At 52.7% G+C, this 70,309-nt stretch overlaps 1 protein-coding gene across 1 annotated transcript; it reads left to right on the forward strand.

Moving 5' to 3' along the window:
• Positions 1-19,042: 19,042 nt before the first annotated feature.
• Positions 19,043-49,756, forward strand: LOC135326952 (olfactory receptor 14A16-like). The gene is made up of 3 exons (XM_064504593.1): positions 19,043-19,964; positions 34,738-34,860; positions 49,620-49,756. The coding sequence occupies exons 1-3, from the start codon at positions 19,043-19,045 to the stop codon at positions 49,754-49,756; spliced, it is 1,182 nt and encodes a 393-aa protein (XP_064360663.1).
• The last annotated feature ends 20,553 nt before the right edge of the window (positions 49,757-70,309 follow it).

Raw genomic sequence — 70,309 nt, forward strand, 5'->3', positions numbered from 1 at the left:
CTTCTTGAAAGGTTTGTTCAGTCTCAGCACTGGAGGTTCATGGGCTCAGCACCAAATACACCTGAGGGGAAATTAAAATGCACAAACCCCTAAGGAGCCATGTGTCTTTCCGTAATTTTCTTCAGCTCTTCAATTCTTGTGTGGCTAATTGGAGAGGTTTCAGGAGTCTATATACAAGAGGAAGATTTCAATGAGCATCAGAAAAAAAGAAAAGAAAGAATTTCTGCTTTTAAAGTTTTCCTTTTTTTTTTCAGCTTACAAGTCAGGGTGTAGAATATCCACATTCTCCAACCGATATTGATCCAGAGTGGCTCCTAATGAAGTCTGGACATGTAGGAAAAGCAGCATCCTTGAGGGCAGACATCCACGGAAAAGATTCCTCCCCACCTCTCCAGCCCTGCCATTTCTCTCATCAGCCACTGGGGACTTAGAGCACTCTTGGTAAAATCTAACCTTTTTCCACTCAAGGCTGTAGCTGAAGGTTACAGCTCATGTGCACCAATTCCCACCTGCTTTCCTTAGAGAACTAGCTGCAAACAGACACAGAAGGATTTGTCTTAACTGCGATCAAAGAAAAATGAACGCGATTTACTGTCATAAGAAATAAAACGCACTCCTCAACTGTATGTCAAGTCTGAGTTGCCACCAGTGAGGTCCACAGTCTACAAGGAACAACCTTCCTTGAAATGTTCTTCACAAATAGATAGGAACGGCTGCACAGACATACAGTGAAGGAGCTGGTTGAAGAGACAATTACACTGCTGAAAGATGACGCAAGCTTTAGACTCCCTGAAGCTAAAGCAGCAACTGGAGAGTAAAGAAGTATCTGAATGATAAAGAGCAAGGGGAGGAGGAAGACTGGGAAAATATGGAAAGTGCATATGCCCAGATCATCTGACACAAAGTTGACTTTAGAAATGATCAATTTAGTCAGGGCATATGGAAATGGGTGAAATATTGGTGAGGTTAAAAGCACAACGTAACAGACAGAGCAATGGTAACACAAGTCAACGGGCAGATCAGTATTTCTTCTCTTGAGAAGCCATCATCTCATACCCTTCCTCAAAATTTCCATTATGTAATCATAGGAAATACTAACACTTTATTAAAATTATTCAGTCATTTCAGATGATGAAAATGGTCTCTCTCTCTCTTTTTTTTTTAATGTTGAAAACAGTTCTTCACTTTTCCAGGCAGAGCTCAGGTGTCCAACCACAAGCACCCAGTGGCACCTGGAGAGGCCCTGGTGTCTCTGAGGGACCTGCCTGACCCTGCCAGCTCTCACAGGGGACCTGTGGGAGGCCGGAGCCCCTTGGAGCTGCAGAGGGAGGCTGGGCAGAGGGGACCAGGGCATCTGCAATGTCAACACTTGTCCATGACCCTGCGACTGCATCCCGCCCCAGGTCTGAAAATGACTTTCAATTTCAGACAAAAAGATAATGCATAATCTCCCCAGAAGACTAATGTTTTGAAACAGAACAAATCCAAAAAGACAACAAGAGCACAAAAAAATGAAAAGCTAGAAAGTATAACAACACATTCCTTTGCTTTAAGTCTCTTTTTTTCCCAGTTTCTTTCTTGTTTCATTCTTAATGTCATTTTCTAAACATTTCTGCTATAATCAGGCCTGCACCACTAAACAAGATATTTTTGTGTCTTACACAGAGCCCGGTGCTCAGAAAACCACCCCTGTCCACAGCTGTCCATGCCACTCCTCACTCTTTGCACAGAGCACATCGCACTCTGAGGTGTCGGGCTCCCTCAACTGATGAGGAAAGCAGGGTAACCAGCTTCGTCTAATTTTGGATGGCCAAACTTGCAGAAATCTCCACATATCTGTGTTACTGTGACATATTAAAGGACTCCCTAAAACATCTAGCCACATTCCCTTTACATCCCCTGCAGGAAGTCAGAGAAGTGCTACTTCATTTTAGGGGACAACAGGGAGGAGGCTGATCTCAGCCCAGGCCAGACCTCATCAGTGCAGATGTCTCTGTCTAACCCAGTTGTCGGGACTTCCCTTGCTAGTCAGTGGAGGGAAATAGGTTTTTCTCAACTGACTTGTTTTGAGATACTTTTCCTAATGACAAGCTAAGGTCCCGTAGAAGCCGCCTCCAAAATATCCAGCACCACATGGGAACACAACTACCTCAGGGCATCTCAGGCAGCAACAGCCTCTCTATGTGCTCAGATGAATCAAGCCCCAAAAGGAGAATCTAGTCATAAGCTGCAATCTTCTAAAAAAAAAACTCAATGTGCTAATTAATAAAAAATTCCTCTTCTCAAAAACTTCACACATTTTTACCATTTCCATATATATTTTTTCTTTCATATTAATTGGCAGCATCATGTTCATGCGTTACAGTAACCACAGCTATGAAGCACAGCAGGGACCAGGGTCCCAGATAAAGCTCTCAGGATGATGTGTGTTAAGGGCACATGTGCTCTTTCATGGTGTATCATCTCTACCTTAAGCACTGCAGACCAAGAAACCTTGCTGAGGACTTTTAAAAACAAAGAGCCTGCTTTGGTGCCTCAAGGAGGAAGGCTGCGTCCTGTCTCAGATTGTCCTACATCCTGCTTCTACAAAAAGAGCAGCCCACAGTAGAAACCAGTTTTGAGGCTCACCAAAGCATCTCAGCCTGTGGCCACACTTTGTGCTGTTTCATTCCACATGACTTGGATCTCGTCTTTGAAAAATGCCAAACGCCAAACCAACCCCCACACCCCAGTTTCTTGCACACATCTGCCCAGCGCAGAGACCTGACAGTGCAGGGCTGCAGAAGTGACCTCTCCAGGGCCTCCTTTTAGATATATCACAGCCTTTGGCACCATCTGGAGATGTTCCTGGAGAATTTATCAGCAAGATTTTGGAAAATACCTGGGGTGAAGGGAGGTGAGGGGAGGGGAAATCTGTCTGCTCTCTCCCTGGCTGTGCCATCTCCATGGCAATGACCTACTGAGCCCTCAGGTGACACGAGCTGAGGTCACAGTGGGATGTGCTGCATCACAGGGAGGTCTCCCTGGTGCTGCAGCAGTGCCCTCACTTCCCTGCAAGGCCCAGGAGCTGCTCACACGCTCCCCACCGCTGCCCTGCGGAGCTGCTCCATGGCAAGGAGTGGGGACAGGAGGCAGCGGGCCACCTTGGGGCCCCTCACTGAAAGGCAGAGGAGCAAATTGGAGAGGAGTTTTGGGTGATGAGATGGGAAGAACATCCTTTTTCCTGGATGGACAGAAGAGCTGAGGGCAAGTGGGCAAGCGAGATGTAGGACTGCTGGACCAAGACCATCAGCCCAGAATGCAGTTTCTTCTTTGCAACACTCCTGTAGGTCTCTGACAGAGACCGCTAAATGTAAAAACTACTGTGGGTGCTGGGCTCTGGGAGTGGCTGCACAGCGCTGGAGGCTGTCATGAGAGCCCTGCCTGAGGGTCCGATCTGGCTCAGGGGACAGTGTGGCAGCCAGGACTCCCGGGTCCTGGGGCTGGTACTACCCTGAGTTCCAAGGCTCCTGTGGGGCTGGCTCCATCCCCTTGTGGAGGGTGGGGGACAATCCGAGTCCAGGATTCCCCAAGAGTGGGTCCCCCTTTGGCATCCGGCTCTGGCAGGAAAGGGGTCCTGCGTCCTGGAGGCTGCGGTGTCCTGCAGCTCCCGTGGGGCTCTCAACAGCCTGCTGGAAAGGCCCCTGTTGGAAATGGATCCCTCACCTTGTAATGACCGCAAGGGGTCTCCCCTTCTAGAATAACCTCTGTTCCTTCCCCCTGGATTATTTTATGCTTCCGACATGGCAGAGCATGGTTTGGGCTCAGAGATGTTGTCCTCCGATGGCCACAGCCCCTGTCCTCCTGCAAACTGGGGTCAAACCTCTGCACCCAAAAGACAGCCTGTTTGGGGGAGCAGCTTGGGAACAGGTGGGGGTGCCATCGCCACCCCACAAGTCCCTGCTGACCCCAAGCCTGTTTCTCTGAGCCGTGGGGGGCAGTGCTGGGGGCAGCCCAGCAGGGCCATCTCCCCCGCCCCCTCCCGGCCCCACCCCTCCACTGCCCAGCACCGGCAGGCCCAGAGCTGCTCTGGCCCTGGCTGCCCCATGGCCCCGGGGCTCCTCAGCCCTGCGGAGCGACGCGCCGGGGCGCAGCCCAGCCCCACAGAGAGCAGCCCCTGCCTGGCCATGGCCCAGCCCTGCCTGCTGCAGCGCGAGGGCTGCTGAGCCCCAGGGCTGCCGCGGGCTGGGGGCTGGGGGCTGGGGCCCCAGGGGCCAGAAGGCCCTGCCTGGCCCTGCCCTGCCCAGGGACAGCAGAACACTGCCTGCGGGATCCAGTGCCCTGGCCATGCCCTGCCCTGGCACCCACAGCATGGCACCCAACCGCGAAGGAGGGAGGGGGAGGGGGGAGAGGGGAGGGGAGGGGCAGAGCTGGCCGCCAGGGCAGGAGGCTGCAATGTTCCCCTGGCAATGCCCCAGTGCTGCCTCCTATTGGCTGGTGTGAGGAGCAGGGCGGGGATGGGATTGACTGATAGCTCTTTCAGCCAATGGGAGTGCAGCATGCAGCAAAACTCAGTCCTGGAAGCAGAGCAGGATCGAAGTGGGTGTGAGCTGTGCTGCCCGGGGCTGCTTTCATCCAGGAGCTGCAGCAGGGGCTGGTGGGGCCGGGAGCACGGGACAAAGCACCCTGGCCCCGGGGCAGCTGCCCTGCGAGCCAGATGTGCCGGCTGCCCCCGAACAGCTGGGCCGGGGCGGCTGGGGGGGCTTGGGGGCAGGAAGCTTTGCCCCTGCCCTGGGTCACAGACCCCTTGTCCAGCCTTTCCCGGAGCTGCTGCTTTGGGGCAGTAACTGGTCTGTAGCAGGTGTTTTGCTGCCCAACGAGCGTTGCGAGGCCCCGGGGTGAGTCCGGGCGGCCGCTGAGGAGCTGGCTGAGCCTTGGGGGAGGCAGGGGAGCTGCAGGCAGCAATAGCCACGTGGCCGGGCTGTGGGCAGGGAGGTCATGGCTGTCTGCGAGAGCTGGGCCAGGAGATCCCCAGTGTCAAATCAGCTCTTGGTCAGTAGCTGCCAGGCCAACAGGAGGCCCGTGGCTTGGCTGTTGATGGTGAGGTCACTTCTGCTGGAGCAGCTGATAGGCCAGCAGCAGGAACCAGGCTTGGCTGTTGATCATGAGGTCACTTGTGACTGATGAACTGATTGAACAGCAGCAGAGCTGTGGCTGGAAAGGCGAGTGTGAGGTCACTTGCAGCTGAGCAGTTGATGGGGCAGCAGCAGGTGCCTGGCTGGGACATGTGCTTTGGAGCTCACTCTGCCTGAGCAACTGATAAGCCAGGATTTTGCTCAGGGCTGGGGAAGTTATCGTGAGGTAGCTGCTGTCTCAGAGCCTCATAGGCCAGTGACAGGCACACGGCTTTGAAGGGGACTGTGAGGTCATCTCCTTCTGAGTCCCTGATAGGCCAGCAGCAGGCCCTGCCTGGGAAGGTCATTGGGAGGTCACTGCAGACAGAGCAGCTGGCAGGCAGCAGCTGGCCCCTGGCTGGGAACTGACTCTGAGGTCCCTGCTGTCCCAGCAGCCTCTGGGGCTGCAGCAGGTGCCTGGCTGTAAAGGTGCCTGTGAGGTGCCTTCTGGGTGAGAAGCTGATAGGCCAGCAGCAGGCTGTGAAGTGGGGAATGTGCTGGTGAGGTCAGCTGTGTGTCAGTATGTGATAGGCCAGTAGCAGCAGGCCCCTTGCTGGGAATGGACTTTGAGGTCATTTCCTCCAGAGCAGCAGGGAGGCCAGCAGCAGGCACATGGTGGAGAAATGTTTGTGAGCTCAGCTCTGTCTCAGTGCCTGGTAGACTGTGTGGAGGCACCTTGCTGGGAGAGTCGCTATGAGGTCACTTCTCTCGTCAAGGTTCACACTTGGCTAATGGCTTGGGTATATGCTTGTGAAGTCACTTCTGCCTCAGTCCCTGATAGGCCAGCAGCCGGCAGATGGGTGTGGGAGCAGATTGTGAGGTCTCCTGGGTCAGAGTACCTGGTAGGTCGGCAGCATGTTCATGGCAGGGGATGTTATTTCAAGGGAACTTCTGCCTCTGAAGCCCATAGACCATCAGCAGGTACCTGGTGGGGATATGGACTTGTGAGGTCACTTCTATCTGAGCAGCTGGTAGGCCAGGAGAAGGCCCATGGCTTGGATGTTGGCAGTGAGGTCAGTTCTGGGTTTGGTGAGTGTGCCGGGAGGAGGGGTTGACACCTGCAGAGCTCTACAGCAGTATAGAGATGCAACTAATAAATCAAGCAGAAGTAGACAATAACATTCCACACCATCTGTCACAAATTTTATTCCACTCCATGTGCATCATGAATTCGTAGTGCTACATTTGAAAGGAGGATGATGTTTGCTGGTAAACGTAGGATTTCACTTTGTACTTCTTGCTAATAACTTCCTGCTGCCGGTGGATGAAGGAGTCCAGCTAGAATTTTTATGCTGCAAAATGAATGAAGTGCTGGCGTGAGCAGTGACATTGGTAATCTCTGAATTCCAGCATCTGTGTGCTGCAGAGAATTTTGCCCCATCCAAATGCCAGGGGGCTTCTGAGATTTTTTTCTCCCAGATCTGAAGGATATCTCTGTCCTTTGATTCCTGGAGGTGGGAAGTGAGCAGGCGCAGGGCTGTGCCTGGCTGCTGAGAAGAAGGGCCTGTTGCAAGGCCTTGGAGGACTGGAAGGGAATGGAAGGGCTGGAGAGTTGGTCTGTGTGTTTTGGGGCCCTGGGGGTGCCCTGGCTGCTGCCATGTGTGGTGCTGTGCCCTGTGTGTCCCTGCTGCAGAGTCATGTGTTGGCTGGCCACCCTCTGTGAGGCGAGGGGTGGGGGTGTGGGGTGTCACAACGCTGCGGTCTCCTGTCATGGGGATGGGTGGTGGCCCCAGTGTCTTGGTGCTGCTCCACACAGGAGGAGGTGTGTGGAGAGAGCAGTGCTGTGCGTGGGGAGTGCCACCAGGCTGGGGAGCACTGCGAGGTGAGGAGGTGACTTGGCTCGCAGGGCCCAGGCTGCCCTGGTGGCGTGACCAAGGGAATCTGGGAGCATGCTGCCGTCTGTGCAGGATGTGCGGGCAGGATGCTGCCTAAAGGCCAGGCAGTGGTTCTGCTGTCTCTGAGATGTGAACCAAGCCTGCTTTTTCCCTCCTTCCCTCTTGTTTGCTTTCTGCAATGAGAGATTTCCTCTGCAGCAGTGTTTGCTGAGGGAGGAGGAGGCGGTGGGAGATGCTCACTGCCTGCTGGCTGTTGGCATGCTGGCAGCTCTTTGGAGGAGTAAAGGCCTTGTGGAGAGGTGGTCTTTGGAGACAGGCAAGACTGTTCTTGGCAGACGTCTGTTAAGGGGCTTTTGCCTTCACATGCTGGATCTATTTAGGCAAGCAGTCCCTTTGAGAAGGCAAGCCAAGCCAGAGTGCCCTACAAGCGATGCACAGCTCAGGTTTCTCTTCCTTCCAGCTGCAGTCTCTGCAAGTTCCTCCACTGTCCTGCTCCAGTGTGACCTTCCTGTGCTGCAGCAGGGAAAAAAGAGAGCAGCCCACGTGCAGGCATGAGTGTGCTAGGTGTGGTGTCGTTAGGTGCTGCCACTGCTGCCATGGGCAAGGGGCTGTTTTTGCCTGAGCTTTGGGTGGATGTGAGGAGCCCCACTTAGCCCTAGATGCATTGCTGTGAGTAGCTGGAGCCAAGGGAGTGGTGGTGAGCACAGTCATCCGCCAAGGAGGCTGCTGGCTTTTGGGCAGGCATTGTGGACCCTGTGTGCTGGAAGCACTTTCCCTTGGCCTTTTAGAGATGAGTGCTTTTAGAGTTTCTCCTCATTTTTTGAGGGAAGAGTCCTAGAGCTTTTGCCTTGTGACCACTCTTGTTTTCCAGCTCGTCCCAGCTGAGGCCCCGATGGGATCATCTCAATCCAGCCCTGCAAAGTCAGGGCGCCAAGGAGTGGAGCACTGGGGGTCAATTGCTTACTAAGAGAAGAGAGAGAAGTGGTCCTCCTCCAGCCTGCCCCCAGTGCTGGTTTAGAGGTGAGCTCCTTGTACCAAACCTGAGGACAAAGGAGCTTGGCTCTCCCACACCCCCAGCTCCTTCAGTGGGTGACTCTGCTGGTGCTCTCAGACTCTCCCTGTGCCATGCCATGTGAGACCTTGGAGGCAGGGCCTCAACTGGCTTTTGCATGTGTCACGCTCACTGCTGAAACCTGCTGGCTTGGCTCCAGGCTTTGCTTGGGAGAGCAATCCCAGCCCTTGGTGAGACAGGGGAATGCAGATGCTTGAGAGCAGCGGAAGCCTTGTGCCATTTTCCTGGTTGGAAGCCTGCTTGTCTAGGGCTGGTGCCCTGGCCCTGTGCATGCTGGGCAGTGTGTCTGTGTGTCACCATGTGGTCATTTGTGAGCCGCCTGCACCAGCCCTGTGAGAGGGTGAGTGGTGCCAAAGAGACTGGGCCTCCTGCATTGGAGGCCTCAAGGGCACCTCCGTAGGGAGGCCCCTTGGGTGAGCGCCCTGGGGGCATGGGAGGCAAAAGTGGGAGGCAAGAGCTGCCTGCTGAGCCCCTGGGAGAGCACTTGCTCTCTGCTTGCTGGAGGTGGGAAGTGAGCAGTGCAGGGCTGTTGATGTGCAGAGGAATTCCCTGTTGCAAGACCTTGGAGGACTGGAAGCAAATGGAAGGGCTGGAGAGGTGGCCTTTGTGTGTTTTGGGGCCCTTGTGGGTCCCCTAGCTGCTGCCATGTCCAGTCCTGTCCCCTGTGTGTCTCTGATGCAGAGGTGTGTGTTGGCTGACAACCCTCTATGAGGCGAGGGGCAGGTGGTGCGGTGTGTCACAGTGGTGGGTGCCCTGTGGTGGGGACGAGTGGTGGCCCCAGTGTCTTGGTGTTACTCAGCATGGCAGGAGGTGTCTGGAGAGAGCAGTGCTGTGTGTGGGGAGTGCCGCCAGGCTGGGGAGCTGGGGAGCCCTTGGAGGTGAGGAGGTGACTTGGCTCGCAGGGCCCAGGCTGCCCTGGTGGCGAGAGCCAGGGGTGCTGGCAGCCTGCTGCCTTCTGTGCGCCGTGTCCCCTTTGCCTGCCTCTCCCCATCCCCCCCGCCCGTATACCATCTCTGGTGGGATCAGTGGTGGTGTGATTCTCTTCTTGACCTCAAAATGGCTTCTATCAGCACACAGCCCATGAGGTTCCTCTACAAGAGGTGACCTCACCATCAATACTGCAGTGTCACTTCTTTTTCTCCCCCGCCCCTCTTCTGAATCATCCTCGCTTCTGGACCCCCACCTTCAACATCCCAGCCATGTCCTCTTTACTGGCACCTCCCTCTCCCCTATCCCTGTAGAATTACACACATGTGGCAGGATGAAACTGGGCTCCTGAGGAAGGCAGGCTGGGATGGCGAGGAGGTGCAGGTGTGCTCTGTGCAAAGGGGTGGCTGGAGTGCACAGGGCTTTGCCTTGGAGCAGGTGCTGAGCCAGTGGAGACCTTGTAGGAAGGATAAGAGGACACAGCAGTCTGGGTGACATGCTGGTAGGTGTTTCAGCTAATTCAGGATCTGCTTGGCAGGATCCAACAGGAGACTTCCCTGGAGGGCAGAGGGGCCATGAGGCCTCTGTAAAGACAGACTAGACAGAGGAAGAGAAGACAGAGAGGCAGAAGAAGAGAGAGGAGACATGTCAATTTGAATGCAGTAGTTTCTCAGAACAAAGTTTCTCCATTCAGAGGGTTGCCAGGAAGTGTATCGTGAAGAATAACATAGACATACATATAAACATGTGAACTCACATACAGTAATTACTGTAGTGCAGAGGCATAGTGCTGCCAATAAAAAAGAAATAAATTATTCATTAGAATTGATAAAGAATGTTTGAAGTTCTGAAAACAAAGATTTGTTTCAGTTCTTGCATAGAGCTATTTTTTTCATAGATTTCAAACTGTGACAAGAACTTTACATTCAGGCCTTTATAGACACATATAAAGGCCACTGCTGCCTGAGATGCCCTGTGTAGCTGTGTTCCCATGTGGTGCTGGGAAATGTGACCCAGGAACTATGGGAACCTTTCTGGAGCATTGGCTGGTCACCAGGAGAGGCATCTCCAGACCTCTCAGTGGGACAACTTCTTTCTTTCCATTGACTAGAAAGGGAAGTCCAGACAACTGGATTAGCCAGAGACATGTGCCCTGAAAGGTCTGGCATCGGGTGAGATAATTCCCATCCCTGTTGTCGCCTGAAATGGAGTCGCACTTCATGACCATGCAGGGAATGAAAAGGGAGAGTGGCTAGATGTGTAGGGACTCCTTAGAGACGTCACTGTAACACAGGTACGTTGAATTCTGGCCATCAATAACTAGGGCATTTTATTGAAGCTGATCAGCCTGCTTTCCTCTATCATTGTGAGAGCTCAGCACCGCATGGTGTGACTCACTGTGTGCAAAGAGTGAGGAGTGGCAAGGAAGATCCTGGGCAGGGAGTGGTTTGAGGGGTGCTGGACTTGTATGAGATACAAAAATAGATGTTTTTAATACTGTAGGACATATTATAAAAGAAGACTTTAGAAACTGTCAATAAAAAAGAAAGAAGAAATAAATTAAATAAATTACTGAAAGTGAAAAAAAGAATGTTTTGTTACACTTTTGACCTTTTGACACTTCTTTGTGTTCTTATTGCCCTTTTTTGTTTAGTTCTTTCTTGATACACTAGTCTTCTACAGAGATTCTTTTCCTTTTTTTTTTTTTTTTTTCCTGAAAGAGAAAGAGAATTTCAGAGCTGGGGTGGGATGCAGTTACAGGGTCATGGACATGTGGTGCCATTGCAGGTGCCCTGGTCCCCTCCGCCCAGCCTCCATCTGCAGCTCCAAGGGGCTCCAGTCTCCCACAGGTTCCCTGCGAGAGCTGCCAGGCCCAGGCAGGTGCCTCAGAGCCACCGGGGCCTCTCCAAGTGCCACTGGGTGCTTGTGGTTGGACACCTGAGCTCTGCCTGGAAAAGTGAAGAGCTGTTTTCAACATTTCAAAAATATAAGCCCACTTTCATCAGCTCAAATGATTGACTAATATTAATGTCAATGTTTTGCTATGATGAAAGAGTGGAAATCTTCGGGAAGGGTCTTAATCTCGGGAGAAGAAATATTGATTTGCCCTTGACCTTGTGTTTCCACTGCTCTGTCTGTTAAGCTGTGGATATAATCTCAGTGATCTCCCACATATTTCCACATGTCCTGATTAAATTGATCTTTTCTAAAGGTATCTTTGCATCAGACTCTCTGGACATATGCACTTTCCCTAGCTTCCCAGTTTTCCTCCTCTCCTTGCTCTTTATCATTCAGATACCTCTCAACTCTCCAGGTGCTGCTCTGAGCTTCTGGGAGTCTGAAGCTTGCCTTGTCTTTCAGCAGTCTCATTGTCTCTTTAGCCACCTCCTTTGTTCTGTCTTTTTGTTTTTCCCTATCTATCTTTCGAAAACATTTCAAGGAAGGTTATGTCTTGTGGGCAGTGAAGCTCACTGGAGGCAGCTTGGACTTAACATACACTTGAGGACAGTCTCTTTTATGAAGCTGTTTCAAAATTTATTTTTGTTTGATCACAATTAAGACAAATCCTTCTGTGCCTGTTTGCAGCTAGTTTTCTAAGGAAAGCAGTGGGGAATTGGTGCACATGAGCTGTAACCTTCAGCTACAGCCTTGAGAGGAAAAAGGTTCAATTTTAAGCAGAGTGCTCTAAGTCCCCAGTGGCTGATGAGGGAAGTGTCAGGGCTGGGCAGCTGGGGAGGGAGGTTGTCCATACCTGTCTTCTATCAAAAATACTGCTTTTCCTACATGTCCAGACTTCATTAGGAGACACTGTGGGTCAGTATGAATTGGAGAATGTGGGTATCGCTTATTCTGAAAACTGAAGAATAAAGAAAGCTTCAGAAGCAGACATCTTTCTTTTTCAGGTGCTCATTGAAATCTGCCTAATTTCAATACACACCTGAAAACTTTCTAATTAGCCACACAAGATCTGAAGAACTGGAGAAAATTATGGAAAGAGGCATGGCACCTTAGAGGGTTTTTAATCACCCCTCGGGTGTATTTGGTACTGAGCGCATGAACCTCCGATGCTGAGAAGAGACTGAACAAACCTCTCAAGAAGTTGAAGTCAGAAGCAAATCCCAAGTTTCTTGAAGTGCTAACAGGTCCCACTGAGGGCCCTAACCAAGAAAGCCTCCCCAGGGGCTGATTAGAGCAGAAAGTTGGAGGCCCTGATTGCAGACAGGCAAAGGCAATGTGCAGGTGGCTCTGATGCCAAGTCAACCCTGATGTGTGTTATCAAGCAGAGCAGCCAGGCACTGACACCCAGCCCCTGGGCAGCGTGATCCTTTCCATCATGCATTGCTCAGGGCTCTTCCTGAGGGCAGTGTGCCGGTGGGGGTGTGCAATGCCGAGTGCAGGACCATGATACGGCACCTCCTGGGTTCCCAAGGGACAAGGAAGCAACAAGGCCACAGTGCTTTAAGGAATGGTGTCTTCTCATGGGCCTCGGTGGCAGAGACACCAGCCATAGCCAAGAGGACAAAGACCTAGCTGTGTTGGGAGGTGTCAGCCTTGGTAGTGCCCCTGGCCATCTCCACCTCAGGCTGTCCTATCCTTTCCCATGCCTGTGCCTGTTCCCTTGCAGACTGTAGACACCCAACCTGCTTCCCCACCTTGCTCACACCCCAGGATCTCCTGATCTCTCCCGATGTCTCCCTGTCCTCACTTGCTTCTCCTTGAAACACAAAGCCAGGGGCTGATCACAGACTCCTTCTGGGTGACCTGTAGCACCACAGCACTACCCCATGAGTGACATCTCCCTTGACCTCCTGGCTGTGCTCCTGCTCAGAGAGCCCACAATGCTTCTGGCCTTCTTTGCTGCCAGGCAACACTGCTGGCTCATGTTCTGCCTCCTGTCCCCCAGGACCCTCAGGTCCTTTTCCACAGAGCTGTTCCCCAGGCACTCAGGCCCCAGCCTGTAACACTGTGGGGTGTTGGTTTCTCCCAGGTGCAAGACCTGGCATTTGATCTGTGTTGAATTTCATGAGGTTCCGGACAGCCCATTCCTCCTGCCTGTCTATGTCCCTCTGAATGGCAGCCCTCAAACATATGACTCCCCCCTTCCCCTGTCCCATCCACCTCCAGTCTGGGGTCATCTAGAAGCATGATGACTGTTGCCGCCTGTGTGTAAACAGGGCTGCCCTCTGAGCCTGACCATCCAAGCAGCTATTTATCCATCCAGTTGTCTGCTCTCTAGACTGTAACGTTCTAACGTGCATGCAAGAATATTGTGAGAGACAGTGTCAGACACCTTGCTGAAGTCCAGGAAAAGACATTGACTCTTCTCCATCCACAAATGCAGTTATTTAATCATAGCAGGCAATCAGGTTGGCATAATTTACCCTGGGTAAATCCATGCTAAGTGTTCCCAGGCACCTTCTTCTCCTTCATGTGCCCAGAAATGTGACCTGGGAGGATTCATTCCATGACTCACTCCTCACCAAACAGCGGCTGAACTGCCTGCAGCTCCCCAGGTTGTCCTTGTGGCCTTTTTGGAAGATGGATGAAACATTTGCCTTTCTGCAGTCATTGGGCCTTCACCCCATCTCCACAACCTGTCAAAGATGGTAGCGAGTGGCCTTGCAGTGACAGCAGTCAGCTCTCACAGCATCCTCACATGCAGCCCATCCAACCCCTCTGACTTGTGTAGTTTGAGTTCTCACAAGGAATCCCTCACTAACCTCATCCACCATTGGCTGTTTTTCTCCTCTGGAGTCCTGACTCAAGGCACAACAGCCCAGGAGACCTTGCTTGTGGAAATGGAAGCTAACCATGGGTTGAGTTCCTCACACCTATCTGCATCTGCTGCTACAAGATTCCCTGTCCCATTTAGCAGGGAGGCCATGTTTCCCTTTTTATTCTTTGATTCTTACTGGAACAATAGCAGCTCATCTTCATGTTCTTGACACTTTCTGCAAGCATTAATGGTAGGGGAGATTTTTCTTCCCTAACACCATGCCTATGATGCTGGACAATATTTCTAAATTCCTCCTTTGCCTCTCCCTTCTTCCCCCTGCTGCATGCTGCCCTATTATCCTGGAGCTAAGGTGCGAGGTCCCTGTTTAGCCAAGTTGGTCCCCTGAGGTGTCTGCTAGTTTTAGCGAGTATCGGGATGGCCCATCCTTGTGCTTGGCAGGTCTGTCCTTAAAGACCTGCTGGCTCTGCTGATCTCCTGGGTCCTTGAGAGCTGCCTCCCATGGCATCCCCCACCAGTCCCCTGAACAGCCCAGGAAGTCTGCTCCTCTGAAGTCCAGGGTCTGTACTCTGCTACTGTCCTTCCTCAGTCCCCTCAGGATCTGGGACTCCACATTTTCATGGTCACAGTAGGCAAGGCTGACACTGACTGTGCCATCCCTGATCAGTTCCTCCCTGTTTCAGATTTCCAGATACAAGAAAGCATCGCCCTTATCGGGCCACCTAGCAGCTGTGTGAAGAAGTTGTCCTTGATGCCCTCCAGAAACCTCCTGGCCTGCTTGCACTCTGCGGTTTGCCCTTCCAGTTCATGTCAGGGGTATTAAAATCCTCCCCCCCCACAAGAACCAGGGCCTGTTATCGACAGACTTTCTCACATTGCTTTTAGGAGGCTGCATCCACCCCCTTCCCCTCATCAGGTGGTCTGTATCTCCCATCATGATGTCACCCTTACTGTGATGCTCACCCACAAGCACCCACCCAAACCCTTGTCCATCCCATGCAAGAGCTCCACACACCCGAGCTGGTCCTTCACATAAAGGGCATCCCCCCTGCTCATCTTCCCTGACAGTCTCTCCTGAAGAGATTTTACCCTATAAGCATTGCCCTCCAGTCCTGTGAGGGATCCCACCACATCTCAGTCATTCCAACGATGTTTCAGACCTCTGACAGCTTGTGCATCTGCAGCTGTTCCTGTGTGTACCCCAGGCTGCAGGCATTTGCATGTATTTGGGCTGCAGAGCCTCAGCTGTGGCACAGAGTGCAGACTGGTCATGGTGAAACAGGTTAGCAAGAGCCAAAGACACCGTGTGTGCAATGGCCCCAGTTCAGAGCAGAGCCATGCTGGCACAGATAGCAGGTGGCAATGGAATGGTGAAAGGAGGTTCCCACTAAGAGAGCAAACCCTGCAGTGCCCAAGGCCAGGGAGAAACAGAGCTGGGCTGTGCAGCTCAGGCAGGAGAGGAGTTTGCTGCCTGAGGTGATTTGTAGCACTATGAGGCCTGTGACAGAAGTGAATCCCTCTCCAGGCAGGACAAGGTGCCTCTGAAGAAGTCCCTGGGCCTGGGCAGCCTGTGATCCAGCCACCCTGTGGACATCATTAGTCCAGTCCCTGTTCTTATCATATTGGGGGGTGAGAAGAGGTGCATGGGGAGGAGAGCAAGAGGGTTTGAGAGTGCAGAGACTAGAGCGGAGACCTTGGTGTGATGTGCCTCTCCCATTTATGCAGCACACTTGGATGCAGACGGGATGGACTTTGCCTAAAGGCAAAAGTGGGGGTTCATTTGTTTGGGCACAGGTAGAAAAACATGAGATAGCCTGGGCATTTGCCCAGCAACCACTCCAAAAGGGCATGGTTTTTCCATAGGTCCCACCCATGCAGTTGTGCTAGAAGCCCAGGCATCTGACATGGACCTGCCCAACTATTTTGATGTCATTATACCAAGTGTCTGCACTGAATTACATTAGCCGTTTGCACTGTTGGCATCTTCATGTGTCTCAGCTTCATAGTGAGTGGTGCTCTAACTGTAGTGGGCATCTAGTGCCCTTTGAGATGGCCAAGGAAATTCCCCACCTGGCCCCACCTGAGGCTGCAGGAGGATGGGGGGCCCACAGTCACTCCAACAGAGCAAGCAGACACTGGCACATGCCTTGGACCATCTCTGTCTCTTCACATGTCACCAGGTGTTCGTGTGTGGGCAACTGACTCCCACCCTCCATCTCCAGTGACTGCAATGAGAGCTTAGACAAGGAGCTCATGGGCAGATCTCTCTGTTGTGCACGCCTCAGCTTGGGCAAGGGGAATGTCCCCTCCTGTGTGTCTGTGGATATAATGGGAGGGATCTGAATGCCACTCCAGCCCAGGGACTTCTAAACCATCTTGAGATGACCAGACTGACCCATCTGAACGAATACCTGAACCATGTGTCAATGAACTCCCTTCTTGTCCCTGTCCAGGTGTCCTGCCTAGTGAAGAGATGGGAAGAGGGGCTCCCAGAATGGGACATTTCCATCTCTTGAAAATAAGCCTCCTCTGATGAGACAAATTGCAGGGCTGGAATCAGTCTTCCTTCAGTGTTTAGAGAGGGAGCATCAGTGATTATTTTAGTTTATTGCAGTGAGCATTTCCCAGGAGGAGGGAGCACAAGGGACAGAGAAAGCCATGCCTTCAGCTGAGTCTCTGCTCCTGAGCAGGGCCAGGCTCCTGGGATGGAGGGAGCTCATGGCAACCTGGCAGCACTGCCCAGAGACAGCTGTGTGCAGGAGCAGCTCCTCTGCCAAGAGCAGCAGGGCTGCGGGCACTGCCTGCTGCTGCTGACATGAGATGAGAGAAGGCAGAGAGAAGTGCAAGGCCATGTGGAGTGGGAGGACAGAGGAGAGCTGATTGTGGGGGAAATCTTCACAGCCCTTGACACGGTAAGTCTCTGGCTGCAGGGTGATACTACTGAGGTTCCTGGCGGGGATTTCTGAATCCAGCCCATGCCATGACTGATGGGTTTTTTTAAGAATTGCTCTCCTCCTTCTTCCAGTGCATAGGAGGAGGAGATGCTTTAGAGCAGGGATTCCCTGCCACACAGTCAGAGGGACAGGGCATGCTGCTCCCTCCTGCCAGGGGCAGCTGCATGGGGGTGAAGCCTGGGTGTGCCCTCAGATCTGTGCAGGGTTGTAACTCAGAGAAGTTCGGAGCAGTGATTCTGCCACCTGTGAGGGTCAGCACTCAGCCTGCCCAGGGAGCTCCCCATGGCACTGCAGGGAGAAGCTCTGACTGAGAGGAGCAACCCAGCAGGGCAGGTTCATTCCCCTGCTGAGAGGGTGCTGAGTGGATCGGGGCTGTTCACAGCTCTAGCTCATGCACAGGACATGTCCAAGGATTCTTTTCAAGAGGAATATCAAGAGAAGGGCTACCTGAAAGAGAAGGAGATTTCCTTCTGGTATCTGCATTTTCAGTTCCCTAATTTTGGCAGGGAGGAAAAAAGAAACAGTTTCCTGGTTTGGCAAGGAACTGGGACTCCTGAACCTTCACTCTGAGAGATTAGTAGGTCTGTGAGAAATCTCATCGAGCTGCTTTAGCCTCCCCTTAGCCTATAGACAGTATTTGTGGCCTCATAAGAGTTTATCTGACCTGCTGCTTAGGACGTGCGTGCACCGAGATGCCCCTGGCAAGTGCCCTGTCCTGGGAGGTTTCTGTAGGGCAGAACTGAGCACACAGAGGGTGGGAAGGGGTCTGTGAGCACTGACTGGGAAAAGAAGCTGGGACAGAGAAAGAGCTGCCAGCAGGGACAGCTCCAGGCAGCAGAGATGGTCAGGGAATGAGAGGGAACTGCCAAGAGAATTGTCATGGGAGAATGGATTTGAGCAAGTCTTGGTCAGTCCCTGCAATGCAGACAGCTTCTTCTGAGCAAGCCTCCCATGTCTCCCCTCCCACCCAGCAGAGCCTCTTCCCTGGCAGCCATGGGGTCCAGGGCATGACCTGCCTCCTCTGCAGCCAGACCTCCAGCAGAGGAGAGGGGCCTCTCTGCTGCCACGGGCCTGCTTACTGCTGCCCGACAAAGGGGCTGAGAGTGACTGCCCTGCGATGTCACCGTCTGTGAGGTGACATGTCCAGCTGGGTGAGGTGGAGGCTTTCCCAAGTGCCCGTCTGTCTCTCTCTCCTTGCCTGCCTTGGCAGCAGGATCATGATGTTGCTCCATGCTGCTCCTGTTTTTCTCTCGGGCTCCTTGGGGTCACTCCCTGGGGGGTGGTTCAGCTGCAGTTCTGACACCTGCCCTGCAAGTTGTGCAAGAGAGGGGTCTGCTTGGGAGTGAGGTGTCCACAGCCTCCTTCTAACCTGTGTGACTCCAGAAAATGCAGTCTGTGGGGTTAGGAGTTCAGGTGACTCTCCTTTAAGGAAATCCCATCTTCAGTCCTGATGGTCCTTTGACCATTCCCCTGTCATGTCCTGCCAGACTTTGAGCTGCCCTCCAGAAGGGCACCGCTGCTTCATAGCATCTCTGTGATGTCCGAGAGACCCCTGAAGAATCTGTAGAGATGCTGAGAGTATGGAAATGGTGTTGGGAAACTGTATACAGGCAGCTGAAAAGAGCCCTGTGTGTCCTTGCCTAGAAGGGGAGTGTGGAGACCTCCCCCTGGTGCCCTGAGAAAGGGAGAAAGGGTTGGACATCCGTGGTTTTGAAACTGGACTCCTGTGCTCCTAGCAGTGGCTGGGTTTTTTTTTAGGGCAATGTATGAGAGTGATGGTCCTCCAGCTCAAAGCAGTGTGAGCACAGGACAGCTGGGAACAGGGCTAATAGACAGACAAGCTGTCCTCACTTTGTGCCAAGTGGCAGTGAATCTTTTTGTTTTTAAAGACTCACAGTAGAAATGCTGAGAATTTCTGCCTTTGAGGAACACTCCCCAGGGGGGACAGGGACATCTCAGAGAAAATAAACATTATTAAAACTTCCCTAAAACTCTGTTCCTCAGCTGTCATTCTTTAGAGCAGGTAGTGAAGACACTGAAAAGCCATTCCACATGACAAATAGATTTTGTTTGACAGAAACTGTGAGTGTCAGAGCTGTTGACCCCTGTTCCCATGTTCCCACTACTGTGCAGAAGGACTGAGTGCTCTGGAGCCCATGGGCAGAGGCTTCTGCTCCTCACAGCACACTCAGCCAGCATAAACCAGAGCTCACGCAAGGTACCTGCCCAGTGATCCACCCCAAAAAAGAGAAAAGTAATGTGGTGTTTTCAAAGAGAAATGTTACTTTCTTTTTCCTGGGAAGATCTCTCCTAACTTTTCAATGTCGTTTCCTCCTTAAACAGTCCCGAAAGCCCAGTGGGACCAAATGACCAACGGCAGCTCCTTCAACGAGTTCCTCCTCCGGGCATTTGCAGACACACGGGAGCTGCAGCTCTTGCACTTCTCGCTCTTCCTGGGCATCTACCTGGCTGCCCTCCTGGGCAACGGCCTCATCATCACAGCCATAGCCTGCGACCACCACCTCCACACCCCCATGTACTTCTTCCTCCTCAGCCTCTCCCTCCTCGACCTTGGCTCCATCTCCACCACTGTCCCTAAATCCATATCCAATTCCCTGTGGGACAGCAGGGCCATTTCCTACTCAGCATGTGCTGCCCAGATATTTTTACTTGTCTTTTTCATGTCATCTGAGTATTCTCTTCTCACAGTCATGGCCTACGACCGCTATGTTGCCATCTGCAGACCCCTGCACTATGGGACCATCATGGACAGCAGAGCCTGCGTGAAAATGGCAGCAGCTGCCTGGGCCAGTGGTTTTCTCTATGCTCTCCTGCACACTGCTAACACATTTTCAATACCACTCTGCCAAGGCAACACAGTGGACCAGTTCTTCTGTGAAATCCCCCAGATCCTCAAGCTCTCCTGCTCAGACTCCTACCTTAGGGAAGTCAGACTTCTTGTGGTTAGTGCCTGTTTATTCTTTGGGTGTTTCATTTTCATTGTGGTGTCCTACATGCAGATCTTCACTGCTGTGCTGAGGATCCCCTCTGAGCAGGGCCGGCACAAAGCCTTTTCCATGTGCCTCCCGCACCTGGCTGTGGTCTCCCTGTTTCTCAGCACTGCAGTGTTTGCCTGCCTGAAGCCCCCATCCCTCTCCTCGCCAGCTCTGGATCTGGTGGTGGCTTTTCTGTACGTGGTGATGCCTCCAGCAGTGAACCCCCTCATCTACAGCATGAGGAACAAGGAGCTCAAGGAGGCACTGAGGAAAGTGATCCAACGGGTACAAGGTCAGCACCAATAACTGTCCCTCGTTCATTCACTCACCAGGATATGCGGAATCAAGGGTGTGTGTTGTGCATTTACTTCTTTCTTACTTTTCTCTTTTACATCTACAGTGAAAAACAAAGAAAAATATCCAGTTCATGTCATGTCTCCTCAGGAATCTCTCCTTTGAATCTGACCCAGAGACCATGTTGAAAGAGGAAGCCAGGCTTCCCCCTTCATCAGCAGAGGTGGGGGAACCTCAGAGCCCACTAGTTTGAGCTCCCTCGGATGCCCCCAGTGCAATGGGTTTCCCTTTGCAGTGTCTCTTTCGGCACTGACACCAAGGATGCTCAGAGGCCCAGAGCCAGGCTCAGATGAGCACTGGCAGGGTGAGACCAGAAGTCCGATGTCCATTAGGAGAGCCCAGATCTCCTAGCCACAGTCAGGGTGTGACCTCACACCCTTCTCCTGTGAGGGTGGCAGACAGCTGTCACCATGGGCTGGTCCTTTCCCTCTTCAGTGCTCCAACATTCACAGCGGAGTGGGAGCAGAAGGGAGGAGAGTCTGGATGCAGCTTGTGGGGACAGACCCTCTGCTCCTCAGGACCATCCCTGCATTGCCACAGCAGGCATATCCTTGCTGCAGCCTCTGAGTGGGGGCTGCAATGTCCTGCTGTGCTCTCATGTGTGTACATGGCCTAAGCGCTCCTGTAACATGGTGCTTCCTTGTGCATTTCTGTGAGCTCAGGCAGGACCAGGCCCTGGGCACCCTTATGCAGACCTGGCCTCCAGAACAACATTTCCATAATAAGAGGGGTTCTCCTGTGTGACGTGCCTGAAGTCTGGCCTTTCTTCAGAAGATGGAGTCAAAAATATGTTCAAGGGATTGCACCACTGCAGGGTCTGCTGTTCTGCTTGCAAACTCCGTGGCCTCTGGGGAATGAGCTCAGAGTCCCAGCGTGATCTGTTAGGGACTGAGGGTTGGATTCAGAGCTTGTTTCTCGGTGACCAGTGCCAGTGGAGGTGGGGAATGGTCTCTGAATCACCTGTGCCAGGCTGTCCCACAGGTGACAGTGCTGATGAGAGATGCCCATCCTTCTGGAGGGCAATCTGAGTCCCCAGGAGAGCTCACGGGGTCTCCAGGGACAGTATGTGCCTGGGGGTGGGCAGTGAGTGGAGCCTCACAAAGTGAGGGATGGTCCATGGTGCAGTAACCAGAAGGTAGAGCACTAAATCCAGGTATGTAGGGGGAAACGAGGGCTCTGCAATCCCTGGAGAGGCAGTGGGGAGCCAGGAGGCCCAGGGAAGGGGCACTGGAGAGTGATTCCTGCAGCCTCAGTGAAACACCACAGGCTGGAGCTAGTGCCCACCCAAGCACATCTCCTGCCATTGCAGGTGCCCTGGGGTCACTCTGAGCACCATCCACGAGCACAGACACACGTCAGCAGTATCAGTGGTGGTGATCCCTGTCCAGCTGGGTCTGATTCCTGCCCTGACCAGCATGGCCTGAGCTGAGTCAGGAGTCACCCCGTGGCCCCACAGCTCACTCACTCTGCAGAGCAGAGAGGGGCCCTGCAGGGAGCACAGGGCAGGGGTGCAGGAATGGCCAGGCCAGCACAGACACACTGACTTGGGAAAGGCTCTCTGGGGAGCAGGGATGCCCCAGGAGAGGAGCAGGGCAGCATTCAGAGATAGAAAACGAGAATGAGAAACAGGTTTCTCTGTGCACCAGCTCGGGGCAGGCTGCTGTGTCCCTGGGGCAGCAGGAGCTGCTGGAGGGGCTGCAGGCAGACAGGGAGGGGGATCTGCTGGGCACAAGAACAGGGGAGGCAGAGAGTGACCAGCCTCATAGCAAGGCCTTGAGCTGATAGGCCAGCAGCAGTCACATGGCTTCAAGGCTGAGTGTGAGGTCGCTTGTGCCTCGGTACAGGATAGGCCAGCAACAAGCACATGGCTGTCATTGGTGCTTGTGAGGTCAATGGTGACTCAGTACCTGCTAGGGCAGCTGTAGGGACATGGCTCCAGGGCTTAATGTGAGGCCCCTTTTCAATCCCTACCTGGTAGGCCAGCGTCAGGTACATTCCTGCTGGTTGTCTTGGTGAGGACGTTGTGCCTGAGAACCGGAGAGACCAGCCTCATGCACATGGCTTTGGTGGTGATGATGAGGTCACTGGTGTCTCAAAATGTGCTAGGCCAGGAGCAGGCACGTTGCTGCTGTTTGTTCTTGTGGGGTCCTTTCTGCCTCAGCACCTCATAGGCGAGCATCAGGCCCATGGCTTGGATGCAGATGGTGAGGTGTCCCTTGGCCTCGGTGCCTCATATTGGCATATTGGTGCAGTTTGTACTTGTGAGGCCACTTCTGCCTCAGTCCCTGATGGGCCAGGAGTGGTCACATGTCTTTGATGCAGATTGTGAGGTCACTTGTGCCTGCGACCCTGATAGGCCAGTGGCAGGCCTATGGCTGCTGTTTGTACTTGTGAGGTCACTTCTGCCTCAGGCCCTCATAGGCCAGGCACACTGAGCTTGAGAGAAATTGTTTGTCAAGTATAGGAGTTCATTAGAGATAAGTGGTCCTACACATATAACAAGCATTGGGCAACACCAAACAATCTACAAACTGTAAGTATTAACACACCTAAAAGTATATCCAAGCCCTACTGTTAAGCCACGGATGCACAGTGTAGTGACCATTCCTGCTTTTTCCTTGTCCTTATGGAGCCACTCCTCCGGTAACAGTTTTCCCCAGATTGTTCTCACCACACTCCAGCTGCACTGGGATGATTCATGTCCTCCCTGGCAGTTGGCCTCAGCATCGTCCCCACTGATGGGTGGGTTGTTGGGTCCACAGGCCAGCTGATGGTGAGTCCAAGTCCCCACAGAGGTGTGTGGCTTACTCTCTTAGCCTTCCTGGGCTTAGTTCATTATCCAGTCAAACAATGCTGGACCACGGTTACACAACAGCCGTACGGCCCCAGTCAATACCAACAGGCATACCAAGAGATAACCCAGTGCTCCGTCGACAACAGTACACTTATTCAACAGACAACCGTACTCAGTCGATAACAGCACACCCATCAGCAGGTCCTTCAGTGGAGAATTCCACAGTACCCGGATGCCTGCGGTGTGAGTCTGTGGTGTCACTTCCCCTTTGCTGACCAGGTTTGTTCAGCGATCATGGGGTCGTTGCAGGGTGTGCCACTAGGCTACAGCAACTGCACGGTGTGGTGACTCCAGCCGTGGTGTCCCCAGGGTTCCTTAACTCTTGGGGAGCACCCCAGAGCAAACCCCTCTTCCATGGGCTGCCCCATCCTGAGTCCCGCGCTTGCCTGTGTGGCACCTATCAAATGGCTGCAAAGGCTCTAGCAGGAGATGGAGAGAATGCCCCCCCATACTCCAAAAGGCCTGGGCCACATGTGTACAGAGGCCTCCTACTCAGAGAAGTTGAGGCAAAAAAGAGAGGCAAGAGCTGTCCTGCTGAGCCCCTGTGAGAGCACTTCCTCTCTGCTTGCTGGAGGTGGGAAGTGAAGGGGACCAGGGCTGTGGATGTGCAGAGGAATTCCCTGTTGCAAGACCTTGGAGGACTGGAAGCAAATGGAAGGGCTGGAGAGGTGGCCTTTGTGTGTTTTGGGGCCCTTGTGGGTCCCCTGGCTGCTGCCATGTCCAGTCCTCTCCCCTGTGTATCTCTGATGCAGAGGTGTGTGTTGGCTGGCAACCCTCTATGAGGCGAGGGGCAGGTGGTGTGCTGTGTCACAGTGGTGGGTGCCCTGTGGTGGGAACAAGTGGTGGCCCCAGTGTCTTGGTGTTACTCAGCATGGGAGGAGGTGTCTGGAGAGAGCAGTGCTGTGCGTGGGGAGTGCCGCCAGGCTGGGGAGCTGGGGAGCCCTGGGAGGTGAGGAGGTGACTTGGCTCGCAGGGCCCAGGCTGCCCTGGTGGCGAGAGCCAGGGGTGCTGGCAGCCTGCTGCCTTCTGTGCGCTGTGTCCCCTTTGCCTGCCTCTCCCCATCCCGCCCCTGCCCAGATACCATCTCTGGTGGGATCAGTGGTGGTGTGATTCTCTTCTTGACCTCAAAATGGCTTCTATCAGCACACAGCCCATGAGGTTCCTCTACAAGAGGTGACCTCACCATCAATACTGCAGTGTCACTTCTTTTTCTCCCTTGTCCCTCTTCTGAATTATCCTCGTTTCTGGACCCCCACCTTCAACATCCCAGCCATGTCCTCTTTACTGGCACCTCCCTCTCCCCTATCCCTGTAGAATTACACACATGTGGCAGGATGAAACTGGGCTCCTGAGGAAGGCAGGCTGGGATGGCGAGGAGGTGCAGGTGTGCTCTGTGCAAAGGGGTGGCTGGAGTGCACAGGGCTTTGCCTTGGAGCAGGTTATGAGCCAGTTGAGACCTTGTAGGAAGGATAAGAGGACACAGCAGTCTGGGTGACATTCTGGTAGGTGTTTCAGCTAATTCGGGATCTGCTTGGCACGCTCCAACAGGAGACTTCCCTGGAGGGCAGAGGGGCCATGAGGCCTCTGTAAAGACAAACTAGGCAGAGGGAGAGAGGACAGAGAGGCAGAAGAAGAGAGAGGAGACATGTCAATTTGAATGCAGTAATTTCTCAGAACAAAGTTTCTCCATTCAGAGGGTTGCCAGGAAGTGTATCGTGAAGAATAACATAGACATACATATAAACATGTAAACTCACATACAGTAATTACTGTAGTGCAGAGGCATAGTGCTGCCAGTCAAAAAGAAATAAATTATTCATTAGAATTGATAAAGAATGTTTGAAGTTCTGAAAACAAAGAATTTTTTCAGTTGTTGCATAGAGCTATTTTTTTCATAGATTTCAAACTGTGACAAGAACTTTACATTCAGGCCTTTATAGACACATATAAAGGCCACTGGTGCCTGAGATGCCCTGTGTAGCTGTGTTCCCATGTGGTGCTGGGAAATGTGACCCAGGAACTATGGGAACCTTTCTGGAGCATTAGCTGGTCACCAGGAGAAGCATCTCCAGACCTCTCAGTGGGACAACTTCTTTCGCTCCATTGACTAGAAAGGGAAGTCCAGACAACTGGATTAGCCAGAGACATGTGCCCTGAAAGGTCTGGCATCGGGTGAGATAATTCCCATCCCTGTTGTCGCCTGAAATGGAGTCGCACTTCATGACCATGCAGGGAATGAAAAGGGTTTGTGGCTAGATGTGTAGGGACTCCTTAAAGACGTCACTGTAACACAGGTACGTTGAATTCTGGCCATCAATAACTAGGGCATTTTATTGAAGCTGATCAGCCTGCTTTCCTCTATCATTGTGAGAGCTCAGCACCTCATGGTGTGACTCACTGTGTGCAAAGAGTGAGGAGTGGCAAGGAAGATCCTGGGCAGGGAGTGGTTTGAGGGGTGCTGGGCTTGTATGAGATACAAAAATAGATGTTTTTAATACTGTAGGACATATTATAAAAGAAGACTTTAGAAACTGTCAATAAAAAAGAAAGAAGAAATAAATTAAATAAATTACTGAAAGTGAAAAAAAGAATGTTTTGTTACACTTTTGACCTTTTGACACTTCTTTGTGTTCTTATTGCCCTTTTTTGTTTAGTTCTTTCTTGATACACTAGTCTTCTACAGAGATTCTTTTCCTTTTTTTTTTTTTTTTTTTTTTCCTGAAAGAGAAAGAGAATTTCAGAGCTGGGGTGGGATGCAGTTACAGGGTCATGGACATGTGGTGCCATTGCAGGTGCCCTGGTCCCCTCCGCCCAGCCTCCATCTGCAGCTCCAAGGGGCTCCAGTCTCCCACAGGTTCCCTGCGAGAGCTGCCAGGCCCAGGCAGGTGCCTCAGAGACACCAGAGACTCTCCAAGTGCCACTGGGTGCTTGTGGTTGGACACCTGAACTCTGCCTGGAAAAGTGAAGAACTGTTTTCAACATTTCAAAAATATGAGCACACTTTCATCAGCTCAGATGAATGACTAATATTAATGTCAATGTTTTGCTATGATGAAATAGTGGAAATCTTCAGGAAGGGTCTTAATCTCGGGAGAAGAAATATTGATCAGCCCTTGACTTTGTGTTTCCACTGCTCTGTCTGTTAAGCTGTGGATATAATCTCAGTGATCTCCCACATATTTCCGCATATCATGACTAAATTGATCATTTCTAAAGGTATCTTTGCATCAGACTCTCTGGACATATGCACTTTCCCTAGTTTCCCAGTTTTCCTCCTCTCCTTGCTCTTTATCATTCAGATACCTCTCAACTCTCCAGGTGCTGCTCTGAGCTTCTGGGAGTCTGAAGCTTGCCTTGTCTTTCAGCAGTCTCATTGTCTCTTTAGCCACCTCCTTTGTTCTGTTTTTTTGTTTTTCCCTATCTATCTTTCGAAAACATTTCAAGGAAGGTTATGTCTTGTGGGCAGTGAAGCTCACTGGAGGCAGCTTGGACTTAACATACACTTGAGGACAGTCTCTTTTATGAAGCTGTTTCAAAATTTATTTTTGTTTGATCACAATTAAGACAAATCCTTCTGTGCCTGTTTGCAGCTAGTTCTCTAAGGCAAGCAGGTGGGAATTGGTGCACATGAGCTGTAACCTTCAGCTACAGCCTTGAGAGGAAAAAGGTGAGATTTTAACCAGAGTGCTCTAAGTCCCCAGTGGCTGATGAGGGAAGTGTCAGGGCTGAGCAGCTGGGGAGGGAGGTTGTCCATACCTGTCTTCTATCAAAAATACTGCTTTTCCTACATGTCCAGACTTCATTAGGAGACACTGTGGGTCAGTATGAATTGGAGAATGTGGGTATCGCTTATTCTGAAAACTGAAGAATAAAGAAAGCTTCAGAAGCAGACATCTTTCTTTTTCAGGTGCTCATTGAAATCTGCCTAATTTCAATACACACCTGAAAACTTTCTAATTAGCCACACAAGATCTGAAGAACTGGAGAAAATTATGGAAAGAGGCATGGCACCTTAGAGGGTTTTTAATCACCCCTCGGGTGTATTTGGTACTGAGCGCATGAACCTCCGATGCTGAGAAGAGACTGAACAAACCTCTCAAGAAGTTGAAGTCAGAAGCAAATCCCAAGTTTCTTGAAGTGCTAACAGGTCCCACTGAGGGCCATTACCAAGAAAGCCTCCCCAGGGGCTGATTAGAGCAGAAAGTTGGAGGCCCTGATTGCAGGCAGGCAAAGGCAATGTGCAGGTGGCTCTGATGCCAAGTCAACCCTGATGTGTGTTATCAAGCAGAGCAGCCAGGCACTGACACCCAGCCCCTGGGCAGCGTGATCCTTTCCATCATGCATTGCTCAGGGCTGTTCCTGAGGGCAGTGTGCAGGTGGGGGTGTGCAATGCCGAGTGCAGGACCATGATACGGCACCTCCTGGGTTCCCAAGGGACAAGGAAGCAACAAGGCCACAGTGCTTTAAGGAATGGTGTCTTCTCATGGGCCTCGGTGGCAGAGACACCAGCCATAGCCAAGAGGACAAAGACCTAGCTGTGTTGGGAGGTGTCAGCCTTGGTAGTGCCCCTGGCCATCTCCACCTCAGGCTGTCCTATCCTTTCCCATGCCTGTGCCTGTTTCCTTGCAGACTGTAGACACCCAACCTGCTTCCCCACCTTGCTCACACCCCAGGATCTCCTGATCTCTCCCGATGTCTCCCTGTCCTCACTTGCTTCTCCTTGAAACACAAAGCCAGGGGCTGATCACAGACTCCTTCTGGGTGACCTGTAGCACCACAGCACTACCCCATGAGTGACATCTCCCTTGACCTCCTGGCTGTGCTCCTGCTCAGAGAGCCCACAATGCTTCTGGCCTTCTTTGCTGCCAGGCAACACTGCTGGCTCATGTTCTGCCTCCTGTCCCCCAGGACCCTCAGGTCCTTTTCCACAGAGCTGTTCCCCAGGCACTCAGGCCCCAGCCTGTAACACTGTGGGGTGTTGGTTTCTCCCAGGTGCAAGACCTGGCATTTGATCTGTGTTGAATTTCATGAGGTTCCGGACAGCCCATTCCTCCTGCCTGTCTATGTCCCTCTGAATGGCAGCCCTCAAGCATATGACTCCCCCCTTCCCCTGTCCCATCCACCTCCAGTCTGGGGTCATCTAGAAGCATGATGACTGTTGCCGCCTGTGTGTAAACAGGGCTGCCCTCTGAGCCTGACCATCCAAGCAGCTATTTATCCATCCAGTTGTCTGCTCTCTAGACTGTAACGTTCTAACGTGCATGCAAGAATATTGTGAGAGACAGTGTCAGACACCTTGCTGAAGTCCAGGAAAAGACATTGACTCTTCTCCATCCACAAATGCAGTTATTTAATCATAGCAGGCAATCAGGTTGGCATAATTTACCCTGGGTAAATCCATGCTAAGTGTTCCCAGGCACCTTCTTCTCCTTCATGTGCCCAGAAATGTGACCTGGGAGGATTCATTCCATGACTCACTCCTCACCAAACAGCGGCTGAACTGCCTGCAGCTCCCCAGGTTGTCCTTGTGGCCTTTTTGGAAGATGGATGAAACATTTGCCTTTCTGCAGTCATTGGGCCTTCACCCCATCTCCACAACCTGTCAAAGATGGTAGCGAGTGGCCTTGCAGTGACAGCAGTCAGCTCTCACAGCATCCTCACATGCAGCCCATCCAACCCCTCTGACTGGTGCAGTCTGAGTTCTCACAAGGAATCCCTCACTAACCTCATCCACCATTGGCTGTTTTTCTCCTCTGGAGTCCTGACTCAAGGCACAACAGCCCAGGAGACCTTGCTTGTGGAAATGGAAGCTTACCATCGGTTGAGTTCCTCACACCTATCTGCATCTGCTGCTACAAGATTCCCTGTCCCATTTAGCAGGGAGGCCATGTTTCCCTTTTTATTCTTTGATTCTTACTGAAGCAGTAGCAGCTCATCTTCATGTTCTTGACACCTCCTGCAAGCATCAATGGTAGGGGAGATTTTTCTTCCCTAACACCATGCCTATGATGCTGGACAATATTTCTAAATTCCTCCTTTGCCTCTCCCTTCTTCCCCCTGCTGCATGCTGCCCTATTATCCTGGAGCTAAGGTGCGAGGTCCCTGTTTAGCCAAGTTGGTCCCCTGAGGTGTCTGCTAGTTTTAGCGAGTATCGGGATGGCCCATCCTTGTGCTTGGCAGGTCTGTCCTTAAAGACCTGCTGGCTCTGCTGATCTCCTGGGTCCTTGAGAGCTGCCTCCCATGGCATCCCCCACCAGTCCCCTGAACAGCCCAGGAAGTCTGCTCCTCTGAAGTCCAGGGTCTGTACTCTGCTACTGTCCTTCCTCAGTCCCCTCAGGATCTGGGACTCCACATTTTCATGGTCACAGTAGGCAAGGCTGACACTGACTGTGCCATCCCTGATCAGTTCCTCCCTGTTTCAGATTTCCAGATACAAGAAAGCATCGCCCTTATCGGGCCACCTAGCAGCTGTGTGAAGAAGTTGTCCTTGATGCCCTCCAGAAACCTCCTGGCCTGCTTGCACTCTGCGGTTTGCCCTTCCAGTTCATGTCAGGGGTATTAAAATCCTCCCCCCCACAAGAACCAGGGCCTGTTATCGACAGACTTTCTCACATTGCTTTTAGGAGGCTGCATCCACCCCCTTCCCCTCATCAGGTGGTCTGTATCTCCCATCATGATGTCACCCTTACTGTGATGCTCACCCACAAGCACCCACCCAAACCCTTGTCCATCCCATGCAAGAGCTCCACACACCCGAGCTGGTCCTTCACATAAAGGGCATCCCCCCTGCTCATCTTCCCTGACAGTCTCTCCTGAAGAGATTTTACCCTATAAGCATTGCCCTCCAGTCCTGTGAGGGATCCCACCACATCTCAGTCATTCCAACGATGTTTCAGACCTCTGACAGCTTGTGCATCTGCAGCTGTTCCTGTGTGTACCCCAGGCTGCAGGCATTTGCATGTATTTGGGCTGCAGAGCCTCAGCTGTGGCACAGAGTGCAGACTGGTCATGGTGAAACAGGTTAGCAAGAGCCAAAGACACCGTGTGTGCAATGGCCCCAGTTCAGAGCAGAGCCATGCTGGCACAGATAGCAGGTGGCAATGGAATGGTGAAAGGAGGTTCCCACTAAGAGAGCAAACCCTGCAGTGCCCAAGGCCAGGGAGAAACAGAGCTGGGCTGTGCAGCTCAGGCAGGAGAGGAGTTTGCTGCCTGAGGTGATTTGTAGCACTATGAGGCCTGTGACAGAAGTGAATCCCTCTCCAGGCAGGACAAGGTGCCTCTGAAGAAGTCCCTGGGCCTGGGCAGCCTGTGATCCAGCCACCCTGTGGACATCATTAGTCCAGTCCCTGTTCTTATCATATTGGGGGGTGAGAAGAGGTTCATGGGGAGGAGAGCAAGAGGGTTTGAGAGTGCAGAGACTAGAGCGGAGACCTTGGTGTGATGTGCCTCTCCCATTTATGCAGCACACTTGGATGCAGACGGGATGGACTTTGCCTAAAGGCAAAAGTGGGGGTTCATTTGTTTGGGCACAGGTAGAAAAACATGAGATAGCCTGGGCATTTGCCCAGCAACCACTCCAAAAGGGCATGGTTTTTCCATAGGTCCCACCCATGCAGTTGTGCTAGAAGCCCAGGCATCTGACATGGACCTGCCCAACTATTTTGATGTCATTATACCAAGTGTCTGCACTGAATTACATTAGCCGTTTGCACTGTTGGCATCTTCATGTGTCTCAGCTTCATAGTGAGTGGTGCTCTAACTGTAGTGGGCATCTAGTGCCCTTTGAGATGGCCAAGGAAATTCCCCACCTGGCCCCACCTGAGGCTGCAGGAGGATGGGGGGCCCACAGTCACTCCAACAGAGCAAGCAGACACTGGCACATGCCTTGGACCATCTCTGTCTCTTCACATGTCACCAGGTGTTCGTGTGTGGGCAACTGACTCCCACCCTCCATCTCCAGTGACTGCAATGAGAGCTTAGACAAGGAGCTCATGGGCAGATCTCTCTGTTGTGCACGCCTCAGCTTGGGCAAGGGGAATGTCCCCTCCTGTGTGTCTGTGGATATAATGGGAGGGATCTGAATGCCACTCCAGCCCAGGGACTTCTAAACCATCTTGAGATGACCAGACTGACCCATCTGAACGAATACCTGAACCATGTGTCAATGAACTCCCTTCTTGTCCCTGTCCAGGTGTCCTGCCTAGTGAAGAGATGGGAAGAGGGGCTCCCAGAATGGGACATTTCCATCTCTTGAAAATAAGCCTCCTCTGATGAGACAAATTGCAGGGCTGGAATCAGTCTTCCTTCAGTGTTTAGAGAGGGAGCATCAGTGATTATTTTAGTTTATTGCAGTGAGCATTTCCCAGGAGGAGGGAGCACAAGGGACAGAGAAAGCCATGCCTTCAGCTGAGTCTCTGCTCCTGAGCAGGGCCAGGCTCCTGGGATGGAGGGAGCTCATGGCAACCTGGCAGCACTGCCCAGAGACAGCTGTGTGCAGGAGCAGCTCCTCTGCCAAGAGCAGCAGGGCTGCGGGCACTGCCTGCTGCTGCTGACATGAAATGGGAGAAGGCAGAGAGAAGTGCAAGGCCATGTGGAGTGGGAGGACAGAGGAGAGCTGATTGTGGGGGAAATCTTCACAGCCCTTGACACGGTAAGTCTCTGGCTGCAGGGTGATACTACTGAGGTTCCTGGCGGGGATTTCTGAATCCAGCCCATGCCATGACTGATGGGTTTTTTTAAGAATTGCTCTCCTCCTTCTTCCAGTGCATAGGAGGAGGAGATGCTTTAGAGCAGGGATTCCCTGCCACACAGTCAGAGGGACAGGGCATGCTGCTCCCTCCTGCCAGGGGCAGCTGCATGGGGGTGAAGCCTGGGTGTGCCCTCAGATCTGTGCAGGGTTGTAACTCAGAGAAGTTCGGAGCAGTGATTCTGCCACCTGTGAGGGTCAGCACTCAGCCTGCCCAGGGAGCTCCCCATGGCACTGCAGGGAGAAGCTCTGACTGAGAGGAGCAACCCAGCAGGGCAGGTTCATTCCCCTGCTGAGAGGGTGCTGAGTGGATCGGGGCTGTTCACAGCTCTAGCTCATGCACAGGACATGTCCAAGGATTCTTTTCAAGAGGAATATCAAGAGAAGGGCTACCTGAAAGAGAAGGAGATTTCCTTCTGGTATCTGCATTTTCAGTTCCCTAATTTTGGCAGGGAGGAAAAAAGAAACAGTTTCCTGGTTTGGCAAGGAACTGGGACTCCTGAACCTTCACTCTGAGAGATTAGTAGGTCTGTGAGAAATCTCATCGAGCTGCTTTAGCCTCCCCTTAGCCTATAGACAGTATTTGTGGCCTCATAAGAGTTTATCTGACCTGCTGCTTAGGACGTGCGTGCACCGAGATGCCCCTGGCAAGTGCCCTGTCCTGGGAGGTTTCTGTAGGGCAGAACTGAGCACACAGAGGGTGGGAAGGGGTCTGTGAGCACTGACTGGGAAAAGAAGCTGGGACAGAGAAAGAGCTGCCAGCAGGGACAGCTCCAGGCAGCAGAGATGGTCAGGGAATGAGAGGGAACTGCCAAGAGAATTGTCATGGGAGAATGGATTTGAGCAAGTCTTGGTCAGTCCCTGCAATGCAGACAGCTTCTTCTGAGCAAGCCTCCCATGTCTCCCCTCCCACCCAGCAGAGCCTCTTCCCTGGCAGCCATGGGGTCCAGGGCATGACCTGCCTCCTCTGCAGCCAGACCTGCAGCAGAGGAGAGGGGCCTCTCTGCTGCCACGGGCCTGCTTACTGCTGCCCGACAAAGGGGCTGAGAGTGACTGCCCTGCGATGTCACCGTCTGTGAGGTGACATGTCCAGCTGGGTGAGGTGGAGGCTTTCCCAAGTGCCCGTCTGTCTCTCTCTCCTTGCCTGCCTTGGCAGCAGGATCATGATGTTGCTCCATGCTGCTCCTGTTTTTCTCTCGGGCTCCTTGGGGTCACTCCCTGGGGGGTGGTTCAGCTGCAGTTCTGACACCTGCCCTGCAAGTTGTGCAAGAGAGGGGTCTGCTTGGGAGTGAGGTGTCCACAGCCTCCTTCTAACCTGTGTGACTCCAGAAAATGCAGTCTGTGGGGTTAGGAGTTCAGGTGACTCTCCTTTAAGGAAATCCCATCTTCAGTCCTGATGGTCCTTTGACCATTCCCCTGTCATGTCCTGCCAGACTTTGAGCTGCCCTCCAGAAGGGCACCGCTGCTTCATAGCATCTCTGTGATGTCCGAGAGACCCCTGAAGAATCTGTAGAGATGCTGAGAGTATGGAAATGGTGTTGGGAAACTGTATACAGGCAGCTGAAAAGAGCCCTGTGTGTCCTTGCCTAGAAGGGGAGTGTGGAGACCTCCCCCTGGTGCCCTGAGAAAGGGAGAAAGGGTTGGACATCCGTGGTTTTGAAACTGGACTCCTGTGCTCCTAGCAGTGGCTGGGTTTTTTTTTAGGGCAATGTATGAGAGTGATGGTCCTCCAGCTCAAAGCAGTGTGAGCACAGGACAGCTGGGAACAGGGCTAATAGACAGACAAGCTGTCCTCACTTTGTGCCAAGTGGCAGTGAATCTTTTTGTTTTTAAAGACTCACAGTAGAAATGCTGAGAATTTCTGCCTTTGAGGAACACTCCCCAGGGGGGACAGGGACATCTCAGAGAAAATAAACATTATTAAAACTTCCCTAAAACTCTGTTCCTCAGCTGTCATTCTTTAGAGCAGGTAGTGAAGACACTGAAAAGCCATTCCACATGACAAATAGATTTTGTTTGACAGAAACTGTGAGTGTCAGAGCTGTTGACCCCTGTTCCCATGTTCCCACTACTGTGCAGAAGGACTGAGTGCTCTGGAGCCCATGGGCAGAGGCTTCTGCTCCTCACAGCACACTCAGCCAGCATAAACCAGAGCTCACGCAAGGTACCTGCCCAGTGATCCACCCCAAAAAAGAGAAAAGTAATGTGGTGTTTTCAAAGAGAAATGTTACTTTCTTTTTCCTGGGAAGATCTCTCCTAACTTTTCAATGTCGTTTCCTCCTTAAACAGTCCCGAAAGCCCAGTGGGACCAAATGACCAACGGCAGCTCCTTCAACGAGTTCCTCCTCCGGGCATTTGCAGACACACGGGAGCTGCAGCTCTTGCACTTCTCGCTCTTCCTGGGCATCTACCTGGCTGCCCTCCTGGGCAACGGCCTCATCATCACAGCCATAGCCTGCGACCACCATCTCCACACCCCCATGTACTTCTTCCTCCTCAACCTCTCCCTCCTCGACCTTGGCTCCATCTCCACCACTGTTCCCAAATCCATGGCCAATTCCCTGTGGAATACCAGGGCCATTTCCTACTCAGGATGTGCTGCCCAGGTCTTTTTCTTCTTTTTCTTATGTTCAGCTGAGTTTTATCTCCTCACAGTCATGGCCTATGACCGCTTTGTTGCCATCTGCAGACCCCTGCACTATGGCACCATCATGGACAGCAGAGCTTGTGTCCAAATGGCAGCAGCTGCCTGGGCCAGTGGTTTTCTCTATGCTCTCCTGCACACTGCTAACACATTTTCAATACCACTCTGCCAAGGCAACACAGTGGACCAGTTCTTCTGTGAAATCCCCCAGATCCTCAAGCTCTCCTGCTCAGACTCCTACCTTAGGGAAGTCAGACTTCTTGTGGTTAGTGCCTGTTTATTCTTTGGGTGTTTCATTTTCATTGTGGTGTCCTACATGCAGATCTTCACTGCTGTGCTGAGGATCCCCTCTGAGCAGGGCCGGCACAAAGCCTTTTCCATGTGCCTCCCGCACCTGGCTGTGGTCTCCCTGTTTCTCAGCACTGCAGTGTTTGCCTGCCTGAAGCCCCCATCCCTCTCCTCGCCAGCTCTGGATCTGGTGGAGGCTTTTCTGTACGTGGTGATGCCTCCAGCAGTGAACCCCCTCATCTACAGCATGAGGAACAAGGAGCTCAAGGAGGCACTGAGGAAAGTGATCCAACGGGTACAAGGTCAGCACCAATAACTGTCCCTCGTTCATTCACTCACCAGGATATGCGGAATCAAGGGTGTGTGTTGTGCATTTACTTCTTTCTTACTTTTCTCTTTTACATCTACAGTGAAAAACAAAGAAAAATATCCAGTTCATGTCATGTCTCCTCTGGAATCTCTCCTTTGAATCTGACCCAGAGACCATGTTGAAAGAGGAAGCCAGGCTTCCCCCTTCATCAGCAGAGGTGGGGGAACCTCAGAGCCCACTAGTTTGAGCTCCCTCGGATGCCCCCAGTGCAATGGGTTTCCCTTTGCAGTGTCTCTTTCGGCACTGACACCAAGGATGCTCAGAGGCCCAGAGCCAGGCTCAGATGAGCACTGGCAGGGTGAGACCAGAAGTCCGATGTCCATTAGGAGAGCCCAGATCTCCTAGCCACAGTCAGGGTGTGACCTCACACCCTTCTCCTGTGAGGGTGGCAGACAGCTGTCACCATGGGCTGGTCCTTTCCCTCTTCAGTGCTCCAACATTCACAGCGGAGTGGGAGCAGAAGGGAGGAGAGTCTGGATGCAGCTTGTGGGGACAGACCCTCTGCTCCTCAGGACCATCCCTGCATTGCCACAGCAGGCATATCCTTGCTGCAGCCTCTGAGTGGGGGCTGCAATGTCCTGCTGTGCTCTCATGTGTGTACATGGCCTAAGCGCTCCTGTAACATGGTGCTTCCTTGTGCATTTCTGTGAGCTCAGGCAGGACCAGGCCCTGGGCACCCTTATGCAGACCTGGCCTCCAGAACAACATTTCCATAATAAGAGGGGTTCTCCTGTGTGACGTGCCTGAAGTCTGGCCTTTCTTCAGAAGATGGAGTCAAAAATATGTTCAAGGGATTGCACCACTGCAGGGTCTGCTGTTCTGCTTGCAAACTCCGTGGCCTCTGGGGAATGAGCTCAGAGTCCCAGCGTGATCTGTTAGGGACTGAGGGTTGGATTCAGAGCTCATTTCTTGGTGACCAGTGCCAGTGGAGGTGGGGAATGGTCTCTGAATCACCTGTGCCAGGCTGTCCCACAGGTGACAGTGCTGATGAGAGATGCCCATCCTTCTGGAGGGCAATCTGAGTCCCCAGGAGAGCTCACGGGGTCTCCAGGGACAGTATGTGCCTGGGGGTGGGCAGTGAGTGGAGCCTCACAAAGTGAGGGATGATCCATGGTGCAGTAACCAGAAGGTAGAGCACTAAATCCAGGTATGTAGGGGGAAACGAGGGCTCTGCAATCCCTGGAGAGGCAGTGGGGAGCCAGGAGGCCCAGGGAAGGGGCACTGGAGAGTGATTCCTGCAGCCTCAGTGAAACACCACAGGCTGGAGCTAGTGCCCACCCAAGCACATCTCCTGCCATTGCAGGTGCCCTGGGGTCACTCTGAGCACCATCCACGAGCACAGACACACGTCAGCAGTATCAGTGGTGGTGATCCCTGTCCAGCTGGGTCTGATTCCTGCCCTGACCAGCATGGCCTGAGCTGAGTCAGGAGTCACCCCGTGGCCCCACAGCTCACTCACTCTGCAGAGCAGAGAGGGGCCCTGCAGGGAGCACAGGGCAGGGGTGCAGGAATGGCCAGGCCAGCACAGACACACTGACTTGGGAAAGGCTCTCTGGGGAGCAGGGATGCCCCAGGAGAGGAGCAGGGCAGCATTCAGAGATAGAAAACGAGAATGAGAAACAGGTTTCTCTGTGCACCAGCTCGGGGCAGGCTGCTGTGTCCCTGGGGCAGCAGGAGCTGCTGGAGGGGCTGCAGGCAGACAGGGAGGGGGATCTGCTGGGCACAAGAGCAGGGGAGGCAGAGAGTGACCAGCCTCATAGCAAGGCCTTGAGCTGATAGGCCAGCAGCAGTCACATGGCTTCAAGGCTGAGTGTGAGGTCGCTTGTGCCTCGGTACAGGATAGGCCAGCAACAAGCACATGGCTGTCATTGGTGCTTGTGAGGTCAATGGTGACTCAGTACCTGCTAGGGCAGCTGTAGGGACATGGCTCCAGGGCTTAATGTGAGGCCCCTTTTCAATCCCTACCTGGTAGGCCAGCGTCAGGTACATTCCTGCTGGTTGTCTTGGTGAGGACGTTGTGCCTGAGAACCGGAGAGACCAGCCTCATGCACATGGCTTTGGTGGTGATGATGAGGTCACTGGTGTCTCAAAATGTGCTAGGCCAGGAGCAGGCACGTTGCTGCTGTTTGTTCTTGTGGGGTCCTTTCTGCCTCAGCACCTCATAGGCGAGCATCAGGCCCATGGCTTGGATGCAGATGGTGAGGTGTCCCTTGGCCTCGGTGCCTCATATTGGCATATTGGTGCAGTTTGTACTTGTGAGGCCACTGCTGCCTCAGTCCCTGATGGGCCAGGAGTGGTCACATGTCTTTGATGCAGATTGTGAGGTCACTTGTGCCTGCGACCCTGATAGGCCAGTGGCAGGCCTATGGCTGCTGTTTGTACTTGTGAGGTCACTTCTGCCTCAGGCCCTCATAGGCCAGGCACACTGAGCTTGAGAGAAATTGTTTGTCAAGTATAGGAGTTCATTAGAGATAAGTGGTCCTACACATATAACAAGCATTGGGCAACACCAAACAATCTACAAACTGTAAGTATTAACACACCTAAAAGTATATCCAAGCCCTACTGTTAAGCCACGGATGCACAGTGTAGTGACCATTCCTGCTTTTTCCTTGTCCTTATGGAGCCACTCCTCCGGTAACAGTTTTCCCCAGATTGTTCTCACCACACTCCAGCTGCACTGGGATGATTCATGTCCTCCCTGGCAGTTGGCCTCAGCATCGTCCCCACTGATGGGTGGGTTGTTGGGTCCACAGGCCAGCTGATGGTGAGTCCAAGTCCCCACAGAGGTGTGTGGCTTACTCTCTTAGCCTTCCTGGGCTTAGTTCATTATCCAGTCAAACAATGCTGGACCACGGTTACACAACAGCCGTACGGCCCCAGTCAATACCAACAGGCATACCAAGAGATAACCCAGTGCTCCGTCGACAACAGTACACTTATTCAACAGACAACCGTACTCAGTCGATAACAGCACACCCATCAGCAGGTCCTTCAGTGGAGAATTCCACAGTACCCGGATGCCTGCGGTGTGAGTCTGTGGTGTCACTTCCCCTTTGCTGACCAGGTTTGTTCAGCGATCATGGGGTCGTTGCAGGGTGTGCCACTAGGCTACAGCAACTGCACGGTGTGGTGACTCCAGCCGTGGTGTCCCCAGGGTTCCTTAACTCTTGGGGAGCCCCCCAGAGCAAACCCCTCTTCCATGGGCTGCCCCATCCTGAGTCCCGCGCTTGCCTGTGTGGCGCCTATCAAATGGCTGCAAAGGCTCTAGCAGGAGACGGAGAGAATGCCCCCCCATACTCCAAAAGGCCTGGGCCACATGTGTACAGAGGCCTCCTACTCAGAGAAGTTGAGGCAAAAAAGAGAGGCAAGAGCTGTCCTGCTGAGCCCCTGTGAGAGCACTTCCTCTCTGCTGGCTGGAGGTGGGAAGTAAAGAGGACCAGGGCTGTGATGTGCAGAGGAATTCCCAGTTGCAAGGCCTTGGAGGCCTGGAAGCAAATGGAAGGGCTGGAGAGGTGGCCTTTGTGTGTTTTGGGGCCCTTGTGGGTCCCCTGGCTGCTGCCATGTCTAGTCCTGTCCCCTGTGTGTCTCTGATGCAGAGGTGTGTGTTGGCTGGCAACCCTCTATGAGGCGAGGGGCAGGTGGTGTGCTGTGTCACAGTGGTGGGTGCCCTGTGGTGGGAACAAGTGGTGGCCCCAGTGTCTTGGTGTTACTCAGCATGGGAGGAGGTGTCTGGAGAGAGCGGTGCTGTGCGTGGGGAGTGCCGCCAGGCTGGGGAGCTGGGGAGCCCTTGGAGGTGAGGAGGTGACTTGGCTCGCAGGGCCCAGGCTGCCCTGGTGGCGAGAGCCAGGGGTGCTGGCAGCCTGCTGCCTTCTGTGTGCCATGTCCCCTTTGCCTGCCTCTCCCCATCCCCCCCGCCCGTATACCATCTCTGGTGGGATCAGTGGTGGTGTGATTCTCTTCTTGACCTCAAAATGGCTTCTATCAGCACACAGCCCATGAGGTTCCTCTACAAGAGGTGACCTCACCATCAATACTGCAGTGTCACTTCTTTTTCTCCCCCGCCCCTCTTCTGAATCATCCTCGCTTCTGGACCCCCACCTTCAACATCCCAGCCATGTCCTCTTTACTGGCACCTCCCTCTCCCCTATCCCTGTAGAATTACACACATGTGGCAGGATGAAACTGGGCTCCTGAGGAAGGCAGGCTGGGATGGCGAGGAGGTGCAGGTGTGCTCTGTGCAAAGGGGTGGCTGGAGTGCACAGGGCTTTGCCTTGGAGCAGGTGCTGAGCCAGTGGAGACCTTGTAGGAAGGATAAGAGGACACAGCAGTCTGGGTGACATGCTGGTAGGTGTTTCAGCTAATTCAGGATCTGCTTGGCAGGATCCAACAGGAGACTTCCCTGGGGGGCAGAGGGGCCATGAGGCCTCTGTAAAGACAGACTAGGCAGAGGAAGAGAGGACAGAGAGGCAGAAGAAGAGACAGGAGACATGTCAGTTTGAATGCAAAAGTTTCTCAGAACAAAGTTTCTCCATTCAGAGGGTTGCCAGGAAGTGTATCATGAAGAATAACATAGACATACACATAAACATGTAAACTCACATACAGTAATTACTGTAGTGCAGAGGCATAGTGCTGCCAATAAAAAAGAAATAAATTATTCATTAGAATTGATAAAGAATGTTTGAAATTCTGAAAACAAAGATTTGTTTCAGTTCTTGCATAGAGGTATTTTTGGCATAGATTTCAGCAATGACATGAACTTTACATTCAGGCCTTTATAGACACATACAGAGGCTGTTGCTGCCTGAGATGCCCTGTGTAGCTGTGTTCCCATGTGGTGCTGGGAAATGTGACCCAGGAACTATGGGAACCTTTCTGGAGCATTGGCTGGTCACCAGGAGAAGCATCTCCAGATCTCTCAGTGGGACAACTTCTTTCGCTCCATTGACTAGAAAGGGAAGTCCAGACAACTGGATTAGCCAGAGACATCTGCACTGAAGGGTCTGGCATTAAGTGAGATAATTCCCATCCCTGCTGTCACCTGAAATGGAGTCGCACTTCATGACCATGCAGGGAAAAGGGAGAGTGGCTAGATGTGTAGGGACTCCTTAAAGACGTCACTGTAACACAGGTACGTTGAATTCTGGCCATCAATAACTAGGGCATTTTATTGAAGCTGATCAGCCTGCTTTCCTCTATCATTGTGAGAGCTCAGCACCTCATGGTGTGACTCGCTGTGTGCAAAGAGTGAGGAGTGGCAAGGAAGATCCTGGGCAGGGAGTGGTTTGAGGGGTGCTGGACTTGTATGAGATACAAAAATAGATGTTTTTAATACTGTAGGACATATTATAAAAGAAGACTTCAGAAACTGTCAATAAAAAAGAAAGAAGAAATAAATTAAATAAATTACTGAAAGTGAAAAACAGAATGTTTTGTTACACTTTTGACCTTTTGACACTTCTTTGTGTTCTTATTGCCCTTTTTTGTTTAGTTCTTTCTTGATACACTACTCTTCTACAGAGATTCTTTTCCTTTTTTTTTTTTTCTTTTTTTTCCTGAAAGAGAAAGAGAATTTCAGACCTGGGGTGGGATGCAGTCACAGGGTCATGGACATGTGGTGCCATTGCAGGTGCCCTGGTCCCCTCCGCCCAGCCTCCATCTGCAGCTCTGAGGGGCTCCAGTCTCCCACAGGTTCCCTGCGAGAGCTGCCAGGCCCAGGCAGGTCCATCAGGAGACACCAGAGCCTCTCCAAGTGCCACTGGCTGCTTGTGGTTGGACACCTGAACTCTGCCTGGAAAAGTGAAGAACTGTTTTCAACATTTCAAAAATATGAGCACACTTTCATCAGCTCAAATGACTGACTAATATTAATGTCAATGTTTTGCTATGATGAAAGAGTGGAAATCTTCAGGAAGGGTATTAATCTCAGAAGAAGAAATATTGATCAGCCCTTCACCTTGTGTTTCCACTGCTCTGTCTAGTAGGCTGTGGATGTAATCTCAGTGATCTCCCACATATTTCCACATGTCCTGATTAAATTGGTCATTTCTAAAGTCATCCGCATCAGACTCTCCGGGTGTACACACTTTCCATCGTTTCCCAGTTTTCCTCCTCCCCTTGCTCTTTATCATTCAGATACCTCTCAACTCTCCAGTTGCTGCTCTGAGCTTCTGGGAGTCTGAAGCTTGCCTTGTCTTTCAGCAGTCTCATTGTCTCTTTAGCCACCTCCTTTGTTCTGTTTTTTTTTTTCTTTCCCTATCTATCTCTTGAAAACATTTCAAGGAAGGTTACTTCTTGCGGGTGGTGAAGCTCACTGGAGGCAGCTTGGACTTAACATACACTTGAGGACAGTCTCTTTTATGAAGCTGCTTCAAAATTTTTGTCTGATCACAATTAAGACAAATCCTTCTGTGCCTGTTTGCAGCTAGTTCTCTAAGGCAAGCAAGTGGGAATTGGTGCACATGAGCTGTAGCCTTCAGCTACAGCCTTGAGAGGAAAAAGGTGAGATTTTAACCAGAGTGCTCTAAGTCCCCAGTGGCTGATGAGGGAAGTGGCAGGGCTGGGGAGCTGGGGAGGAAGGCTGTCCATACCTGTCTTCTATCAAAAATACTGCTTGTCCTACATGTCCAGACTTCATTAGGAGACCCAGTGGGTCAGTATGAATTGGAGAATGTGGGTATTGCTTATTCTGAAAACTGAAGAATAAAGAAAGCTTCAGAAGCAGACATCTTTTGTTTTCAGGTGCTCATTGAAATCTGCCTAATCTCAATAGACACCTGAAAACTTTCTAATTAGCCACACAAGATCTGAAGAACTGGAGAAAATTATGGAAAGAGGCATGGCACCTTAGAGGGTTTTTAATCACCCCTTGGGTGTATTTGGTACTGAGCCCATGAACCTCCGATGCTGAGAAGAAACTGAATGAACCTCTCAAGAAGTTAAATTCAGAAGCAAATCCCAAGTTTCTTGGAGTGCTAACAGGTCCCACTGAGGGCAATTACCAAGAAAGCCTCCCCAGGGGCTGATTAGAGCAGAAAGTTGGAGGCCCTGATTGCAGGCAGGCAAAGGCAATGTGCAGGTGGCTCTGATGCCAAGTCAACCTGGATGTGTGTTATCAAGCAGAGCAGCCAGGCACTGACAGCCAGCCCCTGGGTAGGGTGATCCTTTCCATCATGCATTGCTCAGGGCTCTTCCTGAGGGCAGTGTGCCGGTGGGGGTGCTCAATGCCAAATGCTAGACCATGATACGGCACCTCCTGGGCTCCCAAGGGACAAGAAAGCAACAAGGCCACAGTGCTTTAAGGAATGGTGTCTTCTCCTGGGCCTTGGTGGCAGAGACAACAGCCATAGCCAAGAGGACAAAGACCTAGCTGTGTTGGGAGGTGTCAGCCTTGGTAGTGCCCCTGGCCATCTCCACCTCAGGCTGTCCTATCCTTTCCCATGCCTGTGCCTATTTCCTTGCAGACTGTAGACACCCAACCTGCTTCCCCACCTTGCTCACACCCCAGGATCTCCTGCTCTCTCCTGATGTCTCCCTGTCCTCACTTGCTTCTCCTTGAAACACAAAGCCAGGGGCTGATCACAGACTCCTTCTGGGTGACCTGTAGCACCACAGCACTACCCTATGAGTGACATCTCCCTTGACCTCCTGGCTGTGCTCCTGCTCAGACAGCCCACAATGCTTCTGGCCTTCTTTGCTGCCAGGCAACACTGCTGGCTCATGTTCTGCCTCCTGTCCCCCAGGACCCTCAGGTCCTTTTCCACAGAGCTGCTCCCCAGGCACTCAGGCCCCAGCCTGTAACACTGTGGGGTGTTGGTTTCTCCCAGGTGCAAGACCTGGCATTTGGTCTGTGTTGAATTTCAGGAGGTTCCGGAACCAGCCCATTCCTCCTGCCTGTCTATGTCCCTCTGAATGTCAGCCCTCAAGCATATGACTCCCCCCTTCCCCTGTCCCATCCACCTCCAGTTTGGGGTCATCTACAAGCATGATGACTGTTGCCGCCTGTGTGTAAACAGGACTGCCCTCTGAGCCTGACCATCCAAGCAGCTATTTATCCATCCAGTTGTCTACTCTCTAGACTGTAACGTTCTAACGTGCATGCAAGAATATTGTGGGAGACAGTGTCAAACACCTTGCTAAAGTCCAGGAAAAGACATTGACTCTTCTCCATCCACAAATGCAGTTATTTAATCACAGCAGGCAATCAGGTTGGCATAATTTACCCTGGGTAAATCCATGCTAAGTGTTCCCAGGCACCTTCTTCTCCTTCATGTGCCCAGAAATGTGACCTGGGAGGATTCATTCCATGACTCACTCCTCACCAAAGTGAGGCTGAACTGCGTGCAGCTCCCCAGGTTGTCCTTGTGGCCTTTTTGGAAGATGGATGAAACATTTGCCTTTCTGCAGTCATTGGGACTTCACCCCATCTCCACAACCTGTCAAAGATGGTAGTGAGTGGCCTTGCAGTGACAGCAGTCAGCTCTCACAGCATCCTCACATGCAGCCCATCCAACCCCTCTGACTTGTGTAGTCTGAGTTCTCACAAGGAATCCCTCACTAACCTCATCCACCATTGGCTGTTTTTCTCCTCTGGAGTCCTGACTCAAGGCACAACAGCCCAGGAGACCTTGCTTGTGGAAATGGAAGCTAACCATGGGTTGAGTTCCTCAGACCTCTCTGCATCTGCTGCTACAAGATTCCCTGTCCCATTTAGCAGGGAGGCCATGTTTCCCTTTTTATTCTTTGATTCTTACTGGAGCAGTAGCAGCTCATCTTCATGTTCTTGACACCTTCTGCAAGCATCAATGGTAGGGGAGATTTTTCTTCCCTAACACCATGCCTATGATGCTGGACAATATTTCTAAATTCCTCCTTTGCCTCTCCCTTCTTCCCCCTGCTGCATGCTGCCCTAGTACCCTGGAGCTAAGGTGCGAGGTCCCTGTTTAGCCAAGTTGGTCCCCTGAGGTGTCTGCTAGTTTTAGCGAGTATCAGGATGGCCCATCCTCGTGCTTGGCAGGTCTGTCCTTAAAGACCTGCTGGCTTTCCGGATCTCCAGGGTCCTTGAGAGCTGCCTCCCATGGCATCCCCCACCAGTCCCCTGAACAGCCCAGGAAGTCTGCTCCTCTGAAGTCCAGGGTCTGTACTCTGATACTGTCCTTCCTCACTCCCCTCAGGATCTGGGACTCCACATTTTCAGGGTCACAGTAGGCAAGGCTGACACTGACTGTGCCATCCCTGATCAGTTCCTCCCTGTTTCAGATTTCCAGATACAAGAAAGCATCACACTTATCGGGCCACCTAGCAGCTGTGTGAAGAAGTTGTCCTTGATGCCCTCCAGAAACCTCCTGGCCTGCTTGCACTCTGCGGTTTGCCCTTCCAGTTCATGTCAGGGGCATTAAAATCCCCCCCCACAAGAACCAGGGCCTGTTATCGACAGACTTTCTCACACTGCTTTTAGGAGACTGCATCCACCCCCTTCCCCTCATCAGGTGGTCTGTATCTCCCATCATGATGTCACCCTTACTGTGATGCTCACCCACAAGCATCCACCCAAACCCTTGTCCATCCCATGCAAGGGCTCCACACACCTGAGCTGACCCTTCACACAACAGGCATCTCCATTCATCTTCCCTGATAGTCTCTTCTGAAGAGATTGTACCCTGCAAGCATCTCCCTACAATCCTGTGAGGGATCCCACCACATCTCAGTCATTCCAACGATGTTTCAGACCTCTGACAGCTTGTGCATCTGCAGCTGTTCCTGTGTGTACCCCAGGCTGCAGGCATTTGCATGTATTTGGGCTGCAGAGCCTCAGCTGTGGCACAGAGTGCAGACTGGTCATGGTGAAACAGGTTAGCAAGAGCCAAAGACACCGTGTGTGCAATGGCCCCAGTTCAGAGCAGAGCCATGCTGGCACAGATAGCAGGTGGCAATGGAATGGTGAAAGGAGGTTCCCACTAAGAGAGCAAACCCTGCAGTGCCCAAGGCCAGGGAGAAACAGAGCTGGGCTGTGCAGCTCAGGCAGGAGAGGAGTTTGCTGCCTGAGGTGATTTGTAGCACTATGAGGCCTGTGACAGAAGTGAATCCCTCTCCAGGCAGGACAAGGTGCCTCTGAAGAAGTCCCTGGGCCTGGGCAGCCTGTGATCCAGCCACCCTGTGGACATCATTAGTCCAGTCCCTGTTCTTATCATATTGGGGGGTGAGAAGAGGTGCATGGGGAGGAGAGCAAGAGGGTTTGAGAGTGCAGAGACTAGAGCGGAGACCTTGGTGTGATGTGCCTCTCCCATTTATGCAGCACACTTGGATGCAGACGGGATGGACTTTGCCTAAAGGCAAAAGTGGGGGTTCATTTGTTTGGGCACAGGTAGAAAAACATGAGATAGCCTGGGCATTTGCCCAGCAACCACTCCAAAAGGGCATGGTTTTTCCATAGGTCCCACCCATGCAGTTGTGCTAGAAGCCCAGGCATCTGACATGGACCTGCCCAACTATTTTGATGTCATTATACCAAGTGTCTGCACTGAATTACATTAGCCGTTTGCACTGTTGGCATCTTCATGTGTCTCAGCTTCATAGTGAGTGGTGCTCTAACTGTAGTGGGCATCTAGTGCCCTTTGAGATGGCCAAGGAAATTCCCCACCTGGCCCCACCTGAGGCTGCAGGAGGATGGGGGGCCCACAGTCACTCCAACAGAGCAAGCAGACACTGGCACATGCCTTGGACCATCTCTGTCTCTTCACATGTCACCAGGTGTTCGTGTGTGGGCAACTGACTCCCACCCTCCATCTCCAGTGACTGCAATGAGAGCTTAGACAAGGAGCTCATGGGCAGATCTCTCTGTTGTGCACGCCTCAGCTTGGGCAAGGGGAATGTCCCCTCCTGTGTGTCTGTGGATATAATGGGAGGGATCTGAATGCCACTCCAGCCCAGGGACTTCTAAACCATCTTGAGATGACCAGACTGACCCATCTGAACGAATACCTGAACCATGTGTCAATGAACTCCCTTCTTGTCCCTGTCCAGGTGTCCTGCCTAGTGAAGAGATGGGAAGAGGGGCTCCCAGAATGGGACATTTCCATCTCTTGAAAATAAGCCTCCTCTGATGAGACAAATTGCAGGGCTGGAATCAGTCTTCCTTCAGTGTTTAGAGAGGGAGCATCAGTGATTATTTTAGTTTATTGCAGTGAGCATTTCCCAGGAGGAGGGAGCACAAGGGACAGAGAAAGCCATGCCTTCAGCTGAGTCTCTGCTCCTGAGCAGGGCCAGGCTCCTGGGATGGAGGGAGCTCATGGCAACCTGGCAGCACTGCCCAGAGACAGCTGTGTGCAGGAGCAGCTCCTCTGCCAAGAGCAGCAGGGCTGCGGGCACTGCCTGCTGCTGCTGACATGAGATGAGAGAAGGCAGAGAGAAGTGCAAGGCCATGTGGAGTGGGAGGACAGAGGAGAGCTGATTGTGGGGGAAATCTTCACAGCCCTTGACACGGTAAGTCTCTGGCTGCAGGGTGATACTACTGAGGTTCCTGGCGGGGATTTCTGAATCCAGCCCATGCCATGACTGATGGGTTTTTTTAAGAATTGCTCTCCTCCTTCTTCCAGTGCATAGGAGGAGGAGATGCTTTAGAGCAGGGATTCCCTGCCACACAGTCAGAGGGACAGGGCATGCTGCTCCCTCCTGCCAGGGGCAGCTGCATGGGGGTGAAGCCTGGGTGTGCCCTCAGATCTGTGCAGGGTTGTAACTCAGAGAAGTTCGGAGCAGTGATTCTGCCACCTGTGAGGGTCAGCACTCAGCCTGCCCAGGGAGCTCCCCATGGCACTGCAGGGAGAAGCTCTGACTGAGAGGAGCAACCCAGCAGGGCAGGTTCATTCCCCTGCTGAGAGGGTGCTGAGTGGATCGGGGCTGTTCACAGCTCTAGCTCATGCACAGGACATGTCCAAGGATTCTTTTCAAGAGGAATATCAAGAGAAGGGCTACCTGAAAGAGAAGGAGATTTCCTTCTGGTATCTGCATTTTCAGTTCCCTAATTTTGGCAGGGAGGAAAAAAGAAACAGTTTCCTGGTTTGGCAAGGAACTGGGACTCCTGAACCTTCACTCTGAGAGATTAGTAGGTCTGTGAGAAATCTCATCGAGCTGCTTTAGCCTCCCCTTAGCCTATAGACAGTATTTGTGGCCTCATAAGAGTTTATCTGACCTGCTGCTTAGGACGTGCGTGCACCGAGATGCCCCTGGCAAGTGCCCTGTCCTGGGAGGTTTCTGTAGGGCAGAACTGAGCACACAGAGGGTGGGAAGGGGTCTGTGAGCACTGACTGGGAAAAGAAGCTGGGACAGAGAAAGAGCTGCCAGCAGGGACAGCTCCAGGCAGCAGAGATGGTCAGGGAATGAGAGGGAACTGCCAAGAGAATTGTCATGGGAGAATGGATTTGAGCAAGTCTTGGTCAGTCCCTGCAATGCAGACAGCTTCTTCTGAGCAAGCCTCCCATGTCTCCCCTCCCACCCAGCAGAGCCTCTTCCCTGGCAGCCATGGGGTCCAGGGCATGACCTGCCTCCTCTGCAGCCAGACCTGCAGCAGAGGAGAGGGGCCTCTCTGCTGCCACGGGCCTGCTTACTGCTGCCCGACAAAGGGGCTGAGAGTGACTGCCCTGCGATGTCACCGTCTGTGAGGTGACATGTCCAGCTGGGTGAGGTGGAGGCTTTCCCAAGTGCCCGTCTGTCTCTCTCTCCTTGCCTGCCTTGGCAGCAGGATCATGATGTTGCTCCATGCTGCTCCTGTTTTTCTCTCGGGCTCCTTGGGGTCACTCCCTGGGGGGTGGTTCAGCTGCAGTTCTGACACCTGCCCTGCAAGTTGTGCAAGAGAGGGGTCTGCTTGGGAGTGAGGTGTCCACAGCCTCCTTCTAACCTGTGTGACTCCAGAAAATGCAGTCTGTGGGGTTAGGAGTTCAGGTGACTCTCCTTTAAGGAAATCCCATCTTCAGTCCTGATGGTCCTTTGACCATTCCCCTGTCATGTCCTGCCAGACTTTGAGCTGCCCTCCAGAAGGGCACCGCTGCTTCATAGCATCTCTGTGATGTCCGAGAGACCCCTGAAGAATCTGTAGAGATGCTGAGAGTATGGAAATGGTGTTGGGAAACTGTATACAGGCAGCTGAAAAGAGCCCTGTGTGTCCTTGCCTAGAAGGGGAGTGTGGAGACCTCCCCCTGGTGCCCTGAGAAAGGGAGAAAGGGTTGGACATCCGTGGTTTTGAAACTGGACTCCTGTGCTCCTAGCAGTGGCTGGGTTTTTTTTTAGGGCAATGTATGAGAGTGATGGTCCTCCAGCTCAAAGCAGTGTGAGCACAGGACAGCTGGGAACAGGGCTAATAGACAGACAAGCTGTCCTCACTTTGTGCCAAGTGGCAGTGAATCTTTTTGTTTTTAAAGACTCACAGTAGAAATGCTGAGAATTTCTGCCTTTGAGGAACACTCCCCAGGGGGGACAGGGACATCTCAGAGAAAATAAACATTATTAAAACTTCCCTAAAACTCTGTTCCTCAGCTGTCATTCTTTAGAGCAGGTAGTGAAGACACTGAAAAGCCATTCCACATGACAAATAGATTTTGTTTGACAGAAACTGTGAGTGTCAGAGCTGTTGACCCCTGTTCCCATGTTCCCACTACTGTGCAGAAGGACTGAGTGCTCTGGAGCCCATGGGCAGAGGCTTCTGCTCCTCACAGCACACTCAGCCAGCATAAACCAGAGCTCACGCAAGGTACCTGCCCAGTGATCCACCCCAAAAAAGAGAAAAGTAATGTGGTGTTTTCAAAGAGAAATGTTACTTTCTTTTTCCTGGGAAGATCTCTCCTAACTTTTCAATGTCGTTTCCTCCTTAAACAGTCCCGAAAGCCCAGTGGGACCAAATGACCAACGGCAGCTCCTTCAACGAGTTCCTCCTCCGGGCATTTGCAGACACACGGGAGCTGCAGCTCTTGCACTTCTCGCTCTTCCTGGGCATCTACCTGGCTGCCCTCCTGGGCAACGGCCTCATCATCACAGCCATAGCCTGCGACCACCATCTCCACACCCCCATGTACTTCTTCCTCCTCAACCTCTCCCTCCTCGACCTTGGCTCCATCTCCACCACTGTTCCCAAATCCATGGCCAATTCCCTGTGGAATACCAGGGCCATTTCCTACTCAGGATGTGCTGCCCAGGTCTTTTTCTTCTTTTTCTTATGTTCAGCTGAGTTTTATCTCCTCACAGTCATGGCCTATGACCGCTTTGTTGCCATCTGCAGACCCCTGCACTATGGCACCATCATGGACAGCAGAGCTTGTGTCCAAATGGCAGCAGCTGCCTGGGCCAGTGGTTTTCTCTATGCTCTCCTGCACACTGCTAACACATTTTCAATACCACTCTGCCAAGGCAACACAGTGGACCAGTTCTTCTGTGAAATCCCCCAGATCCTCAAGCTCTCCTGCTCAGACTCCTACCTTAGGGAAGTCAGACTTCTTGTGGTTAGTGCCTGTTTATTCTTTGGGTGTTTCATTTTCATTGTGGTGTCCTACATGCAGATCTTCACTGCTGTGCTGAGGATCCCCTCTGAGCAGGGCCGGCACAAAGCCTTTTCCATGTGCCTCCCGCACCTGGCTGTGGTCTCCCTGTTTCTCAGCACTGCAGTGTTTGCCTGCCTGAAGCCCCCATCCCTCTCCTCGCCAGCTCTGGATCTGGTGGAGGCTTTTCTGTACGTGGTGATGCCTCCAGCAGTGAACCCCCTCATCTACAGCATGAGGAACAAGGAGCTCAAGGAGGCACTGAGGAAAGTGATCCAACGGGTACAAGGTCAGCACCAATAACTGTCCCTCGTTCATTCACTCACCAGGATATGCGGAATCAAGGGTGTGTGTTGTGCATTTACTTCTTTCTTACTTTTCTCTTTTACATCTACAGTGAAAAACAAAGAAAAATATCCAGTTCATGTCATGTCTCCTCTGGAATCTCTCCTTTGAATCTGACCCAGAGACCATGTTGAAAGAGGAAGCCAGGCTTCCCCCTTCATCAGCAGAGGTGGGGGAACCTCAGAGCCCACTAGTTTGAGCTCCCTCGGATGCCCCCAGTGCAATGGGTTTCCCTTTGCAGTGTCTCTTTCGGCACTGACACCAAGGATGCTCAGAGGCCCAGAGCCAGGCTCAGATGAGCACTGGCAGGGTGAGACCAGAAGTCCGATGTCCATTAGGAGAGCCCAGATCTCCTAGCCACAGTCAGGGTGTGACCTCACACCCTTCTCCTGTGAGGGTGGCAGACAGCTGTCACCATGGGCTGGTCCTTTCCCTCTTCAGTGCTCCAACATTCACAGCGGAGTGGGAGCAGAAGGGAGGAGAGTCTGGATGCAGCTTGTGGGGACAGACCCTCTGCTCCTCAGGACCATCCCTGCATTGCCACAGCAGGCATATCCTTGCTGCAGCCTCTGAGTGGGGGCTGCAATGTCCTGCTGTGCTCTCATGTGTGTACATGGCCTAAGCGCTCCTGTAACATGGTGCTTCCTTGTGCATTTCTGTGAGCTCAGGCAGGACCAGGCCCTGGGCACCCTTATGCAGACCTGGCCTCCAGAACAACATTTCCATAATAAGAGGGGTTCTCCTGTGTGACGTGCCTGAAGTCTGGCCTTTCTTCAGAAGATGGAGTCAAAAATATGTTCAAGGGATTGCACCACTGCAGGGTCTGCTGTTCTGCTTGCAAACTCCGTGGCCTCTGGGGAATGAGCTCAGAGTCCCAGCGTGATCTGTTAGGGACTGAGGGTTGGATTCAGAGCTCATTTCTTGGTGACCAGTGCCAGTGGAGGTGGGGAATGGTCTCTGAATCACCTGTGCCAGGCTGTCCCACAGGTGACAGTGCTGATGAGAGATGCCCATCCTTCTGGAGGGCAATCTGAGTCCCCAGGAGAGCTCACGGGGTCTCCAGGGACAGTATGTGCCTGGGGGTGGGCAGTGAGTGGAGCCTCACAAAGTGAGGGATGATCCATGGTGCAGTAACCAGAAGGTAGAGCACTAAATCCAGGTATGTAGGGGGAAACGAGGGCTCTGCAATCCCTGGAGAGGCAGTGGGGAGCCAGGAGGCCCAGGGAAGGGGCACTGGAGAGTGATTCCTGCAGCCTCAGTGAAACACCACAGGCTGGAGCTAGTGCCCACCCAAGCACATCTCCTGCCATTGCAGGTGCCCTGGGGTCACTCTGAGCACCATCCACGAGCACAGACACACGTCAGCAGTATCAGTGGTGGTGATCCCTGTCCAGCTGGGTCTGATTCCTGCCCTGACCAGCATGGCCTGAGCTGAGTCAGGAGTCACCCCGTGGCCCCACAGCTCACTCACTCTGCAGAGCAGAGAGGGGCCCTGCAGGGAGCACAGGGCAGGGGTGCAGGAATGGCCAGGCCAGCACAGACACACTGACTTGGGAAAGGCTCTCTGGGGAGCAGGGATGCCCCAGGAGAGGAGCAGGGCAGCATTCAGAGATAGAAAACGAGAATGAGAAACAGGTTTCTCTGTGCACCAGCTCGGGGCAGGCTGCTGTGTCCCTGGGGCAGCAGGAGCTGCTGGAGGGGCTGCAGGCAGACAGGGAGGGGGATCTGCTGGGCACAAGAGCAGGGGAGGCAGAGAGTGACCAGCCTCATAGCAAGGCCTTGAGCTGATAGGCCAGCAGCAGTCACATGGCTTCAAGGCTGAGTGTGAGGTCGCTTGTGCCTCGGTACAGGATAGGCCAGCAACAAGCACATGGCTGTCATTGGTGCTTGTGAGGTCAATGGTGACTCAGTACCTGCTAGGGCAGCTGTAGGGACATGGCTCCAGGGCTTAATGTGAGGCCCCTTTTCAATCCCTACCTGGTAGGCCAGCGTCAGGTACATTCCTGCTGGTTGTCTTGGTGAGGACGTTGTGCCTGAGAACCGGAGAGACCAGCCTCATGCACATGGCTTTGGTGGTGATGATGAGGTCACTGGTGTCTCAAAATGTGCTAGGCCAGGAGCAGGCACGTTGCTGCTGTTTGTTCTTGTGGGGTCCTTTCTGCCTCAGCACCTCATAGGCGAGCATCAGGCCCATGGCTTGGATGCAGATGGTGAGGTGTCCCTTGGCCTCGGTGCCTCATATTGGCATATTGGTGCAGTTTGTACTTGTGAGGCCACTGCTGCCTCAGTCCCTGATGGGCCAGGAGTGGTCACATGTCTTTGATGCAGATTGTGAGGTCACTTGTGCCTGCGACCCTGATAGGCCAGTGGCAGGCCTATGGCTGCTGTTTGTACTTGTGAGGTCACTTCTGCCTCAGGCCCTCATAGGCCAGGCACACTGAGCTTGAGAGAAATTGTTTGTCAAGTATAGGAGTTCATTAGAGATAAGTGGTCCTACACATATAACAAGCATTGGGCAACACCAAACAATCTACAAACTGTAAGTATTAACACACCTAAAAGTATATCCAAGCCCTACTGTTAAGCCACGGATGCACAGTGTAGTGACCATTCCTGCTTTTTCCTTGTCCTTATGGAGCCACTCCTCCGGTAACAGTTTTCCCCAGATTGTTCTCACCACACTCCAGCTGCACTGGGATGATTCATGTCCTCCCTGGCAGTTGGCCTCAGCATCGTCCCCACTGATGGGTGGGTTGTTGGGTCCACAGGCCAGCTGATGGTGAGTCCAAGTCCCCACAGAGGTGTGTGGCTTACTCTCTTAGCCTTCCTGGGCTTAGTTCATTATCCAGTCAAACAATGCTGGACCACGGTTACACAACAGCCGTACGGCCCCAGTCAATACCAACAGGCATACCAAGAGATAACCCAGTGCTCCGTCGACAACAGTACACTTATTCAACAGACAACCGTACTCAGTCGATAACAGCACACCCATCAGCAGGTCCTTCAGTGGAGAATTCCACAGTACCCGGATGCCTGCGGTGTGAGTCTGTGGTGTCACTTCCCCTTTGCTGACCAGGTTTGTTCAGCGATCATGGGGTCGTTGCAGGGTGTGCCACTAGGCTACAGCAACTGCACGGTGTGGTGACTCCAGCCGTGGTGTCCCCAGGGTTCCTTAACTCTTGGGGAGCCCCCCAGAGCAAACCCCTCTTCCATGGGCTGCCCCATCCTGAGTCCCGCGCTTGCCTGTGTGGCGCCTATCAAATGGCTGCAAAGGCTCTAGCAGGAGACGGAGAGAATGCCCCCCCATACTCCAAAAGGCCTGGGCCACATGTGTACAGAGGCCTCCTACTCAGAGAAGTTGAGGCAAAAAAGAGAGGCAAGAGCTGTCCTGCTGAGCCCCTGTGAGAGCACTTCCTCTCTGCTGGCTGGAGGTGGGAAGTAAAGAGGACCAGGGCTGTGATGTGCAGAGGAATTCCCAGTTGCAAGGCCTTGGAGGCCTGGAAGCAAATGGAAGGGCTGGAGAGGTGGCCTTTGTGTGTTTTGGGGCCCTTGTGGGTCCCCTGGCTGCTGCCATGTCTAGTCCTGTCCCCTGTGTGTCTCTGATGCAGAGGTGTGTGTTGGCTGGCAACCCTCTATGAGGCGAGGGGCAGGTGGTGTGCTGTGTCACAGTGGTGGGTGCCCTGTGGTGGGAACAAGTGGTGGCCCCAGTGTCTTGGTGTTACTCAGCATGGGAGGAGGTGTCTGGAGAGAGCGGTGCTGTGCGTGGGGAGTGCCGCCAGGCTGGGGAGCTGGGGAGCCCTTGGAGGTGAGGAGGTGACTTGGCTCGCAGGGCCCAGGCTGCCCTGGTGGCGAGAGCCAGGGGTGCTGGCAGCCTGCTGCCTTCTGTGTGCCATGTCCCCTTTGCCTGCCTCTCCCCATCCCCCCCGCCCGTATACCATCTCTGGTGGGATCAGTGGTGGTGTGATTCTCTTCTTGACCTCAAAATGGCTTCTATCAGCACACAGCCCATGAGGTTCCTCTACAAGAGGTGACCTCACCATCAATACTGCAGTGTCACTTCTTTTTCTCCCCCGCCCCTCTTCTGAATCATCCTCGCTTCTGGACCCCCACCTTCAACATCCCAGCCATGTCCTCTTTACTGGCACCTCCCTCTCCCCTATCCCTGTAGAATTACACACATGTGGCAGGATGAAACTGGGCTCCTGAGGAAGGCAGGCTGGGATGGCGAGGAGGTGCAGGTGTGCTCTGTGCAAAGGGGTGGCTGGAGTGCACAGGGCTTTGCCTTGGAGCAGGTGCTGAGCCAGTGGAGACCTTGTAGGAAGGATAAGAGGACACAGCAGTCTGGGTGACATGCTGGTAGGTGTTTCAGCTAATTCAGGATCTGCTTGGCAGGATCCAACAGGAGACTTCCCTGGGGGGCAGAGGGGCCATGAGGCCTCTGTAAAGACAGACTAGGCAGAGGAAGAGAGGACAGAGAGGCAGAAGAAGAGACAGGAGACATGTCAGTTTGAATACAGTCATTTCTCAGAACAAAATTTCTCCTTTCAGAGTGTTTTCAGGAAGTGTATTATGAAGAATAACATAGACATACACATAAACATGTAAACTCACATACAGTAATTACTGTAGTGCAGAGGCATAGTGCTGCCAATAAAAAAGAAATAAATTATTCATTAGAATTGATAAAGAATGTTTGAAATTCTGAAAACAAAGATTTGTTTCAGTTCTTGCATAGAGGTATTTTTGGCATAGATTTCAGCAATGACATGAACTTTACATTCAGGCCTTTATAGACACATACAGAGGCTGTTGCTGCCTGAGATGCCCTGTGTAGCTGTGTTCCCATGTGGTGCTGGGAAATGTGACCCAGGAACTATGGGAACCTTTCTGGAGCATTGGCTGGTCACCAGGAGAAGCATCTCCAGATCTCTCAGTGGGACAACTTCTTTCGCTCCATTGACTAGAAAGGGAAGTCCAGACAACTGGATTAGCCAGAGACATCTGCACTGAAGGGTCTGGCATTAAGTGAGATAATTCCCATCCCTGCTGTCACCTGAAATGGAGTCGCACTTCATGACCATGCAGGGAAAAGGGAGAGTGGCTAGATGTGTAGGGACTCCTTAAAGACGTCACTGTAACACAGGTACGTTGAATTCTGGCCATCAATAACTAGGGCATTTTATTGAAGCTGATCAGCCTGCTTTCCTCTATCATTGTGAGAGCTCAGCACCTCATGGTGTGACTCGCTGTGTGCAAAGAGTGAGGAGTGGCAAGGAAGATCCTGGGCAGGGAGTGGTTTGAGGGGTGCTGGACTTGTATGAGATACAAAAATAGATGTTTTTAATACTGTAGGACATATTATAAAAGAAGACTTCAGAAACTGTCAATAAAAAAGAAAGAAGAAATAAATTAAATAAATTACTGAAAGTGAAAAACAGAATGTTTTGTTACACTTTTGACCTTTTGACACTTCTTTGTGTTCTTATTGCCCTTTTTTGTTTAGTTCTTTCTTGATACACTACTCTTCTACAGAGATTCTTTTCCTTTTTTTTTTTTTCTTTTTTTTCCTGAAAGAGAAAGAGAATTTCAGACCTGGGGTGGGATGCAGTCACAGGGTCATGGACATGTGGTGCCATTGCAGGTGCCCTGGTCCCCTCCGCCCAGCCTCCATCTGCAGCTCTGAGGGGCTCCAGTCTCCCACAGGTTCCCTGCGAGAGCTGCCAGGCCCAGGCAGGTCCATCAGGAGACACCAGAGCCTCTCCAAGTGCCACTGGCTGCTTGTGGTTGGACACCTGAACTCTGCCTGGAAAAGTGAAGAACTGTTTTCAACATTTCAAAAATATGAGCACACTTTCATCAGCTCAAATGACTGACTAATATTAATGTCAATGTTTTGCTATGATGAAAGAGTGGAAATCTTCAGGAAGGGTATTAATCTCAGAAGAAGAAATATTGATCAGCCCTTCACCTTGTGTTTCCACTGCTCTGTCTAGTAGGCTGTGGATGTAATCTCAGTGATCTCCCACATATTTCCACATGTCCTGATTAAATTGGTCATTTCTAAAGTCATCCGCATCAGACTCTCCGGGTGTACACACTTTCCATCGTTTCCCAGTTTTCCTCCTCCCCTTGCTCTTTATCATTCAGATACCTCTCAACTCTCCAGTTGCTGCTCTGAGCTTCTGGGAGTCTGAAGCTTGCCTTGTCTTTCAGCAGTCTCATTGTCTCTTTAGCCACCTCCTTTGTTCTGTTTTTTTTTTTCTTTCCCTATCTATCTCTTGAAAACATTTCAAGGAAGGTTACTTCTTGCGGGTGGTGAAGCTCACTGGAGGCAGCTTGGACTTAACATACACTTGAGGACAGTCTCTTTTATGAAGCTGCTTCAAAATTTTTGTCTGATCACAATTAAGACAAATCCTTCTGTGCCTGTTTGCAGCTAGTTCTCTAAGGCAAGCAAGTGGGAATTGGTGCACATGAGCTGTAGCCTTCAGCTACAGCCTTGAGAGGAAAAAGGTGAGATTTTAACCAGAGTGCTCTAAGTCCCCAGTGGCTGATGAGGGAAGTGGCAGGGCTGGGGAGCTGGGGAGGAAGGCTGTCCATACCTGTCTTCTATCAAAAATACTGCTTGTCCTACATGTCCAGACTTCATTAGGAGACCCAGTGGGTCAGTATGAATTGGAGAATGTGGGTATTGCTTATTCTGAAAACTGAAGAATAAAGAAAGCTTCAGAAGCAGACATCTTTTGTTTTCAGGTGCTCATTGAAATCTGCCTAATCTCAATAGACACCTGAAAACTTTCTAATTAGCCACACAAGATCTGAAGAACTGGAGAAAATTATGGAAAGAGGCATGGCACCTTAGAGGGTTTTTAATCACCCCTTGGGTGTATTTGGTACTGAGCCCATGAACCTCCGATGCTGAGAAGAAACTGAATGAACCTCTCAAGAAGTTAAATTCAGAAGCAAATCCCAAGTTTCTTGGAGTGCTAACAGGTCCCACTGAGGGCAATTACCAAGAAAGCCTCCCCAGGGGCTGATTAGAGCAGAAAGTTGGAGGCCCTGATTGCAGGCAGGCAAAGGCAATGTGCAGGTGGCTCTGATGCCAAGTCAACCTGGATGTGTGTTATCAAGCAGAGCAGCCAGGCACTGACAGCCAGCCCCTGGGTAGGGTGATCCTTTCCATCATGCATTGCTCAGGGCTCTTCCTGAGGGCAGTGTGCCGGTGGGGGTGCTCAATGCCAAATGCTAGACCATGATACGGCACCTCCTGGGCTCCCAAGGGACAAGAAAGCAACAAGGCCACAGTGCTTTAAGGAATGGTGTCTTCTCCTGGGCCTTGGTGGCAGAGACAACAGCCATAGCCAAGAGGACAAAGACCTAGCTGTGTTGGGAGGTGTCAGCCTTGGTAGTGCCCCTGGCCATCTCCACCTCAGGCTGTCCTATCCTTTCCCATGCCTGTGCCTATTTCCTTGCAGACTGTAGACACCCAACCTGCTTCCCCACCTTGCTCACACCCCAGGATCTCCTGCTCTCTCCTGATGTCTCCCTGTCCTCACTTGCTTCTCCTTGAAACACAAAGCCAGGGGCTGATCACAGACTCCTTCTGGGTGACCTGTAGCACCACAGCACTACCCTATGAGTGACATCTCCCTTGACCTCCTGGCTGTGCTCCTGCTCAGACAGCCCACAATGCTTCTGGCCTTCTTTGCTGCCAGGCAACACTGCTGGCTCATGTTCTGCCTCCTGTCCCCCAGGACCCTCAGGTCCTTTTCCACAGAGCTGCTCCCCAGGCACTCAGGCCCCAGCCTGTAACACTGTGGGGTGTTGGTTTCTCCCAGGTGCAAGACCTGGCATTTGGTCTGTGTTGAATTTCAGGAGGTTCCGGAACCAGCCCATTCCTCCTGCCTGTCTATGTCCCTCTGAATGTCAGCCCTCAAGCATATGACTCCCCCCTTCCCCTGTCCCATCCACCTCCAGTTTGGGGTCATCTACAAGCATGATGACTGTTGCCGCCTGTGTGTAAACAGGACTGCCCTCTGAGCCTGACCATCCAAGCAGCTATTTATCCATCCAGTTGTCTACTCTCTAGACTGTAACGTTCTAACGTGCATGCAAGAATATTGTGGGAGACAGTGTCAAACACCTTGCTAAAGTCCAGGAAAAGACATTGACTCTTCTCCATCCACAAATGCAGTTATTTAATCACAGCAGGCAATCAGGTTGGCATAATTTACCCTGGGTAAATCCATGCTAAGTGTTCCCAGGCACCTTCTTCTCCTTCATGTGCCCAGAAATGTGACCTGGGAGGATTCATTCCATGACTCACTCCTCACCAAAGTGAGGCTGAACTGCGTGCAGCTCCCCAGGTTGTCCTTGTGGCCTTTTTGGAAGATGGATGAAACATTTGCCTTTCTGCAGTCATTGGGACTTCACCCCATCTCCACAACCTGTCAAAGATGGTAGTGAGTGGCCTTGCAGTGACAGCAGTCAGCTCTCACAGCATCCTCACATGCAGCCCATCCAACCCCTCTGACTTGTGTAGTCTGAGTTCTCACAAGGAATCCCTCACTAACCTCATCCACCATTGGCTGTTTTTCTCCTCTGGAGTCCTGACTCAAGGCACAACAGCCCAGGAGACCTTGCTTGTGGAAATGGAAGCTAACCATGGGTTGAGTTCCTCAGACCTCTCTGCATCTGCTGCTACAAGATTCCCTGTCCCATTTAGCAGGGAGGCCATGTTTCCCTTTTTATTCTTTGATTCTTACTGGAGCAGTAGCAGCTCATCTTCATGTTCTTGACACCTTCTGCAAGCATCAATGGTAGGGGAGATTTTTCTTCCCTAACACCATGCCTATGATGCTGGACAATATTTCTAAATTCCTCCTTTGCCTCTCCCTTCTTCCCCCTGCTGCATGCTGCCCTAGTACCCTGGAGCTAAGGTGCGAGGTCCCTGTTTAGCCAAGTTGGTCCCCTGAGGTGTCTGCTAGTTTTAGCGAGTATCAGGATGGCCCATCCTCGTGCTTGGCAGGTCTGTCCTTAAAGACCTGCTGGCTTTCCGGATCTCCAGGGTCCTTGAGAGCTGCCTCCCATGGCATCCCCCACCAGTCCCCTGAACAGCCCAGGAAGTCTGCTCCTCTGAAGTCCAGGGTCTGTACTCTGATACTGTCCTTCCTCACTCCCCTCAGGATCTGGGACTCCACATTTTCAGGGTCACAGTAGGCAAGGCTGACACTGACTGTGCCATCCCTGATCAGTTCCTCCCTGTTTCAGATTTCCAGATACAAGAAAGCATCACACTTATCGGGCCACCTAGCAGCTGTGTGAAGAAGTTGTCCTTGATGCCCTCCAGAAACCTCCTGGCCTGCTTGCACTCTGCGGTTTGCCCTTCCAGTTCATGTCAGGGGCATTAAAATCCCCCCCCACAAGAACCAGGGCCTGTTATCGACAGACTTTCTCACACTGCTTTTAGGAGACTGCATCCACCCCCTTCCCCTCATCAGGTGGTCTGTATCTCCCATCATGATGTCACCCTTACTGTGATGCTCACCCACAAGCATCCACCCAAACCCTTGTCCATCCCATGCAAGGGCTCCACACACCTGAGCTGACCCTTCACACAACAGGCATCTCCATTCATCTTCCCTGATAGTCTCTTCTGAAGAGATTGTACCCTGCAAGCATCTCCCTACAATCCTGTGAGGGATCCCACCACATCTCAGTCATTCCAACGATGTTTCAGACCTCTGACAGCTTGTGCATCTCCAGGTGTTCCCGTGTGTACCCCAGGCTGCATGCATTTGCATGTATTTGGACTACAGAGCCTCAGCTGTGGCACAGAGCGCAGACTGGTCATGGTGAAACCTGTTACCAAGAGCCACAGACACCATGTGTGCAATGGCCCCAGTTCAGAGCAGAGACATGCTGGCACAGATAACAGGTGGCAATGTAATGGTGAAAGGAGGTTCCCACTAAGAGAGCAAACCCTGCAGTGCCCAAGGCCAGGGAGAAACAGAGCTGGGCTGTGCTGAAATGGCAGGAGAGGGGTTTGCTGCCTGAGCTGGTTCATAGCACCATGGGGCCTGTGACAGAAGTGAATCCCTCTCCAGGCAGGACAAGGTGCCTCTGAAGAAGTCCCTGGGCCTGGGAAGCCTGTGATCTAGCCACCCTGAGGTCATCATTAGCCCAGTCCCTGTTCTTATCATATTGGGGGGTGAGAAGAGGTTCATGGGGAGGAGAGCAAGAGGGTTTGAGAGTGCAGAGACTAGAGCGGAGACCTTGGTGTGATGTGCCTCTCCCATTTATGCAGCACACTTGGATGCAGACGGGATGGACTTTGCCTAAAGGCAAAAGTGGGGGCTCATTTGTTTGGGCACAGGTAGAAAAACATGAGATAGCCTGGGCATTTGCCCAGCAACCACTCCAAAAGGGCATGGTTATTCCATAGGTCCCACCCATGCAGTTGTGCTAGAAGCCCAGGCATCTGACATGGACCTGCCCAACTATTTTGATGTCATTATACCAAGTGTCTGCACTGAATTACATTAGCAGTTTGCACTGTTGGCATCTCCATGTGTCTCAGCTTCCTAGTGAGTGGTGCTCTAACTGTAGTGGGCATCTAGTGCCCTTTGAGATGGCCAAGGAAATTCCTCACCTGGCCCCACCTGATGCTGCAGGAGGATGGGGGGCCCACAGTCACTCCAACAGAGCAAGCAGACACTGGCACATGCCTTGGACCATCTCTGTCTCTTCACATGTCACCAGGTGTTCGTGTGTGGGCAACTGACTCCCACCCTCCATCTCCAGTGACTGCAATGAGAGCTTAGACAAGGAGCTCATGGGCAGATCTCTCTGTTGTGCACGCCTCAGCTTGGGCAAGGGGAATGTCCCCTCCTGTGTGTCTGTGGATATAATGGGAGGGATCTGAATGCCACTCCAGCCCAGGGACTTCTAAACCATCTTGAGATGACCAGACTGACCCATCTGAACGAATACCTGAACCATGTGTCAATGAACTCCCTTCTTGTCCCTGTCCAGGTGTCCTGCCTAGTGAAGAGATGGGAAGAGGGGCTCCCAGAATGGGACATTTCCATCTCTTGAAAATAAGCCTCCTCTGATGAGACAAATTGCAGTGCTGGAATCAGTCTTCCTTCAGTGTTTAGAGAGGGAGCATCAGTGATTATTTTAGTTTATTGCAGTGAGCATTTCCCAGGAGGAGGGAGCACAGGGGACAGGGAAATTTGTGTCTTCAGCTGGGCCTCTGCTCCTGAGTGGGGCCAGGCTCCTGGGATGGAGGGAGCTCATGGCAACCTGGCAGCACTGCCCAGACACAGCTGTGTGCAGGAGCAGCTCCTCTGCCAAAAGCAGCAGGGCTGCGGGCACTGCCTGCTGCTGCTGACATGAGATGAGAGAAGGCAGTGAGAAGTGCAAGGCAGTGTGGAGTGGGAGGACAGAGGAGAGCTGATTGTGGGAGAAATCTTCACAGCCCCTGACACGGTAAGTCTCTGGCTGCAGGGCAATGCTACTGAGGTTCCTGGAAGGGACTTCTGAACCCAGCCCATACCGTGGCTGATAGGCTTTTTAATGCTCTCTCTCCTGGATTATGCAGGACACAGCAGAAAGAGAAGATGCTTCAGAGCAGGATTCCCTGCCACACCATCACAGGGACAGGGCATCCTGCCACCTTCTTCCAGAGATGGCTGCAGCGGGCAGTGATTCAGAGCAGCATCCCTGTGCCCCAGGGTGCTGTGTGCCCGGGGCAGTGACTCTGCCACCTGCGAGGGTCATTTCTGCAGGGAGAAGCTCAGTGTGAGGGGATTGACCCCCAGCCAGGCAGCTTCATTCTCCCATCGAGAGGGTGCTGCATGGGTCAGGGCTGCTCACAGCTCTATTTCACGCACAGGACATGTCCAAGGGGTCTTTTCAAGAGGAAGATCAAGAGACGGGCTACTTGCAAGGGAAGGAGCTTTCCTTCTGGTGTCTGTGCTTTCTATTTTCTCCCTAATTTTGGCAGGGAGAAAAAAGGAGAGTTTTCTGTTTTGGCAAGGAACTGGAACTCACAAACCTTCCCTCTCAGAGATCAGGAGGTCTGGGAGAAAGCTCAGCAAACCCCTTCAACCCCACCTCCACCTGCAGGCAGCATCAGCATCAGCATCAGCTGTGTGGTCTCCCTGGGGTTTATGTCACCTGCTCCTTATGACCTGCAGGCACAGAGGTGCCTCTGGACAGTGCACTGTCCCAGGAGGTTTCTGTCAGGCAGATCTGAGCACACAAAAGGTGTGATGTGGTCTGTGAGCACTGCCTGGGAAAAGATGTTGGGACAGAGAAAGGTGCCAGCAGGGACTGCTCCAGGCAGCAGAGACAGGCAGGGAAGGAGAGGGAACTGCTAACAGAAGCATCATGGGAGGATGGATTTGGGCAAGTCATGGTCAGTTCCTCCAATGCAAACACACTGCACTGAGCAAGCGCCCCACGTCTCTGCTCCCACCCAGCAGAGCCTCTGCCCTGACAGCCATGGGGTCCAGGCCATGAGCTGCCTCCTCTGCAGCCAGACCTCCAGCAGAGGAGAGGGGCATCTCTCCTGCCAGGGGCCCGTTTAGTGCTGCCCGGCAAAGGGGCTGAGCGTGACTGCCCTGCAACATCACCTTCTGCCAGGTGGCATGCCCAGCAGGGTAAGGTGAAGGCTTTCCTGGGTGTCCCTCTGTCTCTCTCCTCACCTCCCTTGGAAGCAGGATCATGGTATCGCTCCTTGTTCCCTCTCCTGTCCATGCTGCTCCTGTTCTTCTCTCAGGCTCTCTGGGGTGGATGGGTTTTCAGCTGCAGTTCAGACACCACCACTGCGAGTTGGGCAGCGGAGGGGTCTGCATGGAAGTGAGGGTCAGCAGTGCCCTTCTAAGCTGTGCAGCTCCAGGAAATGCAGTCTGTCAGGTTGGGAAATGAGCTGATCCTCCCTTAAGGAGAGACTATCTTCAGTCCTCATGGTCCTTTGACTGTTTCCCTGTGGTGTCCTGCCAGGCTGTGAGCTGCCCTCCAGAAAGGCACTGCTGTCTCATAGCGTATCTGTGATATTTGAGAGACCGTGAAAATAGTACAGAGATGCTGAGAATATGGAGATGACGGTGGGAGGCTGTATATGGGCATCTGAAAGGAGCCCTGTGTGTCCTTGGCTAGAAGGGGAGTGTGGAGACCTCTCTCTGGTGCCTGCAGAAAGGGAGAGAAGGTTGAAGATTTGCGCTTTGAAAGTGGACTCCTCTGCTCCTAGCAGTGACTGGTTTCTTTTCAGGGCAACACGTGAGTGCGGTCGTCCATGAGCTCAAAGAGTTGCAAGCACAGGACAGCTGGAAGCAAGAATAATAAACAGACTAGCTGTGCTCACTCTATACTAAGGGACAGTGAATCCATTTTTCTCAGGACTCGCAGTAGAAATGCCAAGGACTTTTTCCTCGAGGAACAATCCCCAGGGGTGACAAGGACATCTACCGGAAAATAAGCACCATTTAAAAATCCCTAAAACTCTGTTTCTCAATGCTCCTTCTCTATAATACAGAGTGAAGATGCTGAAAAGCTCCTCCACATGACGGGTGGATTTCACCTGGCAGAAACTGTGATCGTCAGAGCTAGTCACCCCCATTCCCCTGTTCCCACTACTGTACAGCAGGACGGACTCCTCCGGAGCCCCTGCTCCTCACAGCAGCACACTCAGCCAGTGCAAAGTGGAGCTCAAGCAAGGGAGCTGCACAAAGATCCTCTCAGTACAGAGAGAAGCAATGTGGGGGGTTGTATGAGAACTGAAACTGGGGGGTATTTTTGCTTGAAAAGTGTCTCCTAACTTCTGAATGGCTTTTCCCCTTTCTACAGTCCCCCATGCCTGGAGATAGCAAAATCTCTAACAGCAGCTCCTTCAACGAGTTCCTCCTCCTGCCATTTACAGACACACGGGAGCTGCAGCTCTTGCACTTCTCGCTCTTCCTGGGCATCTACCTGGCTGCCCTCCTGGGCAACGGCCTCATCATCACAGCCGTAGCCTGCGACCACTGCCTCCACACCACCATGTACTACTTCCTCCTCAGCCTCTCCCTCCTCGACCTTGGCTCCATCTCCACCACTGTCCCCAAATCCATGGCCAATTCCCTGTGGGACACCAGGGCCATTTCCTATGCAGGATGTGCTGCCCAGGTCTTTCTGGTTGTCTTTTTGTTCGCAGCTGAGTATTCCCTCCTCACAGTCATGGCCTATGACCGCTTTGTGGCCATCTGCAGACCCCTGCACTATGGGACCCTCATGGACAGCAGAGCTTGTGTCAAAATGGCAGCAGCTGCCTGGGGCAGTGGTTTTCTCTATGCTCTCCTGCACACTGCTAACACCTTTTCAATACCACTCTGCCAAGGCAACACAGTGGACCAGTTCTTCTGTGAGATTCCCCAGATCCTCAAGCTCTCCTGCTCAGACTCCTACCTCAGGGAGGCTGGGCTTCTTGTGGTTAGTGGCTGTTTAATCTTTGGGTGTTTCGTTTTCATTGTGGTGTCCTACGTGCAGATCTTCACTGCTGTGCTGAGGATCCCCTCTGAGCAGGGCCGGCACAAAACCTTTTCCATGTGCCTCCCGCACCTGGCCGTGATCTCCCTGTTTCTCAGCACTGTCATGTTTGCCTACCTGAAGCCCCCCTCCCTCTCCTCCCCAGCTGTGGATCTGGTGGTGGCTGTTCTGTACGTGGTGGTGCCTCCAGCAGTGAACCCCCTCATCTACAGCATGAGGAACAAGGAGCTCCAAGATGCCCTGAGGAAAGTGATTTCATGGACATTTTTCAGCAGTGGTAACATTGCCAAAGCTCTCCACAAATGACTCCCACGGTATCCAATACCAGGACTGAGCATTGTTTGTTCACTATTGTTACTATGATTAGTAGTATTTGTTATCATGTTGCTACACAAATGCTTGGATTCATTTGACCTTTACTGAGACTGCTCTGTCTCCCCTGGTGCCCACATAAAATTGTGTCCAACACTGGGTCAGAGCTGACTCCCTCACAGTATCTCTGAAATAAAGCAGGTTCTTTCTGGTGCAGAGCTTGAAGGCTGGGCTTCCTGCAAAGCTGCTGTCAAGAATAGGCCCAAGGAAATCATGACCAAAGGGGCTGCTGCTGATGGGGTTCTCCATGGGTTCAGAAGCAAAAGGCTCATGATCATGTAATGATCCCTTAGAGACCACGGCTGGATTTAGGACTCCCCCATCAGTGTCCAGTGACAGTGGAGGGGATGAATGGTCACAGATTTACATACCCAGAGCTGTGCCACATGTTAAAGCACAGTGTCTGATGCCTGTCCTTCTGGAGGGGAAGCTGGAGGTGCCAGGAGAGCACAGGGGATCTCCTGGGACAGCATGTTCTATGGGTGGGCAGTGAGAGGAGCCTCACAAAGTGAGAGGTCCAGCAAGGTGGAGTCAAAGATAAAGTGCCAGAACAAGGTTTCCACAGGCAAAGGAGAGGCAGTGGGGACCCAGCTGGCACAGGGAAGGGAGCCTGGAGAACGTTTCATGTCACTCTCTGTGAAATACCATGGGTAGGATCTAGAAGCACACCTGGACACAACTAGCACCCTTGGAAATGCTCCATAGTCGTTGCAAGCACCTGCCACATCTGCAGTCCCCCTGCAGGGATTAGAGGCTGTGATCCTCATTTGGTTGGGTCTGCTCCCACCCTGACCAGCACGGCCAGTGCAGAGTCACCTCATGGCCCTGTGGCCTCACAGCCTGCTCATTCTGCAGAGCAGTGCCAGCAGCTTGGGGCCCTGCAGAGCAGGGGAGGGGGTGTGGGAATGGCCAGCAAGATCAGAGGAGTGACTGGGAGAAATGAGAAGGAAGTGGAACTGGGCTTGAAAGTGTCTTGGAGAGAAAAATGCTGACGTACATCAAAAAAAATAAACTTTCAGAGTGTGAGTACACTAAAGCGAGCTTACGGTGTAGAGCCAGAAGCCCTTGCTGTCCTGGTGCTCCACATCACCTGGGCAGTGCCTGAAGAAGGATTAATGCTCCCCACCCTCCCAGCTCAGAGTGCCATCGTCCCTCCTGATGGGTGGCACCAAAAAAAAAAAAAAAAGTCTGGAATCCTTTGTGGGAGCCTGCATTGAAGGAAGCAGGACCCAGAAGCCATTTCAGTTTGCTGCTGTCCCTCAGGCCCTGTCCCCATCACATGCCCTTGGGACAATCTCCCTCACCCTGCATGCTGGTCCTCACCCCAAAAGTCACATCCAGAAAGGGGTCCATGCCCAGCTGGAGGACCGTGCGTCCAGCTGTGACCCCCTGGGAGGACAAGTCCCCTCCTGGATCCTCTGCGGGGCTGGCAGGGAGCATGCAGAGGAGATCCCGAGGCCGTCTACTCGGCCTGTAGACCATCCTTCTCCCATGGGAGACCTCAAGCAGAGTGCTTCAGGGCAAAGCTCCAGCCCAGCTGCTTGTTGCATGAACAGGGAGGAGAAGCTGTCCCAGGACACTCCTCACACACCCAGCCCCTGGTACCAGCCATCTCCAGCACTGGCCATTCCCCATGGTCCTGGTGAGGGCTGATCTTTGAATGTGAGCAGCTCCGTCTGCCTGCTGGGCTCAGCACCTGGGTGGGGGGAATGGCCACCCCGCTTGGCCTCTTTCCCTGGGCCCAGACCCCAGCAGACCCTGGAGCATGGCCTTCTGCTAACCCTGGGGGACAGGATCAGGGCTGGGCAGGGGCTGGGGACTGGTGGGAGGCTGCCAGGCAGGAGGGCCTTGGGGGAGGGGGCACTGAGGGCTGTCATGGGAATCATGCTGGGGGGACATTTCCCCACCCTGAACGCACCCTGTCCTGTGCGGTGCCTGCACAGTGGGGCCATGGGGTCACACGGAGGGCAGCAGGGCTGGGCCAGCGCAGGGACAGGAGGGAGACAGGAGCCACGACACTCCAGAAGCTCCCGACAGTCCTGGAGGGGAACCACTGCTGCTAGCAGAGTCGGGGATTTCTCGAGGGCTGCAGCCAGCGGCACAGGCTGCCAGGACTCCCAGACCCAGCACAGGTGGTTGGAGCCCAGTAACGCAGCTCACGGTGCCCTCCGTCCTGCGTCACTGTCCTCTCCCAGGCGCACTGCTGGGTGTGTCACTCCCTGCACAGGCAGGGAGAGGAGCTGCTGGAGGTCTGCTGTTCTCACCCCTGCTGATCTCAGCTCTGCCCTGGTGTCAGCCCACAGCCTCTGCCCTGGCTCACGTCATGTCTCCATACGCTCTCCTCTGAGACCATGTAGGGACCTGCAGCACATAGCTCTGCTTGGAGCTGGCCACCACGGCCCACCTGCACAGCCCCTGGAGATCCCAGCAAGGCTGTGCTTGGAGGTGAGGCTGCGATTGTCCTTGGTCAAAGCAGATGGGATGGTCTGGCTGGGGGCCAAGGGGAGGAAAGGAGAAGAGGCAGCAAGGAGAAGATTCAGTAAGGAAAATTTCAAATGAGATTAAGGAAAAAAAATGAAGAAATAACCATAGTAGTTGAGCAGCACTGGAGCAAGGGATTTTTTAGAAACTCTGAAGAGGAAAGCACTCACCAACCTGATCTAACTGTAAAGTTAGCCCAGCTCAGAGCAGATCATGGTCCTGGAGATCTCCAGCAGTCCCTCCCAACCCAAAGCCTCCAGGAGGAAGGGGCTGGAAGGAGGAGTCCTGGGCAGGGGACACTGCTGTGGCGTTGAGGCCTTGCTGGCATTTGTACTGCCTGGTCAACTCTGTCCTCAGAGTCACACAGGGAGTGAGTTCACCCTCAAAAGGAGTCTCTGCTCCATGGGCAACAGGAGTCAAAGCAGCGCAGGGACACTGCAGAAAAGTTCTCAGGAACATGTCAGGCATTCAGCCCCTTCGACTGCTGAGGTGTCCCCAGAGCGGTGCTTTGCATCCTGGGTCTTGAGGGCTGAGAAATCTTTAGAGCCAGGGCAGATGGGAGTCCCCATCTCCTGGGCTCACAGGTTACAGGGCATGAGAAGGGCCGTACTGGCTGCAGGGAGGGAATCACTGCCTGGGGCATGAGCAGATCCCCCTCTGCCCTCCCCTCTCTCTTCACATCCCGCAACAGAGATTGTGTTTCCTGTGTTGGCCCTCCCTGCCAGGCTGTATTCCCAGCTGGAGGGAACACAGTCTTCACACTGGGGAAATGCAGCAGAGCCCAGTCTCATCTAGAGGAGTGGGGTCCCACCACACCTGCAGGGTGGCCAGGGCTGCAGGCTGCAGACCCCACGCTGTTCCCAGCAGACCTCCTGCCTGGGGCTGGAGGGTGCCCAGCAGCAAGGCAGGCATGCCTGGGGGTCTGGTGCCATGGGGGTGGTGGCCTTTGGACCAGTCTCTGTCTGTAAGGGCCTCAGGAGCTTCTCCACCTCCATGTTAGTGGCAAAGTTAGTGTCCCAGCTTCTTCCCTCTGGAAAGCTCAGGATTTAATTCTCTGGAGAAAGGGAAAAAGGAAACCCTTTTGTCCAGGAGACTTCTACCACCCCATCAACCCTCTACTGTCTTCTCCTGCCATATCACCCCAGAAGTCCTTTGGCAGGAGCATCTTTTGGTTTCTGACCCTCTCTCTGGCCCTGCTGTGAGCAGTAGGTTGCACTACAGGCCTCCTGTGGCCCCTTCAACCTGAATAATCCTAAAAGCCTGTGACCTCAGGCCCTATTTTAAGCACAGAGCTAGTGTTACTGGCGATTTTAAAGCCTCAGAGCTGCAGGATGTGCAGGGCGCTGCAGGCAGCCACCCTGTGAAGGGTTCTTAGAGTGGCTGTTAAGGTTGTGGGATGATGGGGCAGAGGTGGTTTATTTTACTAGAGAGGAGCTCAGCAGGATGGGGGCTCTGCCCCAGGGTCCCAGGAGAGCGCAAGGGGGATCCCCGACACCCACTGTCCCACCAGCAGTATGTACAGAGGGGGAGCAGCCAGCGGCACAAGCAGGGTCCTGGCAGCATTGCCCCCCCGCTGCACCTGCTTAGCTCCACAGCGGTTGTGGACCAATAAGGGATATATATCTGCAGAGGACAAAAGCCTAGCGAGGAGTGGCAAATTGACTGCATTGGACGGTTAGCAGAGAGCCAGCGGCACAGATATGTCCTGACCGCTGTAGATACCTGCTCTGGTCTATGTACACCCACGCCTGCACCACAGCCACCCAGGCTCACACCGTTAAGGCATTAGAAGTCTTGACTGGGTTATGTGGTTCCCCAATGGAAATCCAAAGTGATCAGGGCACTCACTTTCCAGGCAGTGATGTTCGGAATTGGTCTGGAGAGTGGGGAATAGCCTGGACATATCACATACCCTGCCATCTGCAAAGGGCAGGATTGACAGAGCAGATGAACAGGATGCTCAAAGAGCAGTTGCACAAATTGTCCCCTCCTGGTACACTTGCAGTGTGGAGGGAAAATGTTTGTCAGGCAACTGCCTACCTCAGTGACCACCCACCGCGTGGCTCTACCCCGTATGCTCGTTTCCAAGGGGAATCCATGGAGCGGCCGCATGTGCTTAGAGTGCAACGGCTGCACCCCCAAGCCTGCCTCCCCATGTGAGCCATGCCCGGGAGTGCAGGGTTGGACCTGCGATTTCCACACAAAGAAATAACCCTGGAACCGGAGAGCCGTCATCTCTTGAGTATGGGGTTGGTGGTCACCATACCTCAGGAGCATTATGGTCACTTGGTGCCCAGCAGTAGTTTAGCTCTCCAGGGGGATGGACATGGTTGCTGGGGTGGCGAGGAGGTGCAGGTGTGCTCTGTGCAAAGGGGTGGCTGGAGTGCAGAGACCTTTGCCTTGGAGCAGGTGATGAGCCAGTGGAGACCTTGTAGGAAGGAGAAGAGGACACAGCAGCCTGGGTGACATCCTGTGTTTGCTAACGGCTGCCTGAGGAGGGAAGGGACGTAGCTGAAACCTTGTGCAGGCAGCTGGGGGAAGCCTCATGGTCCCAGGTCCTGGTTCTCACAGGGTGGTTTCACTCCCTTGAAATCTGCTGGGAGGGCAGTTGGCCTGGACACAAGCAGCCCAGGAGATTCCTGGAGAGCACCAAAAACAATTTCTTGGCACAGGCGATCTATGAGCCCACACCAGCTGGACTCTGTCAGTCACAAGCAGACCTGGATGGGGATGTAAAGGTTGAGGGCAGCTATGGCTGCAAAGATTGTGGGATGGTGGAGATGTAAGACAAGAAGCCAAATCACAGCCCAGGGCTGCAGCAGAGCTGATTTCAGCTAACAGAGGATGTGCTTGGCAGGATCCCCAGGAGAGTTCCCTGGGGGGCAGAGGGGCCATGAGGCCTCTGTAAAGACACACTAGGCAGAGGAAGAGAGGACGGAGAGGCAGAAGAAGAGAGAGGAGACATGTCAATTTGAATGCAGTAGTTTCTCAGAACAAGGTTTCTCCATTCAGAGTGTTGCCGGGAAGTGTTTTGTGGAGACTAACATAGACATAGGTATACACATGTAAACTCACATAGGGTAATTTCTGCAGCGCATGCATATGGTGCTGCCAATAAAAAAG

Source organism: Dromaius novaehollandiae, unplaced genomic scaffold (assembly GCF_036370855.1).
Source record: "Dromaius novaehollandiae isolate bDroNov1 unplaced genomic scaffold, bDroNov1.hap1 HAP1_SCAFFOLD_41, whole genome shotgun sequence".
Taxonomy (NCBI): Eukaryota; Metazoa; Chordata; class Aves; order Casuariiformes; family Dromaiidae; genus Dromaius; species Dromaius novaehollandiae.

Excerpts from the sequence above, each read along its gene's own strand:
- LOC135326952 (XM_064504593.1), top strand. The coding sequence starts at position 19,043 with ATGACCAACGGCAGCTCCTTCAACGAGTTCCTCCTCCGGGCATTTGCA. Across the intron at positions 19,965-34,737 it reads AGTGATCCAACGGGTACAAG|CTCTGGATCTGGTGGAGGCT; the intron begins GTCAGCACCAAT and ends TCTCCTCGCCAG. Across the intron at positions 34,861-49,619 it reads AGTGATCCAACGGGTACAAG|CTCTGGATCTGGTGGAGGCT; the intron begins GTCAGCACCAAT and ends TCTCCTCGCCAG.